Raw genomic sequence first — 72,089 nt, forward strand, 5'->3', positions numbered from 1 at the left:
GTCATTGTGTCGTCGCTCATCTTCATCCCCAACGTAGTCCAGATGGGTCAGATGGCTTTTGTCTTCTGTCATCTTCTTTTCTTTTCTTTTCTTTTTTTTTATTGTTATGATTTGATTAATTTTAAAATTGTGTTTTTGAGTTTGTATTCTGATAATCTGATTATGCTTGAGTTTAGAGATGTTTGAGAGAAAGATTGTTGTGTTTATAGCTGTGAGAGGAGAGAGAAATAATTGTTTTTTTATTGAGATGTATGAATTTTTTAAGTAGAAAAATTCATTTGCAGTTGCTACAGTGTTCTCTAGATCAAGAGAACGACTATAGCAACTTCAAAAAAAATTTGGAAAAGTTTTGCATATAAAGAATCAGTTGGAGCTAGTTTTTTGGGCTTACTCTCCAAAATATAGATTTAGCTAATCTATTGGAGATGCTCTCAATCAAAGATATGGTTTGTTAGGTATTATTTATTGTGAGATCATTGGCTTCGATGTTCTACTTGAGTGTCATACAATGGATCATATCTTATCTAAGGTGCTAAATGATGTAAGCAATGGGAAGAGTCAGGGTACTTGATGTTGAATGACTTTCTCTTTAGGGGAAATTGGCTATGTCAACCTAAAGGATCTTTGGGATTGTTTGAAGAACTACATGCTAGTAGATTTTGTGGATATTTTGATCAAGGCAGAATAGAAACTCTTGTGAAGAAAGATACTGTTTTTGGGCATAATTGTCAAATCATGAATCGTATCGTTAATTGATTTTTAATTTTTTTGTATCGTATATCGTATTAAATTGTGTATCGTAAGATATACAAACACCTAATAAAATTATAAAATAATTATAGATATACATATATATAAAAGGTATATTCATTATAAATTCGAAATACATTTAACTAATGACCAATTTAATCATAACTTATGTAATAAAATTTAACAAAGCTAACTAAATAAATCAAATTAACTTATGTTTATAACTTGCACGTTCAAATTGATTAAACTCAGAAGTGATAATACATTATATATGAACCAAAATAAAATATCTTTTCATCATCTTTAATAATCAACTCCATCTAAGTCAATGTATCATCATGTTCAGTGTGGGGACAAAAGGCCCTAGATACGTTTTTGAGTCATGGGCTTGAGTTGAGGACGTTTTTTTGTCCGAGGACGGGTTAATGGTAATAACGATATCAAACTTACAGCCCCGGAAGCAAATATGGCAAGTGAGGTGAATGTAAATAATCCGAGGAAGACTACCTCCTCGGCTGAGTACAGCAATGATCAAGTGGTACGTCATATTAACTAAAATGATATTTTAGAAGGTCTGGGAGATGAAGATATGTTGAAAAAGGGGCACAGAGAGCAAGGAGGGTAAGAAAAAGATCTAAGAGAAAGCTGCTACCACCGCATTGAATGCTCTATGCCAAAGTCTCTAGCCGCATTTACGAGGAAGTGATACCTGAACAGTAATTTTCAGTCTTACAGCTATTACCTAGAGACTTCCAAAAGAGGGGGATGGGACAAGTATCAAAGGGAGCAATCTGAATCTAGAGGAGAGGAGAAGGGACTATAAGAGGAGAACAGGTCATGTAGCACCAGGGGAGGAGGATATTTGTAAAGAATCTTTTAAGTAAGAAGAAATATAAACATTTGGTTCTCGTCTTTAGTCCAAGGATAAATTTCATCCTATAAACTTGTTCATCTACACGGTTTTGTGATCTTGGGTCATTGCCATTACCGTTCAAGCTCATTAGAATCAAGATTTCTAACTCACACTTTACAAATTCATTGTATCGAGCTCTTTGGGCCTACGTCCTCCTTCTTGTTAAGCCGGGGCACCAAATTGTGACCTTACAATTGGCGCTGTCTGTGGAAAATTTTGGATTTTTAGTGAGTCTAAAGTTTGTTCATGGCAAATTCAAGTCCACACCAAGTAGAGTCCAGGGGGTCTCAGCATCAGGATGATGTTCACACTATTGAAAAAGGTGGAGATCGGGAGGGAAGTGTACATACTACCCATACGAGCAGGAGCCAGTCACGAGGTGGAAGCAGGATCTCCCATGAAGAGAGGGCCAGGGCCATGCAGGTGGAAATTGACAGTTTGAAAAGAAAGTTACGTCATGAACGACAGAGGCAGATTCAGTCCATTTCTGACTCTTCTTCTGGTGAGAATGAGAATGAGGGGGATAGCTATAGGCAAAGGTCAATAACTCCCCCTAGTGAGTTTTACCCGTATGAAGATAGTGGCCATCATAATTGCAACAAGAGGAGTTCATCCACCAAGGGTTTAGGAACTGATGCTATGGGTAGGGCGCTGAATCAGATTTCTAAGTCTCCCTTCACATATAAGGTTGAAGGGGGAAAGCTTCCTCGGCATTTCACTCAGCCAACGTTCACCATGTATAATGGTCGAACTGACCTTGTAGAACACGTAAGCCATTTCAACTAGAGGATGGCTATGCACTCCAAGAATGAAAAATTGATGTGCAAGGTTTTCCCATCCAGCTTGGGGCCTGTTATGATGAGATGGTGTGATGGACTAGGATCAAGGTCCATTAATTCCTTTAAGGAACTCATTCGGGTATTTGGATCTCGCTTCATTACATTTAGTAGAGTCCCTCAGCCTCTGGATTCTTTGTTGTCCATGGCCATGCGAGAGAGTGAAACCTTAAAAATGTACACAGATAGATATTGGAAGATGTTCAATGAGATAGATAGGGACTTTGATGATGTGGCCATTAGAACTTTCAAGGTCGGCTTACAATGCCGAGCATGGTTTAAGGAAGTCATTAACTGGGAAATCGGTCAGTAGTGTACGCCAACTGATGGACCGGATTGATAAATATAAGCGGGTTAAGGAGGACTAGCAGTTAGGTAAAGGAAAGGCAAAGGTGGTCTCTCAAGATATGAGGGACTTCAAGTCGAACAAATACAATGACAATTGTCCTCGGCAAGACTTCACCAGGCAGATTGGGGCTGGTATTATGCCACAGGCTGTAAACACAGTATTCCGAAAGCCAGTCCATCAAATTCTGGAGAAAATGAAGAATAAACCATACTTTAAATGACCTAACAAGATGAATGGAGACCCTGCAAGACATAATCAGAACCTTCATTGTCAGTACCACCAAGAGCACGGACATACCACCGAGAACTGTAAAAATCTGTGGTATCATTTGGAGCAATTGGTTAAGGAAGGAAGGTTACAACATTTCCTATATAAGCCCAATGGGCAAGCTAGTCACACAGGTTCAGGTACTCAAGGGAACACCTCTTCGAGGCCTCCATTGGGCACCATTAATGTCATCTTTGCAACCCTTGAAAATGCAGATTCATGCCCCTCCCGGGTAATGACTGTGGCTCGCCCACTATCCGAGAACTCTAATCATGGGCTGAAGAGAGCAAAGGTTGCACTGTAATTGGAACTGAGCTTCTCGGAGAATGATAAGATTGAAACTATACAGCCACATGATGATGCTCTGGTGGTCACACTCAGGATAGGGGGTATGACGTGAGGCGTGTTATGGTGGATCAGGGTAGTGGGGCGGAAATTATGTATCCCTACTTGTATAGAGGTTTAGGATTAAAACCAAAAGATTTGACTAGTTATGATTCACCTCTAGTAGGTTTTGATGGGAAGATGGTTATACCAATGGGACAAGTCAAGTTGCCGGTATAGACAGGGTTAGAAGTTGTGGAGGTCAACTTCATAGTGGTGGATGCATATTCTCCATACATGGCCATTGTGGCAAGTACTTGGCTTCACGCCATAGGGGTTGTCCCCTCCACTTTGCATTTGAAGGTGAAATATCCATCTAGGAATCCGGTTAAAGAGCTGATCGGAAGCAAGTCTACAGCGAGACAATGTATGGTGGCTGTAATGAGACATTAGTTTGGAGTTAGGTCATCGGCATCAGATTATCATGATTTGTAGCAATTAAAGGAGCCGACGTTATCAAGGGATCTATCGGTGGAAACCGAATGTGAAGCCTTGGAGCGAGTTGCTATAGGTGACAATAAAGAAAATTATTTTCAAATAGGCACCCAGCTACCTCCTCAGGAGGAGGAAATAGTAAAGTTCCTTAAGGGAAATCTTGATATCTTTGCTTGGAATTCTTATAAGGCCCCGGGGGTCGATTCGAGTTTCATTTGTCATCATTTGAATATCAACCCTGTTGTGGTACCAAAGAAGTAGTCACCTCGGCGATCGTCTAAAAAGCATTCTAATGCTGTCAAAGAAGAAGTAATTAAGCTCAAGAAACCAGGAGCTATCAAAGAAGTGTTTTATCCAGATTGGTTGGCTAATACAGTGATAGTTAAGAAGAAGAATGGCAAATAGCGGGTCTGCGTAGACTTTACTAACTTGAATAAGGCGTGTCCCAAAGATCCTTTCCCCATGCCTCGCATTGATCAGTTGGTGGATGCCACGCTAGGCATCCTTAGATGAGTTTCCTAGATGCTTTTCAAGGATATCACCAAATACATTTGGCTCTGGATAATCAGGAGAAAACAACCTTCGTTACTCCTACTGGAAATTATCATTATAAGGTAATGTTTTTTGGTTTGAATAATGCAGGGGCTACTTATCAAAGGATGATGACTCGGATGTTCGAGTCTCAGCTGGAAAAGAGCATTGAAGTTTATGTGAATGACATGGTGGTAAAGAGTAAATTGGTGTCTGAGCATGTGAGAAATCTTGAAAACGTTTTCGAGACACTAAGGAAGTATAAGTTACGCATAATGCTTCCAAATGCTCTTTTGGTATAGGGTCTAGTAAATTTCTAGGCTTCATGGTTACACATCATGGAATTGAAGTTAATCCTAACCAGGTTAAGGTTATTAATTGTTTGCAACCACCTCGTAATCCTAAGGAAGTTCAGAGATTGACAAGAATGATGGCTACTTTGAATCGGTTTATTTCTCAGGTCGCAGACAAATGTAGGCCTTTCTTCCAGCTACTGAATAAATGGAAATGATTTGAATGGACTGAGAAATGTGCATTGGCTTTTCAACAGCTCAAAGAGTATCTTTTTCGGCCACCTATTATGTCTAGGCCGAAAGTAGATAAGGTACTGTTTGCTTATGTCACTGTAGTTTCCCATGTTAGCTTGGTGCTAATAAGGGTCGACAACAGTGTTCAGAGACCGGTTTATTACGTAAGTAAATCATTACACGTAGTTGAGATTCGCTACTTACTGCTGGAAAAAGTCATTCTAGCGGTGGTGCATGCCACGCGGAAGCTTCCCCATTACTTCCAGTCTTACACAGTTGTGGTTTTAACCCAACTCCCGCTCAGGTCTCTGCTTCGGAGTGCTGATTATATGGGAAGGATTGCCAAGTGGGGAATAATCTTGGGGGCTTTTGATATAAAGTATATGCCACGCACCTCTGTAAAGGGTCAGGTTCTTGCTGATTTAGTGGCCGAATTTGTTGAGCCCTCATTAAAAGAACATACGAAAAGGTCGGACAAGGATGAAAAATCAGTTGGCATGATCTCCCTGAAGGAGTCTTTGTCATGGAAGGTGTACATGGATGGTGCAACAAATCAACGAGGATTTGGAATGGAGCTGGTTATAATATCTCCAAATAAGATCGTTATCAAAAAATCTTTAAGAATGGGTTTCTCAGCCATGAATAATGAAGCTGAGTATGAAGCTTTGCTAATAGGGATGAATATGGTTCGGAAAATGGGAGGCAAGAATGGGCTTAAGGTTAATTGTAGGCTAGGTGGAAAGGGAGCTAGAAGCCAGAGACTCAAGAATGCAGGAGTATTTAAGTCAGGTTAGAGAATTGCAATCAAATTTTGAATCTTTCACTTTGGTGCAAATTTCCAGAAAGAGGAACACACATGCCGACTTTTTAGCCACCTTGGCAACGTCCTTGGCACAGAGTTTACCTTGGGTTATTCTAGTGGAAGACTTGTATACGCCTACTAAGATAAATGTAAACGTAGTCCAAGTTCATCAGATCAAAGTGGGACCTAGCTGGATGGACTCTGAAGAAAAATCTGAGGCCGACAAGGTATGTAGGAAGGCTCTTTAGTTTTGGTTATCCGAGGACCAAAAGTTGTACAAGGGCTCTTTTGCTGGACCATATCTGCTGTGCATGCACTCTGAAGCAATAGAGTTACTGCTAGAAGAACTGCATGAGGGGATTTGTGGAAGTCATACAGGAGGAAGATCCTTGTCTCATAGAGCCCTCACTCAAGGATATTGGTGGCCTAATATGCAGAAGGATGCACTGGAGTATGTAAAAAAGTGTGATCAGTGTTAGAGGTTCAATCCCAACATTCATCAACTGGGGGGAGTCCTCAATCCTTTATCCAATCCTTGGCCTTTTGGTCGATAGGGCTTGGATATTGTAGGACATTTCCCCAAGTCAGCCTGGAATAAAAGATTTCTACTGGTTGGCACGAATTACTTTACTAAATGGGTTGAGGCTGAACCATTATCAAATATCAGAGATCTAGATGCAAAAAGGTTTGTTTGGAAGAATATTGTCACCCGGTTTGGGATTCCTCATACCCTTATCTTGGATAATGGTGTTCAGTTTGATAGCAAGGCCTTTAAAAGGTATTGTTGTGATCTTGGTATTACAAATAGATATTCTACTCCGGCTTATCCACAGGAGAATGGACAGGCCGAGACTGTTAACAAGGTAATTGTTAATGGGCTTAAGAAGAGGTTGGATGATGCTAAGGGGAGATGGGTAGAGGAGTTGCCTTATGTCCTTTGGACTTATAGGACTACACCCCACAGGTCCATGGGAGAAACTCCTTTTTCGATGACTTATGGAGCCGAAATGGTAATTCTACTCGAGACAGGTTTCCCAACGCTGAGGTCGAGCTCTTTTAGTCCGAGAGACAATAATGTATTGTTAGAGAAGATTTTGGACTTGGTTGAAGAACGAAGGGAAAATGCTATGGTTCAATTAGCGTACTACCAGCACAAGCTTAAACAAGGTTATGACTCGAATGTTAAGCTAAGACCATTGGCGCCAGGGGATTTGGTGTTAAGGAAAGTTTTGGGTACGGCAAAAAATCCAGCTTAGGGAAAACTAGGGCCAAATTGGGAAGGGTCATATCGCATTACTTCAGTAGCTGGAATAGGAGCTTATTATCTGGAAAATATGGATGATAAGGTTGTACCACGTCTTTGGAATGTAAATAACCTGCGAAGGTATTATTATTAATGAAGTATTTTCCAGTTTAAAATGTAGTTTACTACATTATGTGTTACATTTATTGCATCTCTAAGAATCAAACAGAACATTGGCTATGCCTGGCTCTTCGGACCACATACCTTGAGAAAATGGATATCTTCCATTGTCTCTAAGAATCAAACAGAACATTGGCTATGCCTAACTCTTTGGACCACATACCTTGGAAAAATTGATATCTTCCATTTTCTCTAAGAATCAAACAGAATATTGATTATGCCTGGCTCTTCGGACCACATATCTTGGAAAATTGATATCTTCCATTATCTTTAATTGATATCTTCCATTATCTTTAAGAATCAAACAGAACATTGGCTATGTCTGGCTCTTCGGACCACATACTTGGGGAAAATTGATATCTTCCATTATCTTTAAGAATCAAACAGAACATTGACTATGTCTAGCTCTTCGGACCACATACCTAGGGGAAATTGATATATTCTATTATCTCTAAGAATCAAACATAATCTTAGATATGCCTGGATCCTTGGACCACACACCTTGGAAAAATTGATATCTGCCAACTATTTAGTTAAGTCAATGTATAGACTTTTAGTCGTGCTTAGTCCCCTAGATTGCCTACGTCAGGTAATTTACCACCTAAGCTATTTTTCTAAGTGTTAGTATTCATATTTATTATGGTTTTTTTCTCTGACCGCATATATTGTGGATTTCCAGAAAAATGATCTAGATAATTGGAAGTCCATGAGCATCACTTAAAGCATTTGTAGATATAATATGTATATTGTTTGATCTGTTCAATATCTGAATGCCTAACAAAAGTATCATATTTATGAAGGATGATGCGATTGCTTATTCTGCTGTAATGTGTTAATTTGGGGAATGTCTTATGGTCTCCAAGGTTAACTATTGTCTCCCTAATTAAGTGCTAATAAAAATGGGAATTACATAGGAAAAGCATACAAGCATAACTCTCATTGATGAGTCCATAAAAACCATTAAGGTCGTCCATCTTAATGGACGATCATTGCGTCATAAGTAGGCCATCAAAGATAGATGAGTAACCACCCAACACATTCAATAACGACCATCAAAGGTCTTAAACTCTCTCATCAAGATAAAGAACGTTACAATTAGGATAATAATCACCCTCATTTATGTCCAACAGCTACCTAAGTCACCTATAAAAGGGACAATCTGTCCATTTTCTAAGGTACGTCAAAAACCACTACAAATTGCTATCTATAGTAAAAAAGATATAGGCCGATACTAACTTAAGCATCGGAGACTCCCCCACTGGGCACAATACGATGGTCTCTTCGATCAACTCTCTTTATCTTGCAGGTCCTACAAGATCGTCTAAAGCTCCGGATTAAATGAGTGATCCAACTGACGATTTTGGCATCATCAGTTTGGCTCCGTCTGTAGGGAGGGTAAGTAGCCATCTAGCTCTTCCTGCAACAAAGGGTTCACTCAGTTTAATGGAGAATCATCAACACCAAAATACCAGATCTAGAGTACCCGATGGATGATACTCAATGGTCATCTTTTTACTTTGCACATATCCATTTCTTCAATGAAGTTATTTAAATTTAAATTGGAGCCACGATGAGAAAGATAGAGGTATTACCAAGACACCTTCGTCATCAAAGCACGACTTGTCAACTATTCAAACGGACGATAATGAGAGAACCTAGATCCAAGGTCTCAAATTTGAGGATTTGGTTGCAAGACACCTCCCATTATCTAGATAATAAATAAATAGAAAGATCACTAGGATGCTGTCAACAATGAAAGTACGACTCCCAGCGGCAACACATGATTGGACTGGTCGTCGACGACGTGAGAACTTCATAACACGTGACCTTCAACTTGGGTAGACCTTAAAGGAATGGTCCAGCTCCTGGATCTTAAGGTAAGATGAGTTTCTTCTCATTCTGTTAAATGATTTTAATTACCACATCTTGTTAAAAGATCTAGAAGACTAGAAGTCTAAAAACATAATAAACTCGTCCAAAACTTTAGAAACATAACAGAGGAGTTTACTATATTAAGTATCCTTTTGTTAAAAGAAAAAAAAAAAAAAAAGTGATTGAAGGTGGTCATATAATTTCCAGCCACCCAAGTCAAATATGATGAAATTACCATAGGAGAACTTTCTTTCTTAGTTTCACCGGTTCCCCATTGTTTTTAGTTTGCATGAAATGTGGAACCAGACTTCAATAGAACATAATTACCTTACCAAAATTGTGATCTTAAATATGGGTATTAAAAAAAAAAAAAGGTAATGAATACCTTGATTGTTATAAATTGCATCAGTTAAACCAGTCTCTTTGAGATCCTCGCCATTAAAGCCAAATATAATTATATATTATGGCCTAATTGATATCCTAATTATAGCCAAAAAAGGGTTTTACACCTTTACTACATTTCCTATTATAACACGAGGAGATCATTTTGTCTCTTTATAGCATTAAATAATTGGTATACTGATAGCATCTTGGTTGATATGCATATATTATACCATTAATTATGACTTTTTATTTCACTACTTTTTCCTAATGCATCTTGCTAAGATATATATTAAAAAAAAAAAAGTGAAATATTATTGCATTGCCAAAGATAATAAATCTTAATTTTCGACATTAGAGAAAGTTGAAGCCAAAATTTTGTCTTACCGAAATTATATCATAATTTTAGAGTTTAGACACTACAGAGGCTAAAGTCAAATTCTACCATCTTACCAAATTTAGAAACACTAAATTTGGAAATAAGAGAAAATCCAATAAGCCTAGTTGGGCCAACCTAATCAGTATTAGGTAGGCGGAAGCCAATGATAATGAATATTCTATTTTTTTTGCTACAACTGCACCTTGTGAAAACTGTCATGATTTACGTATATTTGGCAAAAATGTTATATATACATGTCCAAGAAAACTAATCTTGAAGCGGTCATCTATGAGATTGAAAACATTCACAAAAGAGATGTATAAAAAATAAAGCCTCTTGTCCTACCAGCCATCATATCCCTCAAGCCTTTCCTCGGATTTAAAGCCATCGACTCCTCCTCAGCTTCGCTATCTGCTTTGGCAATTACCAGAGGGGGAAAACTGGTTGTTGTCTTGTCGGGCTCACTCTCGGTGTCCGAGAGGTCAATAGGATTGATCCACTCCTCTTCTTCCTTTTCTAGTTGGAATTTGTCTATTTCTTCTTCAAGTGACAATTGAGAGGAGGAAGACTCTTACCTGGGAGCTGCTACTTCAGAGTGTCTAAGGGGAATTGCAGCTATTGGTCGTATGAAAAAGATGACAGAGGGATCGTCAAGCAGGTCCCGTGAGGCCAGGAATCCTGATTTGGAGACGTCTATCCTTCTACGTCTACGGTCACCCGTGATGATCGTGTTACCAATGTCTTGGAAGGTAGTCGGTAGGGGTTCAAAGCCCAGGATGAGATGGGCTGCCCTCAACTGCCCGTCTTCACTCACAAACACCTTGGATCTTAAAACTCTATTAAGGTCCTAGATGTTGGAGAGACTTAAGCGGGGTGCTACGTGTTGTTTATCTATAAAAACATCCAGGAAGCCAAACATGGTTAGACCGATAACGACGGCGATTCGAAAGGAAACTAAAGTACAATAAAAATATGAATGATAAAGTTAGGAGAACTAAACCCCATGCCGAGGGACCTAATCCTATAGAGTCACACCTGGTGTTCCCTCCTCAACTAGACAGTAAGGATCGTTGTACCACTCCCCAGAGGTGATTAGGTAGTCGTCCTTCATGCCTTTGTTAGATTTGGGAAGACACAATATGGGCCTAACGATGTTAGACCTAAACTTGAGGTAATATCCCACATCCTTAAGTGAGCAACACTCATACATATGGACAACGTCGTGCCATGTGAGTCTCAAGCCCATCTGCTCATTGAGAGCGTCAACACAGCCTAAGATTCTAAATACGTTAGACGCACATTGGTGCAGGCATAATCTATGGTTATATAGGTAATCTCGGGTTACATTTCCCATGGGAAGTGTCATTCCTCCTTCTAAAAATGCGATTATGGGAATGACAACTTCCCCTTCTTCCCTATTGGTATATATTTGGTCTGGGGCACAGTACCTCAAACCCACTCCCTAGGGAATGTGGTATTTAGCTCAGAAGCCCTCCATATTGGCAAAAGTGTCTACTAAACATTTTATGCTACCCATATGGATGAAATAAAAATGAAGATTTAAGGAAAAAGGGGTAAAATTAAGAGGCTGAGGAGAATGGCTGAGGAGAAAAAGAATTTCGCAGCGTGAAAACTTACGGAGGAAAGAACAGATGACTCTTCAGGGACTTCTTGGAAACTAAGAGAGAAAATAATTCTTAAGGGCTAATTGATTTGCAAAGTGAGGAAAGATAAGAAAGTTACACCCTCCCAAACGTTTTATATGAAAGGTGTAAATACAGCGGGAGTTATCCCGCTGAAAATTTAGGGGAAATATCTTAGCCGTTAGATCTACATCCTATCGTTGAACGTGGAGGACAGAGTGCCGCCTAGAGCATTTAATGGGGGCGTCGTGGGCTTCGAAGCGACAGGAACAGTTTCCAAGGAGGGAAACTACATTCTCACATGTGGAAATTCGGGAAGTGTGTAATTGTCGTTGAGTTTGGTCAAAACTCCAATTTTATCCTTGGATGGGGAAGAAAATGAAGTTTTGAGGGGCTATTGTGGGGACAAAAGGGCCAAGATACATTTTTGGGCCATGGGCTTGAGTCAAGGACGTTTGCTTGTCCGAGGACGGGTTAATGGTAATAACAATATCAAACTTACAACCCCAGAAGCAAATGTGGCAAGTAAGGTGAATGTAAATAATCCAAGGAAGACTACCTCCTCGGCTGAGTTCAGCAAGGATCAAGTGGTACATCATATTAACTAGAATGATATTTTAAAAGGTTTAGGAGATGAAGATATGTTGAAAAAGGGGCACAGAGAGCAAGGAGGGTAAAAAAAAGATTTGAGGGAAAGCCGCTATCACCGCATTGAATGCTCTGTGCCAAAGTCTCTGGCCGCATTTATGAGAAAGTGATACATGAATAGTGATTTTCAGCCTTATAGTTATTACCTAGGGACATTAAAAGAAGGGGATGGGACAAGTATCAAAGGAGCAATCTGAATCTAGAGGAGAGGAAAAGGGACTATAAGAGGAGGACAGGTCCTGTAGCAACAGGGGAGGAGGATATTTGTAAAGAATCTTAAAAGTAAGAAGAAATATAAACATTTGGTTCTCGGCTTTAGTCCAAGGATAAATTTCATCCTATAAACTTGTTCATCTACACGGTTTTGTGATCTTGGGTCATTGCCATTACCGTTCAAGCTCATTAGAATCAAGATTTCTAGCTCACACTCTACAAATTCATTTTATCGGGCTCTTTGGGCCTACGTCCTCCTTCTTGTTGGGCCGGGGGACCAAATTGTGACCTTACATTCAACATCTTGCAAAATTATTTTTTCATAGACATTTTCTTCATTATTATCAACATTTACTCTTTTTTTTTAAATAATTTTTTATTTATATTTTCTTGGCATTCTAGCTTTTTAGACTCATAATAATAATAACAAAATAAAAAAAATAATTATTATATTTTCATTTAATACATTATTAATAGCATATAAAATAAAGTTGCACATATGATAGTGAGTGTTATGATTATAGTCTAAATTTTGTAGGAGAAAGAGAAGGGAGGAAAAAAAACTCATGGACTTGCTATTTTATTAGGCTCAATTAAGTTTCCCAATACTTTTGTGTTAAAAAAGTCTAACAACTTGTTTAAATCAAATAAAACCACAGATTTTAACAAAAAAACCCATTTTAAACCCATATGTCTATGTATCATATGATATGTATGATTCACCAATACGATACGATATGATTCATGAGCACTTACGATACGCCCTTACAATATAAAACTTTTTGTACACGATACAATACGTATTGGACGATACATATCACGTATTATACAATACTGACAACTATGCTTTCGGCATACTTGAATAGTGATATTATTCGCTTTGTACAGAAATTTCTAGTATATCAAATGGCCAAGGGAGGAGTCCAAAGTGCAACTTTGTTTTCCATAGTGGTTCACTTGAATGGAGTTCTTGAGTTATCATGATGGGAACTTTTTTTGGTGCTTCGAGAATACTTTGGAAGCTCTTAAGTGGCTGATTGCAATTCATTAGTGCCTTATATTCTCAATTTGATGGTCACTCAGAAGTTATGAATAAATTTCTTAGAAATTTGCTGAGAAGTTCATAAGGAGAGAATCCAAGGAAATGGGAATTAATTAATTATCCCTCAAGATGTGAAATCTCCTTTTGAAGTTGTTCATGATAGAAATCTAGTTCATCATATAGTTCCCTTACCCTTCTTCAATCAAGTGAAAGTAAGTATGAAAGCTAATGCTCATAGAAGAAGTTGGGAGTTCAAAGGGGGTTGCTTGTGTTTAACTTGTACAAAGAAAGATTCCCGGCTGATACTTGTAAGAGGCTCAAGCAAGGAAAGTTTGGTTCATGCAAAGTATTGATGAAGTTGGATGAAACAATTTGGGATGATCTGAATTTAAACTCGAGAACGAGTTTTTCTCAAAAGGGGAGTCTGACACCGGAGTAAAGTGGCAGCCACAAGCAGGATGGCATGAGGAATGTCCAAATAATCTTACAGCCCAATCCAATCAGATTCTTAAGTCCAACCAAGTTGATTTTCAAGCCCAGCAAATAAGGCCATTATTTTGATTGAATTTCCCAACAATTTCAAAAGATATTTAAGTCATTGTCTCCAAGAAGTCAAATAGCATTTATTTTGGGTTTTTTTCATTGAAATATTTAGCCTTTATATTTTAGTTCTCCTAGGCATACAAGTTATTTATTTTGTTTCTAGTTTCTATAAGTCAAATTTGAATATGATTTTGAAAATGTAATGTTTTAAATGCTATTTTCGTTACCCCATGCTTAGAGAACTCTTCTAAGTATTATATAAATCATTTGGCTGAATTGAATAAAATCATATTATAGTGTATTTTTAGATTATATAGCCTTTGTACTTGAGAAGATGGATTTCTTCTTTTAAAATTTTATCCCTTGAGTGGATTCCTTTCGGTGGCAAGTTTCAGTTTCTATATCTCTTTGAGTAGTGATATTTTGTATTCCATTGAACGGTGATCCAATTCAGTTATGTATCCTTAACTAAATTCGTTTGGGTTGTAATATCTATATCCCTTTGGGTTTGCTTTTGTGGTAAGCTTATTTATCCTTTTAATTCTCAAGTGTTCTTTTTTTCTTAAATTCCATATACCCCAGAAAATATAAAAAAAATATATGCATCCACCATTCCCTCATTTATCATATCAGATAAATTTGAGTAGCCCCATACGATTCTGGTATCATACAGGAAATTTTACAAAATCAAGGGCCCCGACCTCCTCCCTCTGCCCCAGGCCAATAGCCAAAGAGTTTATCATTCAATAATACTATCCCTATAAAAGAAAACCTAAATTTTAGTCCTACATCTCCCACGTGTTCTAAGAAGAAAAGAGGTAAATGCCAAAAATAATAGAATCAAAAAATAATAATTCAAAAAATATTAAGTGATATAACACTATTATTTCAAGTTATATTAAGTTTAACTTAAACCATCCCGAATGGATTCAAATTACATCTAATGTAACTTTAAAGAATGTTACATCATCTAATAACTTTTTATTTGATAAATAATTTAAAATTTTATTAATTGATTTACACACTCTACATTCTTAACACACATGCCAAATTTCAAATTAATTATACATTATTTACTATTTAATCCATCAACTCATCTTTCATACATAATTTTGAACTAGAAAAACTTGCACTTCAAATATATAATTGATGATTTAGTTATTGATCTTAGATTATTTTGAAATTTTGTAAGCAATTAGAATATACGAGGATAACGTAATATTCATCGGTAAATTTGTCAAAATTTGCATCCAATAAATAAATATTAAGTGGTATAACATTGCTTAAACCCAACTCATATATATATATAAGAAAATTATTTACAACTAAAATATTTTTCCTTTCCTCTAATTATCCTCCGATTATGAAAAATTACAGGGCCAGAAGAGATACAAGGATGGTATCAAAGAGCGAATGGTATCAAGAGCGAGAAGACACTATCAAAGAAACACGCCAAATAATCAACTCTGAATATGCTATCAAAGAAACGCAAAATAATCAACTCTGAATGTATGCCGGTACAATACAATTATTGTAAATTTCATCTCTACGGTGAAAATAAAAATTGGGGGGGGGGGTTCTAGAAGTGAATATATATTGACTGGAAAAAATACAAATAATTACAACTCTTGAAGTGGGAATGGGATTCTACTGACAAGATCCCCAAGCAGTTCCTTTCTTCCCTTTCCCTTTTACTTTCATATTTTCCTTTCTTTCTTTTTATATCTTTTTTTTTTCTCTCTCCATTTTACTTTCTGGAAGTGAACACACGTGATGCTGCCAACGACATCTTATCATCATCTATACTGTGAAGAAATACATGGGAAGGGCTAAACGAGATTCAAGCACAACCAAAACATTTACTTAAAGAGAAAAAACTTGATGTCACCGGTTCTGGCTCTGGCTCTGGCTCTGGCTTTTTGAAAGGAAGATGCTTGAAGAAGGCTTTCACTGCTCCAGTCACACCGTCCTCGTTTTCCATGGCCTTCGCAAGTTCAACCGCACGCTCTTTCACCTGTAATGATTCTTAGGTAAGTGCATCACGTGCTAGTAGTTTACACGTTCTAATCCATTGTAACTATAAACCTTTTCACGAGTACCAAAAGGTTTCACTAGTTAATTTACATCAAGTGAAAAACACAGTTGTAGCAGGAAAGTTAGATTTACTTTCCAGTTACCAACTTAAAATGAAGTTGGAAACCGAAAACAAAGATACACATCCATGAGAACCTTTACATAGAGGTTAACAAAAATGTGAATTATAAATTACATGCTCTAAAACAAGTGCGGTACTCTTGACACCTAACCAAAGTTCCTTGTTGGGGAATTCGAGTTTTAGTACTCAAATAACAAATGTGAATTATAAATTAAATGCTCTAAAACAATAGTGGTACTCTTGACACCTGACCAGAGCTCCTCATTGGGGAAGTCAAGGAGTTTTAGTACTCAAGAGTCAAGACTGTTAAGAGGTAACCAGCTATTATGTCATCCCATCAATCAAACTGAAGGTAAAAGAGGAGGGAAGGGGGAGAGAACCTACAGTTGCATTTATATGTTCTATATTCAAGATGAGTATAAAGTAAGAACTTAATTACTTTGTAGCTATGGTCTACCCTAGAGCAGCTAGATTAACTTTTTGCATGCTGCTTACAATGAATTTAGTTTTACAAGCCAAAACATATTCTACATATAGAATATTTCTTAATCAAGGCACCTTTACCATAACCAGATGCAAATTTGGATAACACTATGTACCTTTTTCAGAAATAAAGAATTACCTTGGGATCTAGCATAAAATTTATTGCTTCAACCAACTTGGGAAGAGTAAATTCATCAACAGGAATGGGTGGAGGACCTACTCCTCTTGCATTGACTCGGTCTCCCCAGAAAGGTTGGTCACCAAAGAAAGGCACGATGGTTGTTGGGCACTACATAGAAAAAACAAAAAGGATCACAATAAGCCGGAAACCAATTACATGGAACTCAAAGCATCTCGAACACAGTTAGCTATTAAGACATTACCGCAGCTCTAAGACCAGCAGCTGTTGTTCCAGCACCTCCATGATGCACCTGAAAGCAACAAGGGAAAAAGGGATAAAAATTTGCCAATTACATACTGGAAGATTATTGAAAACGAAGAGCCAACAAAAGAACCAGGCCAACAGCTGTCAAGCCTGAGCATGGCCAAAAAATAAACTTTGCCATTGTAAAACTTGTCTGGGCCAGGTTAATTTGGGCCATTGTCATATCTAGGAAACTTCTGTAACTACGGATCTAGAAATGGCAAAACTATAAATATCTAAGCCTTACCACAGCCTTGCACTGTAAGAATAGCCAGTCATGAGGGCAGTTTTCCAATAAGTATATGAAATCCTTTGGTTCTGCCACTGGAAGGAAGCTAAATTTAGCCAAATAAACCAGTATACACAAAAGATAACATAAGAACCAAACAGAGCTCTTTAAAATGGTAAGTAAGACTTACAATTCCCAAGTCCACCCCAGCCCTTGTTAATGATGCCCCTCTGTTTAGTGGTTTCCAATGCCTCCACAATAATTTGGGTCATTTTCTCAGGCTCTTCAACAGGCTGACATAAAAATAAATAAATTTATAGAAAGTTCAGGAAAGATAAAACTCTATCCAAAAGAGGAGACATAAAACGTAATTCAGGAAGAAGTCAAGTGCAGAAAGCTAGGAACTTAATAAAATTCACATGTCATGACTGTCCTTTTGGAGAATCAATTCTCACGTGTAGGAACATCCAAATTCAACTAAGGTCCTTTTATGACTCCTTTCAAATAAAATATGACATTTAACTGAGTGGTGTTAGACTTCCATGAAAAATAAACCTTAACAAAAATCATTCTTTGCATGTCAATTTAAAAAACAAGTTGGTTGTACCACATAAAGCATGAAACTGATTTAATATCCTATTTAAAACAAAATGGACTAGTTCAGTTCCTGTAACAAATCCAACATTACATTCTATATTAATGATACCAACAACAACCAAAAAATACTGGGGGAACAATAATAATACCAATGCATAATTTATGATTTCAACACATGCAGTAGTCAATTAACCAAAGAAATTTGGACCCAAGTTTCATGTTAAAATCACATTGCCACTTTGGAAGATGCACCAAAGGACAGCACGATTTAAATTTCTCTACTTCAAAGATCATGGCTATGAGAGACTTGGTAGAAAAGATTACTCTTTAAAAATATAATATAAAAAATGAAAGCAAAATCAAGGCAGGAACGCAACAACAAAAATAGAGCGTTCACTGAACTACTGAAGGTTTGCTCCATGACTTTGTCATCACAAGTCCACTCAGCCCCATGCCCTTATCATCTTCACTCAAACAATGGGCCATCATGCCAAATCATTTGAGCCCCAACCCAATTTCTTTTGCCTTTTATCTACAGAGGTCTTAGGGTCTTCATCTAAACCAAATCATTCTTTAATGGTCCATGAATATTTCCTATGCATCCTTGTGGGCATTGTGCTGTCAAGCTGTTTTTTTTTTTTTTTTTTTTATAATAAGTAAATAAGCAATTTTATTAGACAAAACAAAAGAGACTAGGAGTTCATGATAATGAACGCACGGGAACAGAATATACAAAGAGGTCATAAAGGAAGTCTAAGAGAAGCTGGGAAAAAAAAAAGGATGAACTATCAGTGAATCCCCAGCTCCTGGACCAATCATAGAGGGTCCGGTGTAACACAGATTTTAACTAGTCCAAGGAGCTCCCAGAATTTTCAAACGAGCAGCAGGGTTCCATTTCTTCCAAATAATCCACATCACACATCCCGGCATTAAGTTCCAAATGTTCAAACCATGCTTCCCAAAAGGCATGGGCAACATCACAATCCAGTTAGAGATGGTCTACTGATTCTCCCTCCTTTCTATACATTCAGCACCAATTTGCTAAAGGCAGACCCCTCCTCATAAGATTGTCCAAAGCAAGTATCTGATTCCATGCCGCTTCCCACACAAAGAAAGCAACTCTCCTAGGAATTTTCGAGGTCCAGATGCCATTCCAAGGAAATGGGGAGTTAATACCTCTAATTTCCTATAATGAGTGCAAATATCAAACTTACCACTTCCTCTAAGACACCAATGCAGCCTATCATTTCCCTCAAATCTTGGAATCCAAGAAAGGTCCATTGAGCGCCTATTGATTTTCATAATAGATCCAAACACTTCGCAAGAATAAACTCAAAGGAATTGATGGGGGCCTGCACAAGCGGTGGAGCATGTGGTTTAATTCAATGTAAGGAGAAGAACCTCACCAGCATTTGGCATGCCACGAATCCTCTTGAAAGAGCAGGGTGCCTTTGGGAACATGGACACAAGTGGTACATGGCTATCGTCAGCCAATGCTGAAAGATGTTAGGTTAGGTTAAGTCCCACAACAAGCGCAACCCTCGTGTTTTGTTGCCACCATTGAGATTGGAAACTTGAGCAGAGGATATAACTCAGTAGTAGAGTGTCTCCTTGACGTGGTAGAAGTCATCAAAACAAGCCTAATTATCCCTAAACCCAATGTAAGTTTTCTATTTTGACTTGCTCCCCCATCATGATCGAATGAGAATGGATAAAAGGCTTGTGGGATTGACATGAGGACGTAAGGATGGCTATATCTCTAGGAGCGAACTCCAAGCAAATCTAAAGCAAATGGATACAAGTTATGCCTTAGAATGAAAGATAGTTCCGAATCCATTTTGATTATGAACAAGGAAGTTATAAGTAATGCGACTATGAATCTCATGGAGAGTTCAATCCTAGCTTAGGATGAACACTGGCGGTATGCTTAACACATGCAAGTCGAATGAAAGGGTGTTTACAGTGGCGGACGGGTGAGTAACATGTAAGAACCTGCCCTTAGGAGGGAACAACAACTGGAAACGGTTGCTACTAATACCCCGTAGGCTGAGGAGCAAAATGAGGATCCGCCAAAGAAGAGGCTCACGTCCAATTAGCTAATTCCTAAGGCTATTCTTACCAAGGAAATGATTAGTAGCTGGTCTGAGTGGATGATCAGCCACATTGGAACTGAGACACAACCCAAACTCCTATGGGGCAGGTAGCAGTAGGGAATTTTCCGCAATGGGCGAAAGCCTGACAGAGCAATGCCATGTGGAGGTAGAGGTGTATTTTATTTTATTTCCTAGAGCCAAGGTTATTATTGAAATTCAATAATTGGGATTTTACAAGTCATTTAGATTTAGGTTTCCTTAGTCAATTAAAATTAGTAAGCTAGCTATTTACTAGTGCTTATGTAATATGATAAGTAGTTCCTTTTACTAGTAATAAAAAGTTAGTTGATAGATTGTTAGTGATAAGTGCAATAGCCTATCAGTTAGTTAGAGAAGTTTGTTAAGCTTTGGCCAATCACATGGCAACCACATGGTAGGTTCTTGTAACTAACTCAACAGCTTGCTTATGTAACTATAAATAAGCAAGGTTGCCGTCATTGTAACTAGTTGAAATTGAATCCAAGAAATCTCTACTTATGAGGTATTATTCCAAGAGTGTCTCTTGAAGAGCAAGTTCATTCTTTCTTTTCTCTAACCAACTTAGCTTTCTAAAACAGCCTTCCTTTTCACTAATTTCCCCCATCATAATTTGGTATGAGAACTTGTGATCCATCTGGGAATTCAAGTTCTTTCTTGTCCTTTCTATTTTACAGCATAACCTATTCAAGATTCAATCCTTGCACTCATCATCATGGAAGTAATAGGGCATCTTGCTGCCTTGACTGAGGAAGTAAGGAGAAGTCAACTTCATCATCACATAAGTGATAGTGAACAATCTGAAGATGCTGATACAGATAGCAACAACAACTTCAACAATGCATTTGGCCAATCTGTGAGAGGAAATCAGCAAGTGCCAGTGCAAGAACCAAGGCCAGGTCTTGTACATTTGCAAGTTCCTCAAAGAGGAGCCAAAATGGGAGCCAAACATCAAAGTTGACCTTACAAAATTCCAAGGGAGCCTGAATCCTGAAGAATTTGAAGACTGGTTGAATCAAATCGAGAGGATATTTGAGTGTTAAGAAGTCTAAGATTACAAGAAGGTGAAGTAGGTCTCTATCAAGCTGAGAGCGAGAGCTTCAGCCTGGTGGGAACAACTCCAAGTTCAGAGAATTAGGAGTAATAAAGGAAAGATCCAAGAATGGTTCAAAATGAAGAGGAAATTGCAAAAGCAACTTCTGCCTTTCAACTATATGCAAGCTATCTACAGAAATGATTCTTGGCTGACCAAGACAAATAAGGGAAATGCAGCAATGTGTTTTTTTTGTTAATGCGGCATCTGATTGATCAAAGGCAGCCAATACATGAAAAGAAGGAATAGCTTTAATCCTTGATAACACCTTTCTAGCTCCCAAAGAAGATATGTTGATGAATGCACCCATGTATGATCAATATGAAGAAGAAGAAATGTGTTATAGGTATTGATAGGTGAAGACAATAAAGGAGAGAAGTGCATTCAAGAACCCATATATGATCAATAAGTGGAAGAAGAAGTAGATGCTCATATAGATGAAGAATAGGATTTATCACTAGTAACAAACGTCTTGCAAGTTCCAAAGAAAGAAATGGAGGATGAAGAGTGGCTTAGAAGAAGTAGTTACAAGGATATGGGGTCACTAGAAGTTTTGAACAATCATGAATCAAAGAATCAAGAACAGCCCCAACCACAAAAACTATCTCGCTTCAAGAAAGGAGGTGAAGTTAGAGATTCAAGAAAGTGCTTAGTGCTCTTAATTAATGACTTTCAAGATTATGTTCTTTTGGATGTGACAACCATGGATGTTTGCCATCTCTTACTTGGGTGTGAAAGATCATGTCCATATCAAACCATTCCAGGTGGAAGGAGCAACACATTCAGCTTATACAAGAAACGAGATTGTTACACATTGCAACCAAAGAAGGGGAAAGCTAGCCCCAAACCATTAGTCAAAATGAAAAAGGTTGGATGCAAGAGCATCTACATGGCTGCTTTCACTTGCAGCCTGTACACAAAGCAGCAACAGTCCTTAATCTCTAGCATGATGCAGCAGCTTGATACAATAACTAACAAGAATGCAGATCAGTGGAACTATCAGATCATATGCACATCTCCAAAAGCTTCAATATGCATCACTCGCTGCCCTATCATGCACCAGATCAGCTTACAACTAGCCACACTTGAGGACAAGTGTGATCCAAAGAGGGATAGTCCTAATGCAATTCATTTTTAAAGCTAGCTGTTTACTAGTGCTTATGTCGTATGATAAGTAGTTTCTTTTACTTATAACAGAAAGTTAGTTAGTTGACAAGATTGTTAGTGATAAGTGCAATAGCCTATCAATTAGTTAGAGAAGTTTGTTAAGCTTTGGCCATTCACATGACAGCCACATGGTAGGTTCTTGCAATTTTTTTTTGATAAGTAACGACAAAATTTTATTAAAAAATGAAGAATAGCCAACCCGAGTACATTGGGAATGTACTATGGGGGCATAAATCAAAAACCAAGATTACAACGATCAAGTAAAATAGGAATGGAAGAACAAGAAAAATGACAAAAAACCACACTCCAATCTAGTAGAGTGTGTAAGAAAGAAGACTTAATCTCTAACATAGAGTGTTCACAGCCCTCAAAGCATCTCGCATTCCTTTCGCGCCAAAGACACCATAACACGCAATGAGGCACAATTCTCCACAACTCTATATTTCTATGTCTTCCAAACTTACCTTGCTACGACTCAAACAACTCAATAACCTTCTGAGGCATAACCCAATGAATTCCAAACAAGCAAAACACCAACGACCACAACTCACAAGCAATGGGGCAATGAAGAAGAAGATGATCCACCGACTCCCCACAATTCTTACACATGTAGCACCAATTAAGAACAATCACGCGGCGTTTACGAAGATTATCTGTTGTTAAAATCTTACCTAAAGAAGCAACCCACGAAAAGAAAGCTACCCTTGGAGGAACCTTCGATTTCCAAATCAACTTCCAAGGGAATGATAAGATGCTATGAGGGTAGAAAGAAAGATAGAATCCTCGAACCTCAAAACCTCTACTCCTTGCTGGCTTCCAACACAACCGATCCGGACCCAATCCCCTTACCGTCGAAGAGTAAACCATATCCATGAAACAATCAAAAGATTCTTGTTCCCAATCTTGTGGAGGACGACGAAATTTAGCATCCCAATGAATCCTCCCACCAGACCAACACATAATCTCCGCTATTGAAGAATCCTTTATTCGACAAATACAATAGAGCTCCGGAAAAGCCTCTTGGAGAGTACGATCTCTGCACCATACATGCTTCCAAAACTTCACTCGAGTACCATCCCCTACATCATACCGAATTAGTTTAGAAAAACTCATCCAACCACTCCTAATATGTCTCCACAAACTAACGCCATAAGCACTGGTCACCTTTTTTGTGCACCAACCACCCCAATCATTCCCATATTTCATTTCTATAACCCTCCTCCAAAGAGCATCGGTCTCCAAACCATACCTCCATAACCATTTCCCTAACAAGGCAGCATTAAAACTCCTCAAACTTCTAATACCCAACCCTCCAACCTGCATCGGTTTACAAACCTGAGCCCAACTGACCAAGTGTAATTTAGATTCACCATTAATACCACTCCACAAAAAATCTCGTTGTAGCTTCTCCATACGATGTGCCATCTTCCCAGGTAAAGGCAGAAGGGAAAGGAAATATGTAGGTAAGGAGGAAAGGGTACTTTTAATAAGAGTTACCTTACCCCCCTTAGATAGATACAACCTCTTCCACCCTGCTAATCTCCTTTCCATCTTCTCCAGAATAGGGTTCCAAATTGACAACTCCCTAAACTTAGCTCCTAATGGTAGCCCCAAGTATCTCAATGGAAGAGAGGATTGCCTACAACCCAACATCCCCACCAAAACATCCATATTGTAAACCACCCCTATAGGGACCAACTCAGATTTTCCCAAATTAATCCTTAAACCTGAGACCTCCTCAAATCTAGCCAGGATTGCTCTCAAACACGCTATATGCGAGTGATCAGCATCACAAAAGATAAGAGTGTCATCAGCAAACAAAAGATGAGACACCATCACCGAGTTACCAACTGTATTACCTACAGAGAAGCCTGAAAACTAACCAGTCATAGCAGCCACTTCCAACATACGACTCAAACCCTCCATAACAATGTCAAATAGCAACGGAGACAAGGGGTCCCCTTGCCGAATCCCCCTAGTACTACCAAAAAAATCAAAAGGACTACCATTGATCAGAATGGAGAATTTAACAGTAGATATGCAACACATTATCCATTTTCTCCATTTCTCTGAAAACCCACATCGCTGAAGCATATACATTAAGAAACCCCAACTCACATGGTCATATGCCTTCTCCACATCCAACTTACACAACACTCCTAGAACACCTAACTTCAATCTACTATCAATACATTCTGAAGCAATCAAAAAAGAGTCCAGAATCTGTCTACCTTTCACAAATGCATTCTGAGAATTTGAGATAAGCCCATGTGCCACCCTTCTGAGCCGATTGGCCAACACTTTAGAAATAATCTTATAGATCCCACCAACTAAGCTAATAGGCCGAAAATCCTTAATCTCCACAGCATCCACCTTTTTAGGAATAAGAACAAGGAAAGAAGCGTTAAGGCTCTTCTCAAACACAGCCCGAGTATAAAAATTTTGGAACACTGCCATAATTTCAGCTTTCAAAATACACCAACAAGACTGAAAGAACGCCATAGAGAAACCATCCGGGCCAGGAGCCTTATCACCCTTAAAGTCACTAATTACCCCAAACACCTCTTCCTCATCAAATGGCCTATCTAGCCAAATTGCATCCTCCTCCGAGATACAAGAGAACTCCACATCATCTAATAAAGGTCTATGAGCCACAGTTTTAGCATAAAGCTGCCTATAGAAATGAGAAATACCACCTGCTATAGCCTCCTGATCTGAGGACAATTCTCCATCCACCATAAGCCTATCAATGGAATTAACTCTTCTGTGAGAGTTAGCTATACAATGAAAGAATTTGGTATTCCTGTCTCCTTCTCTAATACAAAGGACTCTAGACTTCTGCCTCCAACAGATTTCCTCCATCAAAGTAACTTTTTCTAATTCACCTCGAACTCTCTCCAACTCCAGCCTTTCCTCCACAACTAAATCTCGACTATCCTCAAATCATCTCTAAATCATTAAGCTCTTGCCACAATTTTCTCACCCGATCCTCAACATTTCCAAAATCCTCCACATTCCATTTCTTCAGGTCATTTTTCAAAAGCTTCAATTTAGTGGCCAACACAAAACTCGGCGCTCCTTGGACATTATAAGATTCCCACCAAGCGCGCACCCTCTCCACGAAACCCTCCTCTTTAAGCCACATATTCTCAAAACGAAACGGTCCTACCTCTCTGAAAAGAACCACCCTCAAGAACAATCGGGAAATGATCAGATAACAGCCTAGGCAAGCGTTGTTGAGAAACAGATGGAAACTTATCATCCCAATCTGCAGAAAACAAAAACCTATCCAGCCTAGCCTTCGAAGCAACCTCACGAGCATTAGACCAAGTGAAATATCCCCCTTGAAGTGGGATATCCATGAGGCCTTGCTCAGAAATAAAATGGGAAAACTCCCGCATAGCCGCAGTAAAAGAGGTTGCACCAGAACGCTCAGAAGGAAACCTTACCACATTAAAGTCACCACCCACACACCATGGGACATTCCACCAACTGTTCAAACCACATAATTCTTCCCACAAGAACCTTCTTTCTCTCACAGAATTAGGACCATAAATGCCAGAAAGAGCCCAAACAAATTGATCTGACACACATGTAAATCTACAAGAAACTGAAAAACGCCCCACAGCTTCCTCCTCTTTATTCACAACCCGTGTATCCCACATCAGTAACACCCCCCCAGAAGCTCCACAAGAGCCTAGATAAGACCAATCAACATGTTGACCCCTCCACAGACTATGAATCACAGCTCTAGTTATCAACTCCATTTTAGTTTCTTGAAGGCAAATAACATCCGGCTTCCATCTCCTGACCAAATTACGAACCCGAAGCCTTTTATCCCGATCATTCAGCCCTTTAACATTCCAAGCAATAATCTTCAAATTCATTGGTGAACCACCACAGCCCTCTCCTTACTTACATTCCTCTGTTTCGATGAACCAACCTCGACATTCATAGATGTCAATAAATTCTTCAACTCCCGCTGACCTTTCTGCCCTGACCTGCCATGTTTCATATGATCATTAACTGCCTTAAGCTTTTTATCCTTTTTCCTAGCCTCTATAGCCAGCAATAAACCCGTAATCTGCTCCTCAAAACCTTCCAACGAAGTGCCCACTGATTTTCTAAAAGCCTTAATCCGATTTGTTACCCATTGTGATAAATTATCACCATCAATCGACTCCATACACCTACCCCCCGGCTCAGAACTACACTCCAATTCCAAAGGAACTTCTGTGGCTAGAGGTACCACATCTAGAGGCTTGCCACTACACTCCCAATTCATCGGCCTCACATGAAAATCCCCCATCTCCTCCTCTGCCTCCTTAACAATAGACCAAGTATCAACTAACCCATCACAGTCCTCTACCCAACTAACCATCTGACTGTCATTGATAAAAGAACCATTACCTATTACAGTCTCTACATCAGTGAATGAGCATTCCGACCCACTTTCTGGAGAAAGATATAGGGATAACGGAATCACTACTTGTCGACCATCCCGCAACTGGAGCATCCATTCTTTGGAATTACCCCATGATTTGTCCAAATCACTGACCCAATCCCTAATAGAGGGAGAAGGATGAAGTACCACCTTACCATCAGAAGCCTCCTGCTCCGTCACTCTTGCCTCCTGACCAAATAGTTCATCATCCACATCCTTCGTTGTCGCCGGAGATGACGACCTCTCCACCATCTTTTCTAGCAGGTCCCCTGCAGACAACCCCTCCGTCTCCGGCAGCTCCACCGAAGGACAATTCGTAGCTAGCGGTGCTGAAACCACTTCACCGTCAACTTGGCCCACTTCCGCTGTCAATAACGGCACGACGGGGCACTGGGTAAGCCAGCTCGAGCTCATCGGCATGCTCGACCCACTTCCGCCAGTACTTTCCGGTGCCGATGTGGAAGAAACCGAGCCCCTATTGACCATCGGAGCCACCGTCAGCCTACTTTGTGGTAAAGAGTCAATCACCGGACTCGCTAGGAGCACCTTAGCACTCGCACCCATCGCGAATGAACTCTGGCCTGAATCGCTGGACTCTAACTTACCATCCCCAACAAATGGGCCCGTAATATCTGGGCTGGAATTGTTTTCAGGCTGCTTGGAGCAAGCCCCTGCCTCAAAAACAAATGGGCTATTCAATAATGGGCCAGAATAACACTTAGCTGCATGGGCTTCAGAAGGCCCATTGTCCATTCCTTTATTCACAGCCTGGGCAGAGTGATCCTTACGTGCCACCCACTTTACAGCTTGCTTATCACCCCTGTAACGTTGCCAAGACACCCGCCTCATACCAAATTCATTTATTTCCACAGTCAAACCTTTCCCTAACCAGCCAGCCCTCCTATTTTGACGCTCCTTGCAATTAACTCAACAGCTTGCTTATGTAACTATAAATAAGAAAGGCTGCACTCATTGTAACTAGTTGAATTTGAATCCAAGAAATATCTACCTGTGAGGTATTATTCCAAAAGTGTGTCTCTTGAAGAGCTAGTTCATTCATTCTTTTCTCTAAGCAACTTAGCTTTCTAAAATAGCCTTCATTTTCACCAATTTCCTCCATCATAACAGGCAACTTAACAAAATGAGTTATTTTAAGCAAGCTAAAAATGAAATATCTTCACCTCAATTTGACAGGTAGTGTTCAGAAAATATTAGATAAATAATTTTGTATTTTTCCTATTTTCATTATATTTTCCACCCATGAGGGCATATCACGATTTGCATATCAATAATAAAACTAGTGTCAGGGTCAATCACCTAAAATGCACAATCACCAGCCGTACATCTTTTAGAAACTTACAATCAATTGAACTTTAAAAGAAAATCTAAGTTCAACACATACTAAAATATTTAAATTTTTTGAATACTTAATGGTAGAACAACAATTGCATTGGTAATCCCATACGAAGAGGAAATAGTTAGAAAAGTAATCAAGTAAGAAATACTTGTAAAGCTCAATTGATACAACTAATCCTTAAATGGTGAGCGCTACTTTTGAGGATTATTCTAGCATCCTAAGTCCAAGGACGTGCTTAGAATCTCCATTTCCAACATAGTTCTAAATAGCCAATTAGCTATAGTTCAAACGGCACCCCTTCCCCTTGTTAGTGCATGGCGGAAGGTGAGGTCATGGATTTAAGACCCACTGATGCCCACGACAAGTTGATTATATAACGACTCATCTTTGGCATATATAATGAATTGATTATTCATTATGACAGTTTCAACAGTGAGATTCACCTATATATATATATATATATATATATTTAAGAGGGAATATATAAATTAATGAGAAAAATAGGAAGTCAAACTCACAAGACTACCAAATCCTATATAAATAGGCTTGTCACCAGCTTCGAGCCATTTTACAAGTGATTCAGGAGGTTCATAATTTGATGCAAGATCAAGGAAGCAAAATCCTACCACATCAACCTTAGGTCCCCAATCTGCAAACCAAAAATACAACATCCAGATATCACATGCTTGCATCAAAATTCATGTCTGCTCATGTTGCAATGATTATGCAGAATATGTTGTTTCAATAAAAGTAATTGCTGATTAACTCAAACAATAACAAAAGGAAAATGGAGAAAAGAACCAACAAGATTGCATCAAAGAACATGGATTTTTTTTCAAAAAGTCAGTCAAAGAACATGCATATACCAATTTATTGAACTATTATCTAAAAATCCTTCATCCAATTACACTTGGGAGAACAATAAGGGTACATTTGGTATGCAATAATAAATTCAGGAATGGAATAGCTATTCCATTGCTTGTTCAGTATTTTTGTTTCATTTTCATTACAAGTAACAGCAATTACTTATTAATAGTTATTCACTAAAATGTGGAATAGTTATTCCTTACCAATAGGTCTGTAATAGCTATTTCTTAGTCACGTGATATCTTAAAAAATAACAATTCCCCCAAAAAAAACATAATTGGCTCTTGCCTCTCTCTCATAATCAATTTATATTATGGTAAGAAATTTAATTTTTAAAAAAATTTACAAACTCTTTTTATGATGTATTAATCTAAATTTCAAATATTTCAAATATGTATTAACCTTTTTATGAAACATGTATATTATATATATATATATATAATTAATGTGTACCTTATAAAAAAAATTAAAATCAAGCAGATGCATGTGTCATTTAATAGAATCTAATATTGAAGAGAGATGTGCTGTCTTTTTTTTAAAAAAATATTAATAGAGATAACAATGTTAACAAATGACTTTGATATTAATTATAAAATTATTTAATTTATGCATATTGAATGATATAATAAGTGGGACCAAAGCTGTGAAATGCAGACTCAGTGTTGTATTACTGTGTTATCACCAAACAAATGCATAGGAATAGTTTTTCCATTGCAACTTCTTGTATTCCATGTAATACTTATTCCCATTCCTAAGTAACAATCATTATAGTATACCAAAGACGCCCCAAGTAAAAGAGAGCAAAAATGGAATAAAATACGCAAATAGCACAGTTGCGCACACACCACATGGCAACTCAGAGCAGCTACTTTTTTATCAAATTTGTTTCCCAAAAGATAGAAAGCTACCATCTTATGGCTATGTTTAACCAAGATTTCTTTTCTTCCAGAATCATGTATAAGTTGTTACTTAAAATACCAGATTGAAAAACCACATGTTCGTACAATTTTCATGGGAACATGGATAAAAAAATTATGTAGTTTAACCTGAAATGGTAACAGATGGATCCCGTATTATATGATTGGAAGTGGAATAAAACATGATTGAAATCAAAAGCAACCACCTTTTGGTTTAGGAACAAGGTGAGGACTCCATATATATCCATGTGGAATATCAGAATCAGAGCCCTGTGAACCACTTAAGTATGTTACAGGACGAAGCTTCAGCTTTTTCTTCCTAACATCATTGATCATATCCCGAATTCCAAGCCAAATCAAGGAGTCGACAATTTGATATGACAGCTGAAAAGGGGGGGAGGAGCATGGGGCCAAAAGTGAAATTGCTACATAACTGGAAAAGGTGGTGAAGCTAAAGAAAAATTGGGGAGGAAAAATAAATGACAACAAAAGGAAATAAATCAGTAGACTCACCCTATATCCAGCTTGTTGCTTCACACGGGACAAAGGATGTGGAAATTCGCTAGTTGGCCTGGTATGAAAAAAGTAAAACACACACAATGCATTTCAAAATTTTCCCATTACAGTACATTAACAACATATGACCAGTACAATCCATGAAGAAAATATGAACTGAAAACCAGAAAACAGTTAAAAACAATACATAAATCAGTAAGATTCCTTTACCCAGACAAGACTTACGTCCATGGCATCGTGAAAAATATATGAATTGGTACTTTCAGTGCCTCTGCTACATGGGTATGACCTAAAGAAGTATTTATAATGGTTACGAGGAGAATAAGAAACAAGGAAATATAAGCTTAAGTTGAATTAACTGTTGGACATTAAAAAACAATCAGGTGCCACCACAATCAATTTCCATACAATGGGGAGAAAAATAACAAATTTTAGCTTAACCTTGGTAAAACCAACATATCATCAACATTTATGTTTTGAAATTCACAAAATTCAATTTAAATCATTTTGAAATGAATCTTAAAGTCAATCAGGTTGAGATTTATGTTAAAAAAAATGGCTTCAAAGTTCAAATTCAAGTAATTACAAAAATTTTACATTCTGAAATCAGAATTTAAAATTTTTTGGAAATTTTAAGTCCTCCATGGCAATTCAGCCCCAAAGTAAACCAAATTGTTCAAAACGTATAACTAACTTCACAAACAGTTTTATTATTTTATAGACTTTTTGCATGTAATGCCAATTCCATTTTCTCTACTATGGGGAAAATATATATATATATATATACACACACACTGTATTACAATCTTAAATGTAAAAAGGTAAATTTAATAGGGAGAGGATTTGCTGCATACCAGTATGCAGCAATTGCTGCAAATTGGGTTAGGTGGCAGCAGAATGAAGCAACAAGTGTCCATGGGTCATGTGCAATGCACATGAACAGGTGGACCCTTGGACACTTGTCACTTATTTTTTGCTGCCACCTAACCCAATATGCAGCAATTGCTGCATACTGGTATGCAGCAAATCCTCTCCCAATTTAATAATGTGGTATTTCAATGACTTATTAGATGTCCGAAGCATGTAGCCACCAAATGCGAACTTCTTTGAATGAACTATTTTCTAAGTTCCTCCTATATAGTTCAATCTTCCAAATCACTCCCATCACCAAGAAGCCAAGGAAACATTTGTTAGCCCTATGATTCCTAAGAGGATATTACCTTTACAACTAATTATGCAATAAACAATCTGAACTTTTTATTCTTTTTTTTTTTCCAAAGTTATTAATCCTTCCCAAAATTAATTAAAAACACATTAATTTCATTAAAAAAAAAATAAGAACTTCATGATCAGGATCGAAAGCGAACTTCGATATCAAAAATGATTGGGGACCACAAAAGATATTCTTGTGTAATAAATGCAAAGACAAGATCTTTTTAAGATTGGATGGCCGAGTTTGGAAGTATATTATTTTCCTCTTTTAAAATTTCTTAATCTTTTGAATTTCTAATTATAATTTTAAGTGAACCCTTTGTAACACCCTGTTTACCTGAGGACTCTCCTAATAAAATTTATTATTCAAATAAAAGAGAATGTTCACAAACAGATGCAAAAGTGACAAAGATCTAACCGTACGCCGGGGGATTGGCAATGATTGCATCCGCTTTAAAGGCGACATTAGTATCCATATCAGGGTCTCTGCAAGCTGAAAGTAAAGAATAGATAATATCCTTCATTTGATTTCGTTGAATAGGTATCTCAGAAGGCCCCGATGGCAAGAATCCTTTATTTTTCACCATATCTATTTGACAAAAGAACTTTGGAATTAGTGCAGTTAACAAATGTCTTTCAAGTTCCAAAATTAATATCAAATGAAACATCATCACCATCACCATCACAATAATAATAATAATAATAATAATAATCATCATCATCATCTTGTAAATAATCTCAAACACAGCAGTTTAGTTGGGTTGACATACTGTGCAAATTCATATTAATGATAATAGTAATAAAACTTTCTATTGGTTTTGTTATGTGCGTGTGTAAGTTGATATATTTTGCTTATTCATAGTAAAATACTATTATGAGCATAAATAATAATAATAATTGTTGGAATTATAGTTAATAATAATAGTTGTTGGAATTATAGTTAAGTGATTAAATTCAACATTTCCTAAAAGCTTAAAACTTTTGAAACCATCGGTAATTTAACATGGCATTAAAGCAAGAGATCTTAGGTTCGATCCCTGTCTCCACTCTACCTCCCATTTAAAATGTTAAAAATCCCACGTGAGAAGAGTGTTAGAATTATGGTTAAATGATTAAATTCACAATTTCCTAATAGCTTTAAGCTTTTGGGACTCTTAAAGACAAGAAAAAAACAATATAGAGAAGTAAAAGCAACCCTTAACATTGTCAATATAGATATATATAGAGACTAGAAGTTAGGGTTAGCCCTACATGGGCTTACAGCATAACTGGCCTCTTGGACCATTATATCAACATAAACCCAACACTTAACACTCCCCCTCAAGTTGAAACAACGATGTGAACTGGCCAAAATTGAAGCTAAACCAACCAGAAAACAAGAAGAACTGGCTGCAGCCTTCAATTCCAAACAGGAAACCAAAAAGCGTTTTTATAGGGGTTAGGTTATCCTTATCATGGATAAGGGGACAGCCAAAACCTATACCCAAACAATAAAACTGATGAAAAATATCTGGATAGGGAATAGACAAAACTTGTACCCAAACAACTCCTAATCCACCAAACAAGTTTTATACCTATCCGGGATTACGTTATCCTTATCCTAGAAAGGGAATAGCTCACATCGTGAACCAAACAAGGGTATTCCTTGTCAACTCCTACCAACAACCAACATTGGCGGCTTACTGGTGACCACTACACTGACAACCAACAAAACCTGTGGCAAGAACCACCAAGAAAACCACCACTAAAACCATTGGAACCTACTGAGGGACCGGGAAAAGGCCACCATGACCTCCAACGAGCACCTCCATGACCGGAAAACCACCAGGACAAGCTGAAACCCATTGAGTACAGGATCTACCAAGAACGTGCCAAAAACAAAAGGGCCACCAAGAAATGCCGAGAACACCAAAAACAACCAAGATCAGTGGAGGATGGTCGGAAACCACCACCAATCAGCCAAGAACAACAAAAAAAGAGGCCAACCACCAAGATCTACTAAGTTGGGTTGCAAGTCAAATATGTTTCTTCAAGCCAGATTCGCAATGAAGACAGCCACCAGTGACAGAAACAAGGCAAGAAGACAAGAACAACCAATAATGGTAGCTACAAAAAACTACCAAGATTGACCAACCAATGAGAACAACCAACAACTCCAATCTGCCGAGAACAACAACTACCACCAACAACTACCATCAACAACCACAACCACACCAACAGCAACCAGCAACAATCATCAGCAACAACACAAACTTAGATCTGAAGGTTGCACAAACAACCAAACACCGAGAACAACAGTAACAACAAGCAAAAGCAATTGGCCACAAGAAAGTGGCTCTAATACCATGTAAAAGACGAGAATAAAATAATTTATAGAAATAGAAGCAAGAAAGAGAGAAGAACACGAGGAATTACATGATTCAGCCAAAGGCCTACATCCAAAGCATAAAGCCCTAGTAGATACATCTTTACTTTATACTCAAGTCAACAATTACAGTGAACCCTTAATAGCGTATATATAGACACTAGAAGCTATGATTAGCCATATATCGGCTTACAACATAATTGGGCCTCTTGAGCCATTACATCAACATAAACCCAAACTTTAACAGGGACAATTGGTAATTTAACAATAGAAATAAAAATTTCTCCAAATGGCTCTTCTTTAAAAAAGGTTCTCTACAATATCAAAAAAAAAAATAGTAATAAAAATTTCTACCAGTTTTGTTGTGTGTGTGTGTGTGTGTGTGTGTGTGTGTGTGTGTAAGTTGATATATTCTGTTAATTCATAGTGGAATACTCTTATGAGCATAAAATGTCATCTAAAGAACTTGACAAGCATCATATTTAAAAAGAAGCAATGGTATGATAAAAGTGAAAGCATCATAAGAGTGTTCCTCAGAAATGCCACAAAAACACCACTAAAGCAACTTATGTGTCAAGCACTTAGTGAAAGCCATTTCCCAACCAGTGCTTCTCAATCTCACATAAGAGATATGTAACTACTTTGAGCCATTTCTCAACTAAGAGATATCTAACTACTTTGACAAGACAGCATAGAGTCATAACAAGACCACATGAGATCACCAAGATAATTCCAACATAAAAAGCGCATTTAGGTACATACAACCAGCAAGAACTTTCGGATCTCCTCCTAGAGGGTAAAACTCCAACCCAGCAGTCAAGACAAACTCTTTGAAATTTGAATGAGTTGCTAGTCTAACACGATGGCCATAGTCCTGCATGGGAAATATTCTTGTAAATCAGATTACCTCTAGCAATATCTTGAGTGGCCAACATATATATAAAAATATAAATATAGACATGTATGAAAACATATAAAACTGAACATTGAATTTTATTCATGTATTCTTCTTATCTTTGAAAAAAACATAAGCACAAATCAACATTAAAAGTGCTTGGAAAGAAGGTTCTACTCAATTTAACCAAAAGCAAAGGTGTCACCACTGTACATGAAGTATCTATTACTCATTCTATCCAAAAAACTTCAGTTTTTTTTTTTTTTTTTGGTAAATTACAAAAACCTCCCTTGAGGTTCGGGAGAATGACACTTAGCCCCAAAAAAGGCAAATGACACTCCTCCCTTGAGGTTTGAAGGAAATCAATACATTAGGCCTCCCATTAAAAACAATGATAGAATGCCAAAATAAAGATTCCATATCGCTTAGAGGACATGCCATTGTCAACAGAGATGAGATCAGGCAGAGATGATGCAAAGGCCAAGCTTGAGAAAATCATTATGATGGAAGAAATCAATTGAAGACAAAAGTCACAAGCAGTTTGGATAAAAGAACATGATTGCAATACTAAGTTCTTTCAGCAGTTGGCTAACTCACATAGACAACACAATCATATTGGTTAGTTGCAAGTGGAGGGGAATAACATTAATGATCAAGAAGGATTAGGAAGGAGATTGTAGAGTTCTATAATGGGCCATACATAAAGTCAAATAAGTGGAGGCTACATTTAGATGGCGCATTTCAGTGCTCTAGATTCAGCTTTAACTTTTGAAGAGGCTGAGATTTTCCAGGCCCTTACAAATATAAATGGGGACAAGGCACCGAATCCAGATGGCTTTACAATGACTTTTTTCCAGGCATGCTAGAGTGTGGTGAGGGATGACATTATAAGTTTTTTCAACTACTTCCATGCCAGCGGTGGCTTTGGGAAAAGTCTAAATGCTACATTTATTGCCCTTATTACTAAAAAAGTAGGGGGCAGTGAATATTAAGGATTTTAGACCCATCAGTCTCATTGGAAGTGGGTACAAAACTTTGGCTAAGGTATTTACCAATAGGTGGAAGACTGTTCTGAGGGAGCTCAGCACCCAACATGTTTTTATTCATGAAAGACAACTACACTGTGTCTTGATTGAATGTTTGGAATGTAGGATTAGGGAAAGAAATCTTGGGGTGCTTTGCAAACTTGATTCAGAGAAAACCTATGATCTTGTAAAATTGGGATTTTCTCCAATTAATACTAAGCAGATATGGTTTTGGGGACAATGGTTGAAGTGGATGTATTCTTGTATTTCTAATATCCAGTTTTCAGTGCTTGTGAATGGGACTTCAATTGACTTTTTTGCGAGTCCCAGGGGTTTGCGGCAAAGGTCTCCACTTCTTTTTGTTTTTATGATGGAAGCTTTAGTCTAATGTTGTCAAGGGCAGAGGAAGGAAATTTCTTATAAAGGTTCTCAGTATAGGCAAACACTGATACGATGAAGATATCACATTTCCTTTTTGCAGGTGACACTCATTGTGTGATGCGATGCTGAAAAAATCACGGTATCTTTGTTGTACTCTTTTGCTTTTTGAAGCAGTCTTTGGGTTGACGATAAATCTAGGTAAATCTGAAATGGTCCTTATAGGAGAGATTGAGATTATGGGTGTATTAGCGGATATCCTTAGATGTGAAATTCCGGCCTTACCTCTGAAATATTTGGGCCTGCCTCTAGGGGCGATTCAAAGCTTAACTATATGGGATGGCATTCTTGAATGTATGGAGAAGCGATTAGCAGTGCAGAAGAAGATTCATCTCTCAAAAAATGGGCAGGCTTACATACTTCATGTCTTTATACCCTCTTCCAACTAGTGTGGCTTATAATACAGAGAGGATTCAAAGTGATTTCCCAAGGGTGGTTCGGCAGATGTCAAAAAATTCCATCTTGTCAACTGGAATTTATGTTTTTATGACACTCGGGTGGAAGGTTTGGAGATTAGATGTTTGATGATTTTTAATCAAAGGCTGATAGGGAAATAGTTGGCATTTTGGAGTGGAAATAAATTTATCATGGCGTAGGGTGGTTGCCACTAATATGGGCTTTTGCAGGATGGTTGGAGCACAGCCCCTGAGAGTGACCTATGGTGTGAGTCTTTGGAGTTTTTTTTTTTTTTTTTGATAAGTAATAAGTTTATTGATATCAAAAAGGGGAGCACCCTAATGCACAAGGAGTGTACAAGGGGTCAAAAAATTAAGAACAAAAATTACAAGAATCTAGGAAATCAAGAAAAGATAAAAATGATTGGTTCCGCAATGCAGCCAACCAATCCATTAAAGTTCTAAAGAAAAATAGCTTCAAGTCTGATATTGATCTCTCCTTATCTTCAAAGCACCTACTATTTTCCTCTCTCCAAAGACACCACCGTAAGCAATGAGGAACAATCAACCATATATACCCATTTCGATGACAACCAAATCTGCCTTTCCAACATACTAAAAGCCCCACTACAAATTGCGGCATAACTCAGCTCACTTCAAACAATCTGAACACCATAGCCCACAAACTATACTTGTGGGTCTTTGGAGGTATATTAGTAAGGGATGGCCACAAACTATACTTGTGAAGTTTGAGGTAGAAACAGGGGATAGAATTCAGTTTTAGCATGATCGCTGATGGGGGGATGGGCTCTTTAAGGATTGTTATCCAGAAATTTTTCAAATTGCTAGAGATAAAGAGGGTGTTATCCATCATTGGCACTAAATTTTTATTCGAGCAGCACATGATGGGGAATTGGAATCTTTGGACTCGTTATGGAACGGAGATAGATACCCTTTGAAGGAAGTTTGGGGCAAAATATGGGGATAGAGGGGGTGGATGGTGCACCAAACTGGTGATAGGGACTTATGGTGTTAGTTTGTGGAAATCCATTAGAAGTGGTTGGTTGGACTTTTCTAAATTCCTTCGGTTTGATGTGGGTGATGATACTAGAGTAAAGTTTTAGGAGGATAAATGGTGTAGGGTTGTTCTCTTAAGGTAGCATTTCCAGAATTGTACAATGTTAGTCGAAATAAGGAGTCTTTAGTGTCAGAGGTTATGCAGTTCTCTAATGGGCGACAACATTGGGACATTCGGTTTCGTCATCTTCTGCGGGATTGGGAGGAAGCATCGATCGATTTGTTTTGGGATGTGCTTTATTCCATAAATGTGTGAGGTGTTAGTGATGACAGACTTTGCTGGAAGCTAGCTTTGAGTAGAGGGTTTGAGGTTCAAGGTTCGAGGTTTCTATCACTCATTATCTCCTACTGTCATTGATTTCTCTTGGAAAATGGCGTGGAAATCGAAGGTTCCTCCTAGAGTAGCATTCTTTTCTTGGACTACTGCCTTAGGTAAGATCTTAACTACAGATAATCTTTGGAAGGGAATATTGCAGTGATAGAGTAGTGTTTTATGTGTAACAGGTGTGGGGAATTAGTGGATCACCTTCTCCTTCAATGTCCTATAGCTTATGAGTTGTGGTCCATGGTTTTTTGTTTATTTGGTATTCATTGGGTTATGCCATATAAAGTTAGTGAGTTGCTAGCTTCTTGGCAGAGCAAGTTTGGTAGGCATCAAAATATAGATTTACGGAGGTTTGTGCCGCATTGTTTGTTTTTGTGCTTATGGCAAGAGCGAAATGCTAGATGCTTTGAGATTTGTGAACGGTCTATTCTTGACATTAAATCTTTCTTTTTTCGTACTCTCCTTGATTGGAGTGTAGTTTTGCCTTTTTATACTTGCTTTCTCTCTCTGATCTTATTGATCAATGTAATCTGGGCTCTTGATTTGTGCCACTCTAGCACACTTCCAGTGTACTTGGTTGGTTTTTTCCAATAAAATTTCTCACGTTACTTATCAAAAAAAAAAAAGAGGAATTATTTTCCTTGGTAAAGCATTTGGAAAGTTTGTGCACCGCAAAGAGTGTCTTTCTTCTTGTGGGGAGTGATATTAGGAAAGACTCTGACTACGACTAATCTAATGAAGCAAGAGATAATTATTATAGAGTGGTGTGTGTAAAAGATAGTAAGAAATTATGGCTCATCTTTTCCTCCATTATGCGATGGCTAAAGAATGCCTTTGGTTTTCTACTTGTTTGGTGTTTCTTGGGTAGTGTCTTACTCAGTGATGGGAGTTTTTTTTTTTTTTTTTAATAAGTAGTGATGGGAGTTAATATCATCTTTGGATAAAGAGAAAATCTCACTGCTTTGAGGGGAAAGTGCTAAACTCAATGAAGTTGAAGTTCTTAGCTTTGAAGACCATATATTAATGGACTTCTACCTCTAATGCTTCTAATACTTTTTCTAATTCAGACTTCTAGAGGTCTTGGATACCTTGATCTTTCATTAACTTTTCTTGTATTTAGAATTTATTTTTATTTCTTTTTTCTTGAGCATCTCCTTTGTATACTACCCATGTACTAGGGTTACACCCCTTTCCATGCTGTTTCTTTAATTGAATTTTTATTACCTATCCAAATAAAAAGGAGAGAAGAGACTCTTCATGTAATTGTAAACCCAATGCAAAGCATGTTTCCAACATTTTCCAATTAAATTTTTAAGTCTGCTAAAAGTTTCTTCCTGATAAATCTTTTTAGGGTAGATTACATGAATTTGGCATGCGTATAACTAAGCTATGGTTGTACAGCAATCATAAGGTTTAGACCTACATTGCACTTTTCTGCACAACTGGCATAGCTAACATGTAATCACATCAAAATCATACCAGTAATGGTCAAAAGCCTAAAAGATTGTAACCTATCAAAAAAAAATCCTAAAAGATTTTTCACAAATAATATATACTTAGAATAACAGGACAATAAGCTTGTGAAGATTAGAAAGTCTCAAAACCTGCAAACGTTTTCCAATTGCAATAAACGGCTGAACATCTCCACGTGTACCCACAATAAGCATTACTACTTGCAATGGTGGTATGTACTGAAGGTCTGTTGCATCAAGAGGCTCATCATCCACAGGATCAGTGCTAGCACCCACAGAGCCAACACCAATATCTTGGGGTTCAACATCAGCTGGAACTTCAAATTCTACAGTTCCATCATCTTTTACTGTAGCTATTCTATTCAAAAGTTTTAGCTGCACAATTCAATAAAAGATCCAGGTCACACTATACTGGGGGGGGAAAGTTTCAAGCAACCTGACGTAAAATTCACCTTCTGCTGGACAGAAATTGAGTCGTCAAAAATTTGTGCTGCTTCTTCAGCAAGTATATTATGATGTCTATGCCTCTCAGTTTTTGATCTTTCCAACTTAATCGGTCCCGCAGATTCCAGTTTGTCAACGTTTAATATCTCAACCGGCAAGGTATTTACTTCAGAATGATTCTGGCTAGCAGCCCCTGAACAAAGAATATACAATATGCATTAATATAATTACAAAAGAATTAAATAATAAGTCCCAAATATACTCTCTCTCTCGGAAAGAATAATTTTATTGAAAAGAGACTACTTTATGAAAAAAGACATGAAGTAGCCTAAAGAATTACAATCAAAAAAATATTTACTTATGAATTGACTCTGAAATCTTAAACAAAAGTACTATCCGTAAGATCCAAAGCAAAGGACCACTCATAAAGAAAACTAATGAAAAATGCTAGCAATTAAGTTGACGTGCGCTCCACAACTTCAAAAGTGCGTCGATTTCTTTCCCTCCAGATAATCCATAGCACACATAAGGGAACAAGGTTCCAAACAGCTGACAAACAATTAGATCCCCCAATCCACCATCCACATAATAAATCAAGAACCTTCTCCATACACACCGAATCCTAAACATCCTAATAACATAACACCATAAGTCAAACACCACACTGCAATGTATCAAGAGGTGGTCCACAATATCCCCATTGCATCAACACAAATAACACCAACTCACCGTTGCATAACCCATTTCTTAATAAGGTTATCACAAGTAATAATTTTCCTTACAATCCGCTGTCCACACAAAAATGAAACTCTACAAGGAGCCTTAATCCTCCGTATGGTTTCCCAAGAGAAAGATAGAGAAAATGAACCACAAAAGGTCTCAAAAAAAGATCTCACAGTGAAATCCCCATTACTCCTTAGTTTCCATCTGATCTGATCTTCCACCTCCCAAGTAGGAATATAAGATTCTAGCAAATGGAGGAAAGAAGCAACCCCATCAATCCGCCAGACATTATAATTTCTCATGAAACCCACAATCCAACTCCTCCTTCCCCCCCGTCCCGCAACAGCCTCTCTCTCTCGCTCTCTCTCTTTCTCTCTCTTTCTCTAGCTGATGAAAGGCACAAATTGTTACTAGAAAAGAGTTCCTACTAGCCAAAATAAAAAATAAACAAACAAAACAAGACGCTTTTTTCTACACCACCTTATTCAGTTGTTTTTAGTTTAGTTATCTATTGTAACTTCTTTTCAAAAAATTAAATAAATAAAAGTCTCAAAATTTCCCAATTCTATGTTGTTGTTTCAAGAAAGAGACTCAGCTTTTGTGCCCTCTATTTTTCAATTCTTACTAAACAAACAAAATACGTCAAATTAGCAAAAGAAACTGTCTCCTCCAATCATCCTACTTGCTTTCCCGCTGTTACTCGAAGGATTCTGTTATGCAATCATAGGTCAACTCCTTAAGCAAAATCTGCTTTAATATTCAATCGCTTGGGCATCTGAACTAGTTTTACAGTATAAGATGAACAAGGAACTTCTAAACTAATGTCAAATGTGTACAAGCTGCATATGAGTATTAGAAGCTACAGTCTAGCAGATACAAAAGATCAGGCATATGCAATAGCAAGATTCCCTGGCAGTTTTGTATCCTCCAATTCGAGGTATTCAGAAAGTTTTCTTCCTTAAGATGTTATAGTAAGTTTGACAAATTTTAAAGTCTTTGTAAGCTCTTGCGTGTTAAAGATATCAAGGCCCAAAGTCGAATCCTACTTAGCACACAAGCAAAGAAATCCTAATTCTACTATGTGATCTTTCTTTCTCTTGCTTCCACTTTGTCTTCCATTTTATTTCTATAATAATATACCTAGCAAAGCAACATTTTTTCAGTTTTCAACCATCTCAAAAGCAACACAATTAGCAAATTGAAGAAATTAAGCTTGGTTTCCAAATTGCCTCTCCTAACTTATTAAAGGCATTGATGAAATTTATAAGCAAGCATAAAAAAATAATTTAAAAAGCAAGAAATGGAAAGTTGGACCTGAAGAGGTGGTGGTTGTGGCACTGGCACCGTTGTTGTTGTTGTTGGTGGTGGTGAAGTTAAAGGAACCATTGGAGTCGAGTTGTTTGGTATCGGCAAACTGACTCTGACCGCTGTTGTTGTCCATTGGAATCCTCCTCTGATCCAGATCCGAACAACTAATCTAAAATAAGCATGCACCACCACCACCAACACCACCGGACTCTTTAGTACACACCGCGTGTGTGCGCGTGTGTGTTGTAATTGCTACTCCAACGGAGAATAAACTTTATTATCAATTTCTTTGTTTCTTCCTCGAATAAAGCGGCCGAGAAAGTGAGAGAGAAAGAGAAAGTGGGAATTGGAAGGGTGTGGAGACTCCTTCCTCTCTCTGTTGTCGGTCTGTATAGCTCTCTTTCTCTTTCTTTCTACTCTCTACTCAACTCTGTAATTAAAGGGTACCGTACACGTATTACAACAACTGTTCGCATCACTACTTGTCATTATTTTTATTCAACCGCTCCCATCATTTTTATTTTTTTAAGACCAAATTTTGTAAACTTGTCCCTTCGGAAATCCGATAAAAAAATTGGAACTATACGGAGAAGGAGCGTGCCCCAGTTCTCTATCTTTTCTTTTTTTATTTTATTTTTTTTTAACAAAATTAAAAACAGACATGACATAAAATTAACATGTTATTTTTGCTACTATTTATTTATTATTTTATTTTTTATACTATTTATAAGTTTCATCATACTATTTCAAGTTTCTTTTAGTTTTATATACAGTACTTTTTATTAAAAAAATTCAATTTCAACTAAATAAAAGTTGTTCCCAAAACAGACTCTAAGGCCAAATTTTGTCAACTTCACCCCTAGATTTGGATATTTTTAATTTTACCCCTTCGAAAGTATTACAACTCTGATTTCTTTCTCCTTATATAGGATTTTTTTTTTTTTATTCACAATTCTTCTATTAATAATTTTGTTGACGTGTCATGTATGCAACATGGACGGATGGAATCATGCCACGCCAAATAAAATAATGCCAAGTAACAATAACATTTAAACTAATTGGATACAATTTTTAACAAATCTATCATTAGTTTACATTATATTTCTATATTTTTCGTACTAATAAAATTTCAATGTGATCAAAAATCAATAATCATGTTATCAATCATTTATTTAAATTCAAATTTTTGTAGTTTAAAATAATACCAAAAATTATATGAAATTTATGGATTGAATGATAAATAACATTCAATTAGCATGTTAAGAACATATTAAATATGTAATTCAAATGTGGAATTTTTAAAATATGAATTAAAATCTAGAGTCTCTACCTCCTGAAAAATATATAGTTCCTAATTAAACTTTACCTAAATATAATTTTCTTAAATTTGTGTCAAATGAATTCTCAAATGATTTTAATGTAATCCCTAATTCCGCCAATTAAACAATCTATATATATATATATATATATTTATTTATTTATTTATTTATTTATTTATTTATTTATTTATTTATATGTATATATATATATGTATATATGTATATATTACTAGTCAAAACTAAGAGAAAATCTAATTAGATTTTAATTGGATTCTCAATTTTGTGTTATTTGTCCCATTTAATTTTTAATTTTGTGCTAAGTGAATTATTGAGTGTAAAAATCGAAAAATCTAAATCCAACTAAATTATAAATTAGATTTCAACCGAAATCCAATTTTTTGCCACGTGTCCATCTAAGTTTTTAATTTTTATGACAAGTGAATTATTGGATGCTAAAATTGAAGAATCTAAAACCAATTATATTCAAAATCATTTATATATATATATATATATATATATATATATATATAATATGATAAACCATTACATTTTTTAAAAATATATGGTTTTAAAAAATTATAAGTTAATACCATGTATAATTTGATCTTCTAGGAAAAAATATGTATAATTTGAACCGTATAATTATGATTATTTTTAATGGTACTCGTTCATATGCACAGAGTTACAAACTAGTTTAATTGAATGAAGTTATTAACTCCACCAATTAAACAAACTAGTGTGTAACCTCGTGCGTATGCATAGGTACAATTAAAAACAATCACAATTACACAGTTCAAATTATACATAATATTAGCTTACAGCTTTTTTAACCCATACATTTCTAAGATATGTAATAATTTCTCATTATCTATACTAGCTTATAACCCCATGCATATGCATGGATATACTAAAAAATATGCATTAAAATGCATAGTATAATAATCTTACATATATAATTTAAATATTATTAATAGTAATTCTTATTTATATATATATATACACACACATATACACACATATATAACTCTTTAAAAAGTTTTGTAAGAATGCTATTAGATAAAAAATGTAAATTGTCCATTTTTTAAAATATTTTTATGTTTATTAATTCTAAACTCTTTGGGTTTTGTACACAATAATTCACTTGAATGGATATTTATGATATGGTCCTATATTTGATTCCAAAATTAAGAAATAAAATTCTCTCTAAAAATAAATAATTTAGGACACATGGCATAAAATTAGACTTCAATTGTATAATCTACTTGGATTTTCTCTAAATTTTACCTATTAACACACACACACGCATATATATAATTTTTATGCCAAATGAATTGTTTTTAGTTATAAAAAAATTAAAAATTAAAAAAAAACTCATAAATATAAAGTCATTCAAACTCTCTCTTCCTCTAATTTTATATATAGTGTTAGATATATGAATATGTTTTTTATGATTTATTTATATTGGACTCATCGTTTTTTACTCTAAATCAACTCATTTGGCACAAAAACTTAAAAACTTCGATTAGATGGAACACGTTCTGTAAAAATAAACTCTACTTGAAACCCAATTTTTACACTGAACTAACTAACTTGGCTCAAAATTTTAAATTTTTTTATTAAATGGAACTCGTGGTACAAAATTAGACTCTAATTGAATTCCAATTTAAAATCTAATTGGATTTTCTATTAGCTTTACTTATATATATATATATATATATATATATATATATATATATATATATATATCACTTATAAACTTGAATTGTTTTGAGTTTTACCAAAAAAAAAAGACTTATAAATAAAAAATCATTCAAAAATTATGTTTTTTATGGTTTACTTATATTGGACTCCTCATTTTTTACACGAAATTAACTCATTTGGTACAAAAAAAAAAAAAAAAAAACTTAAATTAGATGAGGAACATGTCGCAAAATTAAACTCTAATTGAAATCTAATTTTTACATTGAATTAACTCACTTAGCACGGATATTAAAAAACTTAAATTAGATGGGACACGTAACGTAAAATTATATTCTAATTGAATTCCAATTTGAAATCTAATTGGATTTTCTCCCTGTTTTACCTATTATTATTATTATTATTATTATTATTATTATTATTATAATTTAATTGGGTTTAGATTCTTCAGATTTTGCATTCAATAATTCACTCGTTACAATAATTAAAAAAATTAGATAAATACATGGCACAAAATTGGACTTTAATTAAAATCCAATTTAGAATTTAGGATTTTGACTCTTCAATTTTTACACTTATTGGCTTTATATATATATAATGGAGTCTCTAACTCCACATTTTAATCAATGGAGTCTTTGACTCCACATTTTGAATGGAGTCTCTAACTCCTTCAATTTAATTCAATGGAGTCCATGAGTCCCCAAATTAATTTCAATAGAGTTTCTAACTCCTCCAATTTTTATTTTTATTTTTTTGGTTAGATATATTGTCAATATGCTTACCCAATAGTCAAAGCTCAAGCCCAATGCTGCTTGGTGTACAAACTAAAAATACCACTTGTACTCATAGTTTTAAAAACCGAACCGAGAATAAAACCGTTTTTTTCAAAATTTTCGATTTTTGACCGGTTTTTTCCGGTTTTTGACCGGTTTTCCGATTTTTGACCGGTTTTAAGGTATTTAACCGGACCGGACTGCACCGGTTTTCCCGGTTGAACCGGTCAGACCGGCCGGTCTGGTCCGGTTTTTAAAACTATGCTTGTACTACAAGTTAATTAACCACAGTTAATATAGTTAGTTTAGGGTTTAGCTTCCTATAAATACCCTTATCGAGTTCATTGTAACACATGAATTGTACTTCACTCATATATCACAGATGTGGCTCTTAAGGATTTTCTATATTGACGTAGATTATTTGAGCGAACCACGTAATTCTCGTGTGTTCTTTTATTGCTATTTTATGCTTTCATTACCGTATTTAAAATCTTTTCTATATCTCATACAATTTATTTAAAAATTTCAATGGAGTCTCAAACTCCCCAAGTTATTTCCAATGAAGTTTCTAACTCTCTAAATTAATCCAATGGAATAGGGGTGTGCAACCAACTTTGCCAAAATCGACTCAATCTAACCCAGCCCGTTGATTTGGGTTGGGTAAGAACTTTTTTTTTTACAGTGGGTCGGGTTGGGTTTGGGTCTTAAGATTCACAAACCCGCTTAATCCGACCCCAACTCACTTATATTTAACATATATTTTAAATATAATAAAAATATATTATACAATTTTGTTATTTACTTTTTTGCCCCTCTTCTAAATAAAACCCAAGCCCTAAGTTCTTTTTATATAGCTTGTGTTATTTTAGTGTCATGCTCATAATTATTTGGTCATAAATTTGCTCTTATTTATGTTAGCGTTCTTTTAATGCTCAATGTAATAATAATGGCAGTAATTAAAAAAAAAAAAAAAAACTGTCCAACCCATGGGTCTAACCCAATCCACGTGAGTTGAGTTGAAAGAAAATTCATATTCCTCAATTCTTAAAAATGACCAAAAAAATTAGCTTCAAAGAAATTTTCATTTCCTCAATTAAATTTGGAATCTCCAATAACTAAGACAAAATATCATTATTGGATAAAGATCTTACAAAGAAAAAAAAAGTGAAGGAAAATAAATTTGTTTGGACATTTTAATTTCTTAGGAAAAAAAAAAAGACTCGTTGGCTCAAGTTCCACAATAACACGAGTCATTATCTTGTCCTTGAGATTAAACAAATGATCTCAGTTAAAATAAAATAAAATAAAATAAGGTCAAAACTTAGTTAAACACCAAGTATTTGACTTAAATGTCAATCATTTAATTAAAGTTCTTAGAAAGCGGACAAAAACAAAATTAAGGGCTTTAATTAAATCTAAATTAACAAAATCTTAAATTAAGAACTACAAATTAGCTTGATCCTTGCCGAGAGTACGTTGGCAATGCAGCCACAAATAAATTTCAAAAACCCATATATCCCCTACATACAAAACTGAAATGATGTACAAAGACGTCATGATTGGAATCGAAGGGTCTTCTTGTAAAATAAAATATTGTAATTAAAAGATATGTTATCTTGAATGAACACTATTCAAATTAATAAAACTCATATGACTAAATTGTATATGGGTGAAATTATGTCCAATAGATTTTATTTAAAAAACACAGTAACAATTTTTTGTTAAACAGTCTCTGTCTTGCTTTATTTGATTGGTTTCTGTTTCAATTAAGCTTAATGATATTTTTCAAAATACCATAAATTAAACTTCAATGATTAAGTCAAAGGCGAATCGTTTCCACGTTGTAATCTTTAATCTTTAATGGTTAAAACATATTTGAACTCAAGATTAAAAGTAATCCTCGATGATCACGTCCTTTCTTATCAGACTTGAAGGTAAATAAGATTGACATAAAAAAACAAAGTAATGAGGCACTCAAGATTTGATGAAACCATCCATTCAATTAATTTTCCCCTTACATAAAACTTAAGTATTAATTCAAATTAAAGATCCAACTCCTTAGCTGGCACTCACATGCTTGGTTGTTTATATATGGATATGTTGCTCACATGTGATAGTTCACATAGTTATAAATTATAATATATTTTTAATCAATACACCTATTAATCCCATATTTTTCTTACGCTGCAATTTTGCTAATCAAAACTTCATTATCAAAGTACACCTTTAGATCACATCCATATATTCTTCCGGGCGCAATCGTGTAAATTTTGCACTATCAAGAGTAAAGACAGAACCTAACTAATGTGAATTAGTAAATGAGTCAATTATTATATAAGATATCTATTGTGAAAACTCATTAACTTTAATTAAAAGGCAAAATCCTATAACCAAAAGCTACCATAGTTATTTATCAAATTTTTTTTAATAAATTATATATTTTTCTCTTATTTCCTTTTTGTTTGAAGAAATTTCAGAAGATTAAATATCAATAGTTATGTCATCACTCAATATTTAAATTTTAAGTTTTTGTAATCTAAAATTATGCATTAAAAAAAGTTTATGGGTCAAATAATAAATAATATCCAATTAATACGAAGTTTGACATGGATTCATTTTTGTAGTGGAAGTTGTAGCCAAATTTTGTCCTTAAGTTAATACTCATGGTGACACTAATTAACAAATAAAAACAAAATTAAATTAAATATAAACTTAATGATATTAATCCAGAGGTATATTATGTAATAATTGCATACAACACCTGCAAGTGCACAATTTGTACCCGGTTCAGTCATCAGATGGACTCAGGCTCAAAGAGCTTTATACAATAAAATTTGTAGAGTATGAGCTTGAAACCTAGACTATGGATATTAGATAAAGAGGAGAATCAGGCTAGATTGCCGTTGATGTGGGACGAAAACGCTGACCGTTCCTGGACGGTCGTCACCTCGGCAGCCGTCCAGGAGTTATCCTCAGAACGAGGGTAACGAACAAGGCCGTCCTGAGGATGATGGCGAAGCTCCATCCCTCGTCCATGGGATGCGCACGGTTTATCCCGAGAGGACTCGTCCACATAAAGATTGGTGGATGAGGATGCTATTGGAATTCAAGCACACTCGACGGAATTCCAGGACGAGGATATCATACTTAGGAAAATCTCCGAATATAATATAATAATCCCTTATTCTACGCATAACTGTCATGTATTCGTTGTGAAATGGAAATGTAACTCCTAAACGGTTATGGCAGTTACATTTAATCCTTTTGCCTCCTCGAATCCAGGGGAGGTTCCAGTATTCAATAACCGTCTATAGGAACGCTATATAAACACTGATTCTGACAAAGCAAAGGTATGTGAATTTTACTCCAAAAAAGTTGGAACTCCAAAAACATAGTGAGGAAAACTAACTTTACCATTGGAGGGTTTTTGGCCGGCAGCCCCGGTCGCCTTTGATTGGCTTCTCTTTTTTCCTCAGGCCGCAGAGAGAGCAAGTGGTCCTATCAAGTCCGAAGCATCCAGCCTACTGATCTTCTTAGCATCATCAGCCGTTATCCGCGTGTTCAATAGATGAGAATAGCAAAGAAACTCTCATCGGACGTAAGCCGAAGACTACCTGTATTGCCTTTCTTTCTTTAAGAATAATATTACAACTACAGTTTGAGTAAAAAAATCCCCCTTCTCTTCTTTCCCCCCCCTCCCTTTTTTATATCTCTCTCGTTCCCTTCTATCAATCTTCTTCTTCATTCTCCTTCCACGTGTATCGCAAATCTTTTCATTAGATACTTGTCCCATCCAGCACATTCCTGAAATCTTCAAATACCAGCTGGAGGGCTGAACCTGACTGTTCAGAGGCCATTTTCCCATTAATGCAGCCAGGGAGGTAGGTGCAGGGTCTTTAATGCGATGGTAGCAGTTTTTTCTCCTCTGATATTTCTCACATGTTTTTCCTTCTAACCATTGCGTGGATCATGCCTTTACCCAACAGATCTTCCGGAATTCTGTCTCCAAACCCCTTGACATGGCCTATGACCTTTACCGGACCCGTCCGAGGAAACACTCCTCCTCGGACAACTCCTCCACCCCTCGTAGTGTGAACTGGCTTGTGGGCTTCAAAGATTCTGCTTGGACAGACTTACTCCACCAAATCAGGCCCAAGGCCTAAATACATATTTTAACCATTTTACCCCCCACAACACCCATTCCACATAAGGGCGAATCTCATAGTTGTGGAATGCACATCCATATAAGAGAGATGTTATATAATATATACATCCATTACACATCATAACAAATCTAATAATCATGAGCATGGTGGAGCTAAAACTTCTTTACTTGAATAGAAACTTTATTATTATGGGCTTAACTTCTTCCACTTTTATGGATGAATTTTATTAAATTAAAATTAGTATATGTTTGTCAAATTTTTTATTTATTTAAAGTTCGACTCGTTTATGATAGTTTTTAAGTTCTCTCTTTCTCTCTCTCTCTCTCTCTCTCTCTCTCTCATTTGCGATTATACTTATATTCAATTGATATTTTAGATTAGATAAGTTAAAGAAAATAGGCTATCAACCCATACCAATCTTTATTTACTTTTTCCAAAAGCTAAATTTGTATATTCCAATATTTCGAATGGGGATATTCAAGATTCACATTCCTTTTCCACCTCTCCAATGTATATATACACACACTCACGCTGTAATTTTCATGGTATATTTGAATTTTGAAATGTAAAATGTATTCGGAGACTTGAAATAGGGAGAAAGGAGGAGCCCTATGTAGGTTGGATCCTCTTTATTTGAATTGAAATAGAGATTGTGCATTTAAAGGCCAAGATTAAAAGTTAAATCAAGTTAGGATCTAGATTTTATCAACTCATTAATTATAATTTAGTTTAACCACAATTATATTTTTACCACAACTGTATTTGGTTTGATAAAAAATATTTTCCAGAAAAAAAAAACATTTTTAAGAGTTTGGTTACTTCCTGAAAATACTATAGAAATATTTTTCAGGTTTTTCAGTGCATTTTTAAAAATGTTATGCAAAACATATATTCTATTACTATCCCACATTTTCTCATCAGGGATCATCGATGGTTGATCATCAAAGACATTAGCGGGGTTGGACAATAGGGGGCAAAGGTGGAAGTTAGGTTGATAAGAACGGTTTATGAAAAATGAAAGCGTAAATCAAGTACCTACATTTTAGGGTTAACCGGAAAACAAATTATATTTTTATTGGCCCCAAACACCGATAAATGCAAAAAATATTTCTTAAAAAGTAATTTGGGTCAATCCAAAGCAATACATTTTAAATGAGTTAGCAAAATATTGAGGTTAGATTTGTTCAACTTTCAAATTTAGGCTTTATATAGGCGATGAGAGAGATAGAATTAAATAAAAAAAAAAAAAGAAAAAAGAAAAGAAAGAAAGAAAGTAGTTATTAGTTGAATGAAAGAAGAGTTAAAAAGGCAAAAATGAAAGGAGTATAAAAATAAGAATAGTGCGGGCGTGGGTGTTGCTTGGTGTGTGGATGGATGCCGCTTAATTCTCGGCAATGTCGCTTCCCAACTCCGACGCTCCCACATTCAATCCTCCTCCTCCTGCCGTAACCCACGCCTTTCTCTTTCACTTTTTACATCAAATTCTTCATTTCAAATCTCCAAAAACAGCACCCGACAGGTACGCTCATACCAATTTTTTTTTCTTCTCTATCTCTATGAATGTTCTTGATTCTCAATTTTCTCCTCTTTTTTCATTGATGGAAGATCTAATCTAAATTATACAAATACTTGTTTATAAAATTTGATCGGGTTTGGTTTCTCGGTATTCCATGATCGGATTTGTGAAATCAACACAGATATATGTATAATAAAAATTAGTTTTTTTGTTGTTGGCGCAATTGAATTCTGAATTTGAATTTTTATGATTGTGAGGAGGTTTAGGCGATATGGAGGATCAATGGAAAGTGTGTGATTAAATTTGTGTGGGTGAATTAGTAAATTGAGAAACGAAAGTGTTGGGTATGCAGATAAATAAGTTTGATACTCCAATGGCTGGTGAGGCGTCCGGCCCATCAGCTCAAAGGATCCATCAACAACAACCAACTTTGGTCATGCCAAATGTAAATAACAATGTTTCAGTACGGACGGGGGAGGAGTTTTCGTTGGAGTTTATGCAGGATCGTGTTGGTGCTAGAAGAGTTCCTGCTGTAGCTAATTCGGGTCAAAAACGCGAAAAGAGGGTGGTGTTTAATTATGATCAGAATGGCCAGTTGGGGTATGAGGATCTCACTGGTCTTCTTGGGTTGAGGAGAATAGATTCCGAGACTACTTCTGATATGTCTGTGTCTGAGTATGCATCTGCAAGAACGTCTTTCAATGCCAAGGAGATGGAAAACGGGGCTTATGTTGACAAATCAAGCAAATACTACAAGGAAGATGGTGATAGTGGACATGGGTCAAGGAAGGCTTTTGGTGAATTGAATTTCGATCGGACTGGTATGGGAATACCTATACCTCCACCACTTCATAAATCTGGGTCCCCTCATTCCAACAACTATCCCGGGTCAGGAGTATCTGGTGGTTCTCATTTGGGGAAAATGAAGTTCCTTTGCAGCTTTGGTGGGAAAATTTTGCCCAGGCCCAGCGATGGGAAACTCAGATATGTGGGTGGTGATACACACATTATTTCCATCTGGAAGCGCATTACACGGGAAGAGCTTATGAAGAAAACGTTGGGTATTTGGAACCAACCTCACACTATAAAGTACCAGCTTCCTGATGAGGATCTTGATGCGCTTATATCTGTGTCTTCTGATGAGGATCTTCAGAATATGATAGAGGAATATTGTGGGCTTGAAAGGCATGGGGGTTCTCAAAGACTCCGGATCTTTTTGATTCCTCTTTGTGAATCTGAAATTTTATCTTCCTTTGATGGAAACCCCATTCAACAGAACAGTCCTGATTACCAATATGTTGTTGCTGTGAACGGGATTCTAGATCATACTCCTAGGAAGAACACTAGTGGGATGAGTTTGGCAAGTGAAGCAGATAAGCTTGGAACTAATTTGGACCGCATTCCTAGCCTTCATAGAAGTTCTCCAACTGCCCCAGTTCCGTTGGAGTTAAAGGGTGGTTTTAATGCTTTGCATCCTGCTCAGTTCTTTAATCAGTCCCAGAATATGAGCAGGTCTCCCAATCATTCTCCTCCTCATTCTCCAGTCCCACTTCAGCAGGAAGATTCAAAGAGTGTTCATATGCAATTGCATGGTGATAACTCACGCAAGAGTAGCAATGAGAGCAGCAGTTCTTCTCTCACTACTCAACTACCACCTGAGGACTGCAGCACTAACACTGCTGGTTCCAAATACCTTCCGCAAGGGGTGGTTACTTTAATGAATCATCACCACCCTTATAAACAAGTTGATGTCGGCCACCCAGAGCATTGTCATGGAGAACATATTCACAACTGCAATTCCAGCAAAGAAACAACTTCTTCCGTTGATCGAAATGACAGTGACTTTGATGGATTCTCCTATGAGAAACCAATACACAAGGAAAGGACATTCCACTCTGAAAAGCCAACCTCGCGTCCAGAAGATCCACTGGGTCTCTTTTCCGGATCAAGTGACTCCATTGATTCTCATCGTGGGATGTCACATGCATTTTCTGATTCAAAGCTGAATGAGAATGGAGGGAGCTCTGCATACTGTTCGCAAGAAGGAATGAGCCCGTTGTCTCCTCTAAACTTTCCAAAGGCTCAACCACCTTTACACTTAAGTGCCTCACAAGAAAAGCCGCTGCAACCAAATGAGAATATGGGTCTTGTCTACCCTCAGGTACAGTATATGTTAGTGGATGTTGACCCAACTGGATCTCAAAGTAGACTGGATTTGCTGAATTCTTCCACATGTTCAGAGATACCGAGCTGGAACAAACCTATTTATAAGGTTACTGGTGGTGTTGATGACAAATACCCAACATCTGGGAAAGATTTCAATAAATCTGCTTTCATTACACTGAACCACTTGGAAAAAAATTCAACTTTGGAAACTATGGAAAGGCTTGATGAAAATAATCTCTTTCTGTATCAAGGTGGAAAACTTAATGGGGAGAGATCTCCTGCCACTGGATTGGAATGTAAGAACATATTGCCTAATGTAAAGTCCAACCTAACTTCCAGTTTTGGTGTTGATACATCTACACAAGAGTTGCAAGTCTCAGGCGATGCGCTTCCTGTATCCTCAGCCATTAATTTCAAGCCTTTTGTAGATAACATAATAGAGCACCCCAAAAATTTCCAAGTAGAGAAAACCCCTCCTGATCTTGTCATGAGCCAAAGAACTGCCAATGATCAAGACTGTGATATGACTACAAGAGTGATTGGAGAACAAGAAAAAGATATTTCAGGGTTTGGGAATTCTGAAGTTGCAGGCTTATATCCAAGTGCCAGACAGCAGTCTTATGATGAAAATTCTTTGTCTGATCTAATGTCTGGGTCAATTTATGGCCTAGCTTCCCATGCACCTCCATTGCTTCAACCTGTTGGAAGTCAAAACGACATGGCTGTTAATGAGCCCAAGCTAATGAGCTCTATAGATTTGTACCCATCAGCTGTCCTTGATGATTCTGATTTGAGCTCAAACTTGAATAAGAATGACCATACATTGATTGGGAATCCAACCGAAGATGCTTTGTTTATGAGAGACTTTTCTCTCCTAGATGCCGACTTTGTTAGTTACCCTTATCAGAAGGTTGAGAATTTGGGCTTTGGAGGATCTGTTTGTGAGAAGTCAAATGTTAAAGATAGCACATTAGAAAATCTAAATTTCCCAATAAAAAGTCATGAAAAAAATCAGCTGGAGTCGGTTATTGGGGAAGATGTGAATGAGACTATTCATTCTCATGTCCAGTCTTTATCAATAACTGTGCCATACATCCTTGATGAAACCAGCAGTTACAATATCGATTTTGGATCCCCTGCTGCAACAGAGGTGGAGGGCAGCGTCATTCCAGAGTTCGAGTCTGAGGTGAGATTGCTTGAATTTGGTTAGAGTCTGTGGTTTTGTAAATTGCAGATGTACTAAAAAGTATGATTTTCTGCCTGCTTTGCTTTGTAGGATGCTAAGGCTGATGACGAAGACATTACTTTTTCAATTAGTGATGCAATGATAGCTGAAATGGAAGCCAGCATATATGGCTTGCAGGTTTTATACTACTCTCTTTATTTATTAATGGTTTACAATGAGTTTAATTGTAAGCTCTTTTGATTGCAAAACCATATTTTATCTTCTTATTTGCTGACAAAAATTGCTCTGTACTGCTGGAGGCTGTGGCAATACATTAGTTTTGAGAGACTTTTAGGTCTTCATGGTTAACGTCTAGAATACTATTCAGTTTTTTATTTTTTTCATTTCCAAAAATTATTGGTGTGTTTTGATAATTGTTACACTTATGAGGTGAGTACAAACATGTAAGTTGAGTTAGTTGTAATTTAAGATGAAAGTAATAAGATCTGTGACCTTTTCAAAGCTCTTAATTAATTGTGTTATGACCATGGAATTAAGTTAAAGATGGTTTACACCCTTCTAAATTCTAATAACTTATGAATGGCTTTAAGATTTGAGCCATTTAAAGGTGCATATTGCTAGCTGTAACTTAGCTAATGATTTACTTTGAATAAAAGAATAGAGCTCAAAAAGAGAATAAAATCTTTGTTGAGCTCCAAAACCAATTTACCTTAATATTTATTTTCAGTTATGTTGATTCAACCAAACCATGGGTTATGGTCTTGATCCAGTGTACTCACCACAGAAAAAGGGATCTTATATGTGCTGATTCTAATTCTTGCCAAAAGAAGTGAAAGAACTTCATAAGCATTCAACTTATCTTTGTTTTGTCATGAATGTGTAATTTTTCCTTTAATTCTTTATGCTATAAAGTTTGAAAAGACATTGTGATGAAATTTAATACTTCAACTTAGAAATTTAAAAATTGACACGCTTTGTTGGTTTTGAGACTAAATTCTCTGCCAAGGAAGGTGCTCTCTTGTTATAAAGCTTGGTTGACAGTTTTTACTATAGTCAAGTACCTGTTAAGTGAAATGTTGATTTATCTGTTTAAAATTGTGTTTAATAAATTTTAATCTTCCATAATAAGGGAGAACCTTTTATGTGAAATCTACTAAGGATTCAACCTTATGTTCGGTATGACCTTGTCAATCTTGGTGAAAGTTTACACTTAAAAAAGGAGTAGAGTTAGTGAAGGTTTTGGATTTTTGTTACCTAGGTGCTGGGTGCATAATGTGAATAGTCTTTGCTAGTTGGCTAGGCAATTACTTATGAAGGAAAGGATCAAAGGGTATTTGGCATTTCTGGAAAGTGGAAGTCTCTATTTGAATTTGTGTTTCTTTTAGTGAAGCCTTTAGTTGCCTTTCTCAATTTTCTTTTCTTCTTAACTGAAATTTTAATTCCTCACTAGTTAGATGAATTAGGCTGTACCTTAAAAGACAAGATTTCTTTTTATACTTCTGATAGTGTCTAATTTGATGTTAAGTATTATGGAATTTTATCATGAGGATTTTACGGGATTTGATTACTATTTAAATTAGGGGCTGATTTTCCTTCCTTATTCAATATAATTTGGAAGCCCTATTTAAAGGACCTAGAGAAAACATTATGGATACATATGATTAATTAATACAATTTCTTGTTGAAATTTTCTAATGGCTTGGTGCTGATTCCTGTCAATTCTAGGCGCTGATTACAAGCAACCCTAGGTATTGATTCATAGGTTTATTTTATCCTTCCTTTTTGTGCTCTATCTGTTTTCCCAATTTCCTTTGAGTTTTTGTCCTGCATCACATAGTCTGTTATTGCATTAGGTGTGTATTGGTTGTGATAGAAGTATTTCTGAAATGCTGTGTCATCTTTATATATTTGACAAGCTTTCTGGCATTTTTTTCCTTTGTTAAGTTTCCTATAATGTGATAGTTTTATTTATTTATTTGTTTTTTAAATATGATCAGCTTTCTGAATCTGATATACAGATTATAAAGAATGCTGATCTTGAAGAACTACGAGAGTTAGGAGCTGGTACATATGGGACTGTTTATCATGGAAAATGGCGGGGAACAGATGTTGCTATAAAGAGAATTAAAAAAAGTTGCTTTTCAGGTAGATCGTCAGAGCAAGAACGCTTGGTGAGTATAATGCATAGTTTTCTTCTCAGTGCTCTTCTTTAATATTAGCAATGAATGAGTATCTTCTCTAATTTTTTCCACAATTTTGGGGAAGTTTCATTTAACATGCTATAAATGACCTCTGACCTTGACTATCAACTACAGATTGGTTGAAATTGAAACCATTTAAGTTGAAAGCCATAGTGCTGATACCTAAAGCGGTGAACCAGATACCTACTACAGGCCAAGCCGCTAGGAAGAAATGTAAAGAACGAGAATTGTTGAAACTAGCAGCGTGTCTACCGATTTCACCATAGCGGCTTGTTCGAAATCATAATAACCCATTTTGATTCAATCGTCGAGGTTAAAGTACTTAATCATGCAATACTTTTTAGTTTTATAGGAAACATTTAAATTGATGAATAAAAACTAGTTTTAAAAATAGTGATTGGAACATATTTTCAAAAGGAATCAATCCTAACTTAATAGTATGGAAATGCATTCATTTCCTTTGCATTGACCCGATTTATATATATATATATATATATATATATATATATATATATATATATATATATATATATAATACTATCAGAGTGAAACAAGGGACAAATGGATAATACTCAAGTTAAATTACCGATTGTCCCAAAAGCTTAAACTGTTAAGAAATGGTGAATTTAATCATCTAACAATAACAGTCTAACACTTCCCCTCACTTGTGGGCCTAAACTTCCCCTTAATAAGTGGGGGTCCAATAAGTGGGAATTTAACATTTTAAATGAGAGGTAGAGTAAAGCCAAGGATCGAACTCAGGATCTCCTGCTCTGATACCATGTTAAATTATTGCTTGTCCCAAAAGTTTAAGCTGTTAAGAAATAGTGAATTTAATCACTTAACCATAATAGTCTAACAACTCATTACCTTCATCTTAGGCTCTTCCCATTATCATCAAACATAGTGTTCGGTTTCTTGGGTCTAAAGAACTCGAACCAATAGCTTTGATACCAATTTTCTTTGGAAAACATGCAAAAATAAAATAAAATAGGATAAGTAGCAGCGCTAACTACAAAATTTAATGTGGTATGGCAAACTCTTTGCCTACATCCACGAGTAACGCCAACCAAAAACCCGTTGTCAATAATAACAATTATAACCACATCTTAACTTTCATAAGCCTCTCATATATAAACTAGCCCAAATTCCCAATACACCCACAGGTTCTCCCACATTAACAAACTCTATCACTTGACAATACTTTTTCTTCTAACCTTTACACACAAATACTAATGTTGCACCACCCTCTATTTATTGGGATTACCATACCTCCTTACTTTTCTTATCAATGTGAGACTATCACTTTTAATAAGATTAGTGCTTCTCCTTATTATTCTTCTAGTTGATATGGGATTCCAGTTTCAATAAGGAAATCTCTTATTTCTTTGATCCTGGGTAGATTTTTATGTCTTGGTTATACCTTGCACAGCATATGCACATTTATCCGTAAGTCTTTTATTAAAATAAATCCTTTATATTAGAATGTTATATTTTCTTCCTATTTGAATAAGAGTAAAGTTTTCCTTAAAACCAAGTTGGAGAAATCTCCTTCAACCCATTACATAGTGGTTCAAATGATCATTGTTTTGTGTATTTTATTTAGATGATTCATTATGTCAACTTAAAATGCACGACTTTTAAATAGATCATGTGACGAAAAGTTTAGGTATATGTTTATTTGAGTTGCTATTTGAGGGTTGGAATTTTTCTCCAAAAAATCCTGTCTTTTAAACAAATCTTGAATTGTCAGTGACAGCTGGCCCACTTGTGAAGTTAGTAATATATATATATTTCTATTGTACTAGACAAAAGACTTCTGGAGAGAGGCGCAGATCCTCTCTAATCTTCACCATCCAAATGTCGTTGCATTTTATGGTGTAGTACCAGATGGAGCTGGAGGAACCCTGGCAACTGTGACAGAGTTTATGGTGAACGGGTCACTTAGACATGTCCTACTTAAGAAGGATAGGTAATTTAGCTTTCAAGTCTTTACTGTATATTTGCTTCCAACAGTTATCTATATGTTTTCTCAAATCTTGGGATTTATGCAGATTGCTTGATCGCCGTAAAAAGCTTATAATTGCCATGGATGCAGCTTTTGGCATGGAATACTTGCATTCAAAAAATATTGTCCATTTTGATTTGAAATGTGACAATTTGCTTGTCAACCTGAGGGATCCACACCGACCCATATGCAAGGTAAAATATGATAGATCTTCAGATGACACTATGCTCCCTAGGTGACTTACTTGATGTTAAAGGCTATTAAAGTCATAATGAAATGAACTGCAAATCATATAAAAACCAAGAGGGGTAGTTTCCACCCTAGAGGCTCTATGGTGACATAATTGGGCTGAAATGAAATCTGCTGGGAACCTTTTGGTAATGCAGTGGCAAACCACACTTTTTCAAAGTACAGTTTGTTTTTTAGACTTTACTTATTTCTAGTTACAGCCTTTTCAAATGACCCCATTTTCTAAAAGCTGAAAAATAATCTATACCAAATGGGCACTTGGAAGTTTTGTGGGATTTTGTTTGGGAATGTATTGCCAATTTCAGTTAAGTTCTCAGATTTACTGCTTTGATTTTTTATTTGATCATAATTTCCAAGTATTTGTTTTTGCAGGTTGGAGATTTTGGGCTATCAAGAATTAAACGCAATACTCTTGTATCTGGTGGTGTGAGAGGAACCCTTCCATGGATGGCACCAGAATTGTTGAATGGTAGCAGTAGCCGGGTCTCTGAGAAGGTTAGTAGGACCATATTATATGTTTTAGTGAAGTAAATGAAGGATTAAATTATTTGTTGCCCAGCCAAATGGTAAAGCAATCAACTGTATGGTATATGCTTTTGGCAGGTTGATGTTTTCTCATTTGGCATCTCAATGTGGGAGATATTGACTGGTGAGGAGCCTTATGCAAATATGCATTGTGGTGCCATTATTGGTAAGTTTTATATCACTGAACAATAAATACTTGCTGATTGTGAAATGCACATTCACGTTTTTGGTGTTCAGAAGGGACATGAAATAATATTTAATAAATACATTATAGTCTTTTAGGTAAAATGGAATCACTAGCAAACTTTCTGAGATGATTATACAAGAAAGGGGATGAAGTCGTTTTCCTCATTTGAAAATTATTTTAGTTTGGGCAACTACAACAACAACAAAGCCCTAGTCCCAAAGCTATGGGGTCTGTCATGGATCCTCAATCCACTAATTTGGGTTATTCACATGTATTCTTCTTTGCTATTCTATCCTATACGAAATCGTTATCTATATAACATCCTTAATTAATATGTCATCTTTTACTACTTCTATTAGTGTTATTTTAGGTCTTCCTATTTGATGTGGGAGCACAACCAAAATTATTCTAGAATATATTATTTCAAATTTTGTTTATCTCATATGAGGTGGATTATTGTAGACATTTATTTTTGAATTCAAATTGGGATTAGATTTGAGTTTAGGGATGGATTAGCTTAAGTTTTAGATAGGAATATCTTTTATTACTAAAATCTCTATGAAAGGGTTCTAGATGGTTGTATTTTGAGAGACAATTGATTAATGGAATTTCAAATTGGAGATTTTCTATCCAAAATTTTCTTGCTTGGTGCTGATTCTAGGCACAACCCTTAGGTGCTGACTCTTAGGGTAATATTTTAATTTTCTTGTTCTTTTACTTTCCTAAAACCTTAGGTGTTGATGCCTAATTTTTTCTTGCTTGGTGCTGATTCTAGGCAACCCCTAGGTGCTGATTCTTAGGGTTTCTTTCTTTTTTTGATAAGCAAGAAAATTTTGTATAGATAAAGCCACTGTGTGCAAGAAAAAAAAACCCGAAGGGAATACAAAGTACAAAGAAAAAAAAGAAAAAGAGGAAACATAAAAGAAAGTTAAGTACAAGGGAAAAAAGAACTAATAAACAAATGGAGGAATTCACTAGATTTGAGTCCCCAAGGCCGAGACTAATCAAATAGAGAACCACTGAAAGAAGCAAGCATCTGTTCTCCTTAATTATCTACATCTTCAAATGTTTGCTTGTTATGCTCTCTCCATATACACCACATCAAGCACAACGAAATTAAATTTCAAATTTCTGACGAATGTTTCCCCCAACCAATTCCACTTGCCAAAAAGAATATCTAGTACCGTTCTTGGTAAGACCCAGGAAACCCCAAAAGATTTAAGGACAAAACACCACAATTGATGAGCCTTCTCACAATGAAGCATTAAGTGATCCATATTCTTCTCACAACAGTGACACATGACACACCAGTCAACAAAAGGAAGACCCCTACCTCGTAAATTGTCACCTGCGAGAATTTTATCTCAAGCGGCGGTCCAAACAAAAAAAATGAACTCACTGACGGGCCTTAACTCTCCAAATACCTTTTCAAGGGAAGACATTGGAGTGGGAACCTTGCAACTCATTAAAACGCGAATGGATATCAAATTCTCCTTTCTTCTTTAATTTCCATCTCATGTTGACAGTATATTAGATTTCAAAATATGAACAAAATCCACCACTAATCCAATTCCTAGTCATTCATATCTTGAATGAAGCGAACATCCCAAGTTCCACCCTCAGTCTTGTCAGTGAAGACAGTTGCTTAGGGTTATCTTTTAATTTTTTTTTTCCTCTTGATTGTCCTACATCACTCTGTCTCCTGAATTTGATCGGCTAGGTTCAGATTGTTCAGAACCTTTGAATGTGACTCTGTTGGCTATATTGAAGTCTGTTGAGACCTAGGAAGTCAAGAATCTATTTTTCCTTTTGGAAGATGGTCATTTTTGGAAATCATTCTGGTATGTCACCACGGTTTCAATGCAAGTTTCTGGAATTTGGCTCTTTTTTGGAGATTTCGGTTGAAGGTTTGGAAGTACTGGCTTCTAATTTCCTCTTGGTTGTTGAGGAGAAAATTAGACAAAGGGCTGCTAAGAATGCGCTGAGAAAAACAAAAAAATCAAAGGGAGCAGGTAAGGGTTTAAGGGAGTTGAGGAGCTTGGTAAACTCTATTAATTATGATTCTGCTTTTTTTAAATCTCGAGGTTCCAATAGGAAATGGGCTGTGATTGTGTCTCAGTGAATTTGAAGATAGTCTTTTGGAATGTGAGGGGGCTGAATGAGAAGGATAAGAGGCTCCAAATTAGGAACCTTATTAGAATTTGGCGGGCTGATGCCATTTTCTTCTAGGAGACAAAGATGGAGCTTATCACTAGGGGCTTTGTTAAAAGTCTTTGGGGTTGTCAACTTGTTGATTGGGTTTATTTGAGTTCAATAGGTGCTTTAGTTGGGATTTTGGTAACGTGGGATAGGAGAATTGTGGAGAAGTTGGAAGAAGTTGTGGGTCAATTTTTGGTGTCTTGTAGATTTAGGAATGTGGGGGACAATTTTGAATGGAATTTTACTGGTGTGTAGGGTCCTAATGCGGATATGGAGAAAAGCCTAATGTGGGAGGAGTTGGCGAGTCTGTATAGTTGGTGGAATTTGCCATGGTGTGTGGGTGGTGATTTCAATGCTATTCGCTTTCATTCTGAATGTTTGGGGGCTGAAATCTTCACTCAGGTTATGCATAATTTGTCAAATTTCATTTCTATTAATGGGTTAATGGATATCCCTATGGAGGGTGGTAGTTACACTTGGTCCAATTCTTTGTTTGGTTCTAGGATAGATCATTTTCTCTTTTCTTTAGAGTGGGAGGAACACTATCCAAATATTCATAAAAAACGGCTGGTTAGAGTTTTATCAAACCACTTCCTGATTTCTTTGGAGGGCGGTGATATTCGTAAGGGACAGAAGGTCTTTTCGTTTTGAGAACATGTGGCTTCAGGTGGATGGTTTTGTGGAGAAGGTGAAAATTTGGCGGGACTCTTATCATTTCTATGGAACTCCATTACAGGTTAGCCATGAAGTTGAAAGCTTTAAAGGCAGATTTAAAAAAGTGGAATGAAATAGAGTTTGGAAACGTAACTATTAAGAAAATGAAATTGTGGAATGATTCGAATGCCCTGGATTCTAAAGAGGAGAGGGTTTCTCTTTTGGTCGATGAGAAGTGTGAAAAAAGAGAATTCACTTGGAAATTGAGAAGACTAAATTGTTGGAAGAGATTAGCTGGCGACAAAATCAAGGGTGCTTTGTTTAAGGGAGGGGGACATCAATACAAAATTCTTTTTAATAGAAGAAATAACATTATTGGTAGTCTTAATATTGATGGAGTTGACAATAGATTAGGAAGTTATTGAAGAGGGTATTTTTTGGTTCTATAGGAGTCTTTAGTTGGAAGATAAGCTCATGTGCCCTCATTTGGATGTGCAGAATTTTTCCAGGATTTCTGAGGATAAGGGTGGCTAGTTTGAATGACCTTTTGAGGAAGCCAAGATTTTTGGGGTGGTCATAGATTTTAATGGAGATAAAGCTCTTGGACATGATGGTTTCCCTATGGCTTTTTTCTACACTTGTTGGGCATTATCAAAACTGATCTTCTGGACATTATTTTGTATTTTTTGATAATGCTTAGTTTGAGAAAAGTTTGAATGCCACTTTCATTTCCTTAATTCCTAAAAAATTTGATGCAATGGAGGTAAGGGATTTCCGGCCTATTATTTTGATTGGGGGATTGTACAAAATTATTGCTAAAGTTTTAACTAACAGGTTGAAAATGGAGATTAGGGATATTGTTGTGGTTTATTTAAAAAATGGGGAAGGTGGGTTTCTTTTTGCATCTCTACTGTTAAATTCTCTATTCTTATTAATGGAAATCCTTGTGGTTTCTTTGAAAGCTCTAGAGGTATAAGACAAGGTGATCCATTATCCCCTTTATTGTTTGTTATTGTTATGGATGCTTTTAGTAAAATGTTGGATAAGGCGGCGAGAGCTAGTGTCATGTCTGGTGTTAGGGTGGGTTCCACGGGTAACTCTTTCCAAGTAACCCATCTTCTCTTCACTGATGATAGGATAAGGTGGTGAGGGATGGTCTCATGTATGGTGTTAGAGTAGGTCCCACGGGTAACTCTTTGCAAGTGATCCAATTTCTCTTCGCTGATGATACCTTGGTCTTATGTGATGCTAATCTTGGTCAGATTTTGTTTCTCATGCTGGTGCTGTTTTGGTTTGAAGTTGTTTATGGCTGAAAATTAATATGGGTAAGTCGGAATTAGTCCTTGTGGGTGTGGTTCCAAATATAGCAGATATGGTGGATGTCCTAGGGTGCAAGCAAGGCTCCTTCCTGATGAAATATTTAGGTCTTCCGCTGGGTGCAAATGTTAGAGAAAGTTCTATTGGAAACACAATTATTGAGAAGATGGAGAGGAGATTAGCAAGATGAAAACGATTGTATCTTTCAAAAGGAGGTAAAGATACTTTAATTAAGAGTACTTTTTCCAATCTTCCAACTTATTTTCTCTCTTTTTCCTATCCTGATGGAGGTTGCATATTATATTGAACAACTTCAACGAAATTTTCTTTGGAGTGGTATGGGGGATGAGAAAAAAACTCACCTAGTGTAATGGGCTATGGTTTGTGCTACTCTTCATTTTGGGGGCTTGGCTATTAGAAGTTTGAGAAATTTTAACAAAGCGTTGTTTGGAAAATGGTTATGGAGATTTGGGAATGAGTGATAGGGATAAAATACGGTTGTGAAGGGGGAGGTTGGTGCTTTCTTCTCGTTACTGGCCCTCATGGAGTGAGTTTGTGGAAGTCTATTGGCCATGGCTGTCCTTTCGATTGTCACATCTAGTTTGAGGTTGGGGCTGGGTTTACTGTTAGATTTTGGCAAGACATTTGGTGTGGGGTCTCCCCCTTGAAATTGAGCTATCTGGAATTATTTGCTATAAGTCGAAATAAGGAGGCTTATGTGGCTGATTTGATGAAGTTCTCAAATGGTGTTCTCTTCTGGAAATTAAATTTTGTAAGAGCCGTTCAAGATTGGGAGTTGGAGTCCTTATCCAATTTCCTGGATATTTTTTATAGAGTTTCTTTGAGGGGAGTTAGGGATGATAAGATTTGTTGGAAACCTCCTAAGTGAAGTGGTTTTGCAGTTCACGTTCACTCATATTACCAGATTTTGACAATTAGTCCTTCCCATGGAAGACTGTTTGGAAGCCTAAGGTCCCTTGTAGAGTTGCTTTTATTTTTATTTTTATTTGAACTACAATTTTAGGGAATATTTGACTATTGATAATCTTCAGAAATGGAAGATTTTGAGTTTAGATTGGTGTTGTATGTGTAAAATAAATGGGGAATTAGTAGACCACCTTCTTATCCATTGCCCTCTTGCTTCTAATTTGTGGTCTATTGTGTTTACTTTTTTTGGCATTCACTGGGCTTTGCTGAAGACGTAGGTGGAGCTATTGGCTTGTTGGCTTGTTGGCAAGGAAAGTTTGGGTGGCATTAGAATGGTGCTATTTGGATGGCTGTCCCTCATTGTTTGATGTGATGCATTTGGTAGGAGAGGAATAACCTGCCTTTTGAGGATTTAGAGAAAACAATTTTAGATCTTAAACTCTTCTTTTTTAAGACTCTCTTGGATTGGGTTTCAGTGTTAGGCTTTTGTATTTTATTTTAATTTTTTAAATTTTTAGTTCATGGTTTCATGGACTTTTGTACTTTATTCACTTGATTTGTATTTTGTCCATAATTTATACTTTCTGTATACTTAGGTGACACCCTTCTTCTTTTTTAATATATTTTTTATTACTTATCAAAAAAGAAAAAGAAAAAAAGAGAGGAAGTTTTTTAAAGTTAGGGTGGCCCCCTATTGATGAAAACTCAAGGAAGAGTTGATTGAGATGGTTTGGTCATGTTTAGAGGAGAACGGTTGATTCACGGGTAAAAAAGAGTGAGTTGATTCAAGTTGCGGGAATGAAAAAATTGTAGAAGAAGACCAAAAATAACATTAGTAGGAGTAGTTAAAAAAGGAAATGTCAATTAAAGAAGTAATAGAGCCCCTATCAAAAAAAAGAAGTAATAGAGACTATGACTTTGGATAAAATGGAATGGAGAAAAAGAACACATGTGGCCATCCATAGTTGACCCCAAAAAATTTGAGACTAATGCTTTGTTGTTGTTGTCAAGAGTTCAAGTCAAACTTGAGGCTCATGGTTTTATGGCTGTAGTGGCAACACTGGATTGAGTTGTAAAAAATGCTGTTTCATTTTTTTTGTGCCTAGTGCTGTGACATGGGACAAAGGAGCTCCCTTAACAAATTGACATGGACAGCAGCACAGAGATTTTTGTCTACATTTAATTATGGCATATCTTAACAGAAAAGATTGTTGAGTGAAGTTCTATAGGATGAGAAGGGTAAACCTAGGGTATGGTTTAAATCTTACCAAGAATGTTTGAATTTTGGAAGGGTTTGAGGGGCTGGAAACAGGATTAAAGGCAGCAGGATTTTATTTGGGATATTTGGGTGAGGGATTGGTGGTGGAAAAAGTCTTGAAGAATAGGTTGGATGAAGGTCCAATTATAGAGCACCAAGTGAGGTATGTTTTGTATCTCAAACAGGTGAGAAAATGAAGAAATTTGGATCTGAAAAGGGCCATGAATTATAAATCAGGAACTGTCACAGAGCTAGTTTTGTGGGTTTAGATGCTAACAAAGGTTCAATCGTGCTAGGGTTTTTGACCTATGGATTTGAATGTTCTAAGGGTAATGAATTAAGGTCTGGATGCATGGATTCAAGTTGCTCAAAATTATAGAAAAAGGAAGGAAAAGATAAAAGTGTCGTACCTAATTTTTGATGCAGCAAGGGCAGTTGCAAGAGTAGGAAACATTGGGGGAGGAAAAACAGTACAACCCTAGGCTTCACCGCCTAAGGTTTTCTTTAATCAAGCACCAAGCACTAGAAGGAACTTCTTAACCAAAATTGTACTAATCTATCATAAGCCATTCTCAATAGTATATTTTGGGCCTTCTATATAGAATTCCAAAGTTACATCAAACATGGAAAGAAAATAAACTCATAATGAGATTTTCATAACATATGGAAATAGAATCAAATAGCAATAATTCTCTCTAGCATTAATCAGTGTTAATCAACATCAATCATGGCCAATCTGTTCCAACAAGATCAATCATCACTGATAGCTCCAGTTTGGTGTCTGCACCAGTTTTACTAAGCATCAAACCCTTGCACTTCAGGGTGGCTATGCTTATAATTCTTTAGTTGCAATTGGGACTTGGTGTGTTGATGGTGCTGCTGCTGATGGTCAAGTTATCACTAGTAAAGCAGGTCTCACATACTTGGACAAAGTTTTGATGCAAGACTTACGTATAATGTAACTCAAGATTTACATTTTCATTTATAATACTGCATTTTGAACACCAAAGATGGAGAAAAAGAGATCAATATATTAACCAGCTCACATTATTTCTCTTAAGGACATTTTCCAACGAGTATCTTATCAATTTTTATGGGAACCCTTTCATTCACTTGCTAATCTGCTTGACTATAGACGTGGTTTCTTTCTGAATTTTTACAAGTTATCTTTTATTGTTTTACTCTGCAATCCTAATTTAAGAATATTAATAGCTTTTTATCTTTGCTTAACTATTATTTTGTGACTTGTTATGTTGTGAGTGAAGGTGGAATTGTGAAGAATTCTCTACGACCTCCAATTCCGGAACATTGTGATCCTGAGTGGAGGAAGCTGATGGAAGAGTGCTGGTCTCCTGACCCTGAAATCCGGCCATCATTTACTGAGATAACCAACAGATTGCGTTCTATGTCTATTGTGCTTCAGTCAAAGGGAATAGTCCGGTGAGGCATGTGAAGCCCAGTGTTTCCTCATCAATTGATAGTGTAGATATGCACCTATTTTGTTCTTCATGTACCTGGATTTTCTAGTATCTTCAAGAGAAGTGAATGGGGCTGAGGATCAACGCTTCTAGGTTGAGCATGAGTCCAATTTGATGATTTATTGTTTCTTCTCCCATTGTTAATAACGATATCTCCATTTGTTCATTCTTTTTTAGTTTTTAACAACACAAGGTAGTAAATGATGAGAGGAGCATATATTGTCCCATGCTTAGTTTGCTCATGTTTTTCCCAGAAAAACCTTTGTTAATATGTACATAGAATACTAAAGGCATAGAGTTGTGCATTGCTGTATCTACTTCACATCCGAATTATGAGTCTTTTTGTCCTCTACGTTTTGAGAGGTGGAGATGTAAATTTACCATTATTGTAATGTAAAACAGCGAGGCTTAAATATGATTTTTTTTTCTTTTCCTATTGTTAGATGATTTTTTCTTGTATTTGTATTAGTTAAGATTTAACTGTAACATTACGTCTTAAGATGACTCTTTCTCGGATTTTATCCATTTGTAACTCGCATGAATGCTTTACGATGCCAATAATATGTTAGGGACACTGTATTTGTAAGGAATAACTTAAGCATAGGAAACCTTTTGCAGCCGTGTTCCCTTACTAGTGTGTTTAGCGTTACTTAACAATTTTTTTGGATAGATATGGTACAAATTCAATATATGACTTCGGTTTCATGATAATTATTATTTTTATTATCAAGTCAAAACATCAATTAGTTTTAAGTATAGGCAGAGTTCAAACCTGAGATCTCTTATTCGGTAAGAAGAGGTTTTATTAATTGAGTTAGGTGGAACCCTTAATAAATGCAAACATAAGTGCTCCAGCTCATTGCTAGGATTGGTGTTGGATGATACATGAAGCTAATTTATGGGAAATAAGTGAATTTTATTCCCTATGAAAAGTGGAAAATACATCATGGAGAATAACTTGTTCTAAGAAATAAATACTCTCTTCAATCCAAACAGAAAAATCATTAGTGTCAAAGGCATATTTTGCTAACAAATGTGCAGGTTTATTACCCTGCCTACAAATAGGGCAGATTTTAACACGACGAAAATCATGTAGGGGAGATTTCAAACCATAAACAACATGTGCCACCAAAGAGGGAGAGGGAGATTGATCACTACGAGCATTGTAGAGAATCAAAGAATCACTCTCAATAACCAAGTCATAGATCCCCATCTCAAGAGTAAAATGTAGACCCGGTTCACGAGCTTTTGCTTCAGCTTCAAGGGCACCTAGAGGAGCATCAATCTTCTTGCTCAAAGCGGCAATTAAATGGCCCTTCTCATCATATATGACTGCATCCATATCAGCTGCCTTCTGGCCTGCGAACACTGCTCCATCCACATTGAGTTTAAAGAAAGGAGCCCTAGGAGGAACCAACTGACAATCTAGCCCCTCAACAGTGGCTGAGGGGAAGAAAGTTGCCATACGAAACTCTTCAAGATACTGAATGCACCATTTTGTTATTGCCGAACCCTCCTTTCTAGCCCCGCCATGTTGGACTTCATTACTATTGGTCCAAATGACCTATGCCATCATCACAATAAGAGCTATGTCCTCACAAGTCCACTTCTCGATCATCATCACCCTGTATAAGAGGTCCATAAAACTATGGTATTGAGTTGTAACAATCGGTTTGGACAGATTTGTGCATCTCCAAATCACCTGAGCTCGTGGGCATGAACGAAAGATGTGGCTGAGGAACTCTGAGTAACCGTGGCAAGTTTTAGACAGGTCTTCTTGGATAACTTTCCTTCTCATAAGTTTATAGGCACTGTGTACATTAAATAGCCTATTTGAAGATTCCGCCTAGATTAACTTATCATCAGGCATTCGAGAGTTGAGAGGAATTCCAAGGATGGCTTCGACTTCATGAGGAACAAACACTCGATAACCAAACTTGCATTCCAATCCCCCGTGGCATGGTTCATAAGCTCACAGACACGAGCAATAGGGTGGAGAGTGTTCAGAGGAGATATAACCAAGGTTGTCAAAATCGGGATTTTACGTAAGATCGTGGGAGGTAGGTAGGATCATGAATCGTAAGATCGGATCGTGGATCGTAAGATCTTAACTACTTTCAAATTTTAAGCAAAAACCTATTGATAGTAACTTTGTATGTTATATAATCATTTAAAATATGAATCCATTCATTAAAAAGAAAAAAAATGCATCATAAAATGTAATTTGCATGCACTACATCGTTCTTATGTCATTCTAACGAAACAAAATATATTTAACTTTTGACATAATGTATCTAAAAAGTTCTATACATATTTAATTAGCAACTAAGTACTAAAATATTATCTACATATATGGAAAATGTTTTCCAAATTCTAAGTTCCATATTTAAAATAAGTTAGGCTAGTTAGCATAAAAAAACTAGCTAACTACAAATTTACAATATGTAATCGAAAAGAGAATTCTCAATCTAAGGTAAACTAGCTAATTACAAATATGAAATCTAAAAGAGAATTCCCGTTCTAAGGTTCTTCTAATCAAATCACTGTCATTGTCATATTTCATTTCATCACCTATATCCTTCCTAGTATCAACATCCATGACGTAATCATCGAAATCTCTAACTCTCTCAAATCCAGGTGGGGGCCATCACTATCTGGCACACTAGGACAAGCTGAAGCATTTTTCCTAGTCCCAGCTAAATGATGCTTTAGCCAATATATGCCCCCACTATGAATTTCTTTGCAATAATTACATTGAACTTGCCTTGAATTTACTTTAACACCATGATCCCATCTCGGGTTAGACCTATTTCCTGGTGCATTTTTTCGCTTAATTTTCTTTCTATCCAAAGTAGACATTGTATATGTGCGTACCCAAAATATGGTTGTTGGGCTCAACCCCTACTTGGGCTCACAATCTATTTGTATTGTGGGCTTTGAATTTCTTATTATGGGTGGTCTTGTGCTCGGTGACCTGAATATTCTTCTATTTCTGCAAAACCTTTTCTTCTAATGTTGCTCTCCTCTCTTAGTCTGAACGTTACTTCTCACTAGTTCTCTCTCTCTCCAGAATTGCCAACCCCCATTTCTCCCTTCATTCTCCTATTTATAGCCTTAGATAAGTGGAGGTGTCATGATTACTCCCCCTTACTAGTGCAAATGAGGGTCCAATTCTATCATCTTTAGGTGGGTTTCTGGTGGGAAAGTGGTAGTGGCATTGGAAATGACTCCCACTTCCAAAAGCCTGCCTGACAGCGATATTCCCAAAGGCAGTACCGGGCAACCGAGAACGCCTTGCGTTCTCGGCATGTGCTCCTCCAATTTACGGAGTAATGTGATCGGCATGAACGTGTTTCTGACACGTTTAAAGGAAGACAGGTCTGTCTTGATTTTTGGGCTTTAATTGGGCCCAAAGATGTGTTCGGATCGAGGTTAAAGGCCCAACGGCCTGAATCCATGTGTTGGGTCATGGGCCATGGCCCAAAGTTCAACGGGCCTGGGCTCGCACCTCGTACAATATATTTGTACTAGAACTGCCAAAAAAGACACCAAGATACAAAGCATGCTCAAAAAATCACATAGAGAATTCATCAAACAGGTTGTGTGCAATTCTAAACTACTAATTGTGTTTACTAATATTTCTCAAAGAAACAAATACTGAAGATCCTGTTTCATAATTTTTCAAATTTTACTTAATTTAGTTAACAAAATAGAAAAATAAAAACCTTAAAAGCTTTGTCAAAACCATATACACAACACAACAATCTGGAATCAAGCTATCAAAGTACAAATAAATGATAAACTACTAACTATCAAAACAAATTACCAGAAAGCTTAAAGGCAGCGATGGCTCACGGCAACATTATTGAAAGGGTTGAGAGGTGCTGGGTTTTTGACAAAGGACTGAGGAGGTGCGGGACAGAGGTGCTGGAGCTTAGTGTTTCTAAATATTTTAGGTTTTGTTTTTGAAAATGTTAAACTTAAGTACTATAGGTTTTTTTGAGATTTTATGTTGACATAGGAGTAAATTTGGGACTTCAATTCATTATTGGGCTTCTGATAACCCGTTGGGCTTGTGGGTTTAGGTGGATTATCTTATCCAAATGAATCCCACTTAAAAAAAAAAAAAGCCCAAGCCAAATGGTAGAATCGGTAGGATCTCATACGATCTTATACGATTTTACACGATCCTACATACGATCCTATCATTTTTGCGATCCTGTTATGATTCTAAACTTTTTGATGAGGTGAGATCGTAAAATCGTGT

The 72,089-nt window shown here is 36.5% G+C and overlaps 3 protein-coding genes across 8 annotated transcripts; 2 read left to right on the plus strand and 1 right to left on the minus strand.

Annotated features, from left to right (window-relative positions):
* Window positions 1–3,077: 3,077 nt before the first annotated feature.
* Window positions 3,078–3,679, plus strand: LOC142620699 (uncharacterized). Its single transcript, XM_075794025.1, has 2 exons — window positions 3,078–3,407; window positions 3,497–3,679. Exons 1-2 carry the CDS (start codon window positions 3,078–3,080, stop codon window positions 3,677–3,679), a joined length of 513 nt encoding a protein of 170 aa, XP_075650140.1.
* An 11,705-nt stretch (window positions 3,680–15,384) lies between these two features.
* Window positions 15,385–42,551, minus strand: LOC142619385 (sterol 3-beta-glucosyltransferase UGT80A2). The gene is made up of 14 exons (XM_075792473.1): window positions 42,002–42,551; window positions 39,973–40,157; window positions 39,653–39,895; window positions 34,656–34,767; window positions 31,947–32,117; window positions 30,542–30,605; window positions 30,314–30,371; window positions 30,007–30,184; window positions 28,535–28,665; window positions 17,420–17,522; window positions 17,248–17,324; window positions 16,960–17,007; window positions 16,716–16,865; window positions 15,385–15,952 (listed from the first exon to the last, which is right to left on the minus strand). The coding sequence occupies exons 1-14, from the start codon at window positions 42,126–42,128 to the stop codon at window positions 15,779–15,781; spliced, it is 1,821 nt and encodes a 606-aa protein (XP_075648588.1). The 5' UTR covers window positions 42,129–42,551; the 3' UTR covers window positions 15,385–15,778.
* Window positions 42,552–51,271: 8,720 nt separating this feature from the next.
* On the plus strand, window positions 51,272–68,264 carry LOC142619156 (RAF-like serine/threonine-protein kinase 20). 6 transcript variants are annotated; one of them, XM_075792236.1, is made up of 10 exons: window positions 51,281–51,470; window positions 51,734–52,006; window positions 52,474–54,819; window positions 54,910–54,996; window positions 56,838–56,990; window positions 58,829–58,992; window positions 59,075–59,222; window positions 59,650–59,772; window positions 59,881–59,968; window positions 67,610–68,264. In XM_075792236.1, exons 3-10 carry the CDS (start codon window positions 52,513–52,515, stop codon window positions 67,786–67,788), a joined length of 3,249 nt encoding a protein of 1,082 aa, XP_075648351.1. In that variant the 5' UTR covers window positions 51,281–51,470; window positions 51,734–52,006; window positions 52,474–52,512; the 3' UTR covers window positions 67,789–68,264. The 6 variants fall into 6 exon arrangements, 5 of the variants coding, with proteins under 5 accessions (XP_075648350.1, XP_075648347.1, XP_075648349.1 ...); XM_075792232.1 differs by having other exon boundaries at window positions 51,279–51,470; window positions 51,734–54,819; XM_075792234.1 differs by having other exon boundaries at window positions 51,279–51,470; window positions 51,820–54,819.
* The last annotated feature ends 3,825 nt before the right edge of the window (window positions 68,265–72,089 follow it).

The sequence above is a fragment of the Castanea sativa genome, chromosome 12 (assembly GCF_040712315.1).
Source record: "Castanea sativa cultivar Marrone di Chiusa Pesio chromosome 12, ASM4071231v1".
Taxonomy (NCBI): domain Eukaryota; kingdom Viridiplantae; phylum Streptophyta; class Magnoliopsida; order Fagales; family Fagaceae; genus Castanea; species Castanea sativa.

Excerpts from the sequence above, each read along its gene's own strand:
- LOC142619156 (XM_075792232.1), top strand. The coding sequence starts at position 51,814 with ATGCAGATAAATAAGTTTGATACTCCAATGGCTGGTGAGGCGTCCGGC. Across the intron at positions 54,820-54,909 it reads TTCCAGAGTTCGAGTCTGAG|GATGCTAAGGCTGATGACGA; the intron begins GTGAGATTGCTT and ends TTTGCTTTGTAG. Across the intron at positions 59,773-59,880 it reads GTAGCCGGGTCTCTGAGAAG|GTTGATGTTTTCTCATTTGG; the intron begins GTTAGTAGGACC and ends TGCTTTTGGCAG.
- LOC142620699 (XM_075794025.1), top strand. The coding sequence starts at position 3,078 with ATGAATGGAGACCCTGCAAGACATAATCAGAACCTTCATTGTCAGTAC. Across the intron at positions 3,408-3,496 it reads ATGGGCTGAAGAGAGCAAAG|GATAGGGGGTATGACGTGAG; the intron begins GTTGCACTGTAA and ends GGTCACACTCAG.
- LOC142619385 (XM_075792473.1), bottom strand. The coding sequence starts at position 42,128 with ATGGACAACAACAGCGGTCAGAGTCAGTTTGCCGATACCAAACAACTC. Across the intron at positions 30,372-30,541 it reads TTTTTCACGATGCCATGGAC|GCCAACTAGCGAATTTCCAC; the intron begins GTAAGTCTTGTC and ends TTTTCATACCAG. Across the intron at positions 28,666-30,006 it reads CCTTGTTCCTAAACCAAAAG|ATTGGGGACCTAAGGTTGAT; the intron begins GTGGTTGCTTTT and ends TTTGGTTTGCAG.